General features: G+C 38.4%; 2 protein-coding genes across 2 annotated transcripts; both read left to right on the top strand.

Moving 5' to 3' along the window:
- Positions 1–31,703: 31,703 nt before the first annotated feature.
- On the top strand, positions 31,704–59,836 carry cabp7b (calcium binding protein 7b). The gene is made up of 5 exons (XM_030066099.1): positions 31,704–31,812; positions 58,412–58,555; positions 58,742–58,854; positions 59,449–59,596; positions 59,709–59,836. The coding sequence occupies exons 1-5, from the start codon at positions 31,704–31,706 to the stop codon at positions 59,834–59,836; spliced, it is 642 nt and encodes a 213-aa protein (XP_029921959.1).
- Positions 59,837–71,272: 11,436 nt separating this feature from the next.
- Positions 71,273–71,994, top strand: uqcr10 (ubiquinol-cytochrome c reductase, complex III subunit X). The gene is made up of 2 exons (XM_030066100.1): positions 71,273–71,446; positions 71,655–71,994. The coding sequence occupies exons 1-2, from the start codon at positions 71,306–71,308 to the stop codon at positions 71,703–71,705; spliced, it is 192 nt and encodes a 63-aa protein (XP_029921960.1). The 5' UTR covers positions 71,273–71,305; the 3' UTR covers positions 71,706–71,994.
- The last annotated feature ends 95 nt before the right edge of the window (positions 71,995–72,089 follow it).

Here is a 72,089-nt window from a genome sequence, read left to right as displayed (position 1 = left end):
GTGCTTCTTTCAAGTACTTCCCTCTCTTGACCTCATCTGCCTGGCTGTCCAACTCTCTGGTCACTGACCAGAGCTTCCCCACCCACCACGTCTTCAATCCAACCAGCCACTAGAGTTTTCCTGTTCACCCTTCTCTCCTGCTTCTGAGGCTTCTTTTGATACAGTGAATTATCAGATTCTGCAACTTTTATCTTCTGCAGTAATGAAATAATTGAACCAATGGTAAGACTATACAGGAGAGGACAGTGCCCAGAGAGTGGCAGATGGGGGTGGTGGTTCCCATTTTTAAAAAAGGGGTATCACACTGCTAAGCTTCTCTAGGGTGCTGGAAAGTTGAATGTAACAGATTGTTGAATCTCGGATTCAAAGAGGAGCAATGCGGGTTCCGTCCTGGCCATGGAACAGTGGACCAACTCTTCACCCTCACACAGATACTTGAGGGACATAGGAGTTTGACTATCCAATCTACATGTGCTTTGTTGATTTGGAGAAGGCTTACGACTGTGTCCCATGGGAGATTCTGTGGGCAGTGCTACATGAGTATGGGGTACCGGGTGTACTGCTGCAGGCCATCTGGTCCCTGTATAACCACAGTGAGAGTTGTGTACGCATTCTTTGCACTAGGTTGAGCTTGTTCCTGGTGACCAAAAGAACGAGGTCACAGATACAAGTGGCGGAAAAAGGTTTCCTCTGCAGGGTGGCCAGGCACACCCTTAGGGATAGGGTGAGGAGCTTGGACATCCGTGAGGAGCTCAGAGTAGAGCCACTACTCCTCCACATTGAAAGGAGCCAGTTGAGGTGGTTTGGGCATCTAGTTAAGATGCCTCCTGGCTGCCTCCCGGTGGAGATGCTCCAGGCACGTACACCTGGGAAGAGGCCCCAAGGCAGACCCAGGACATGCTAGGGGAACTATGTCTTCAGGCTGGCCTGGGAATGCCTCAGGATCCCCCAGGAGGAGCTGGTGGATGTGGCCGGGGAAAAGACGTCTGGGCTGACCACCTCAGTCTCAGTTCCAGATAAGCATAATAATAACAACTCTCCTCCAGCACTTACTGCCTTGCTTCCAAGACATAACACAAGTCAGCAACACATCACCAGAACAATCTCACATGCATATATCCCAATACCAGCTTACAAAAACAACATTTTCATTTCCATTACAATATGGATACCCACTTGAAGGTGTATCTTTCAATAATGGCAAAGCCCTGCCAGACACCTGTGGATGTTGACTAGATGTTACTCCCTTCTGAACCAGCACCCCACACAAGTGTTTTATTTTCAAAAATCAACCAATGAACAATATTTGTGTATCTAAGATTGGCTTAATTTTTTAAAACATGGATAGATTTTCAACTATGATAAAACTTTCACTAGTGTTGCTATAGGGACATCCTGAATGTAGACAACTCTATTTCAGAGCTGTTCAATTTTTGTGTGCTTAAACTGGTAACAGAGGTGCAAATCAGCATGGAACGGTTGGACTCGGCACAGCCAAATGGAAAAGAAGCATATGTTTGCTCATCTTTGTGGTTCTCTGGCCTTCAAAAGATGGCCTTTGGATGAAGACACATAGGCCTACACTGACTTCTACACTACATTGACTACAAAAACTTCTTTTGGAAGTCAGTCTACTCAGTCAGAGCTGCAAATAAATGGAACTCCATGGATTGAAAGTCCCCATACACATCAGAGAATGCTCAAACTACCTTTAAAGCAGCACTTAAACATGCCTTTAGTCAAATCAACTCTATGTGATCAATAATCAAATGCCTTGTTACTGCTATTAAGCTGGAGTATATTGTATTGTCTATATTTTGTATAGAGGTGTTTTTTCATCCTGAGCCATAGTTAATTTGAAAGAAACTCATGAAAATTGAATAATACACACCAAAAGTAGGGCATGATATCAGCTCGTCTGTTAATTAGGTACTTGCAAAAAGTAAATTATTCATCAGTATTCTAATTAGTTATGGTGCAGAAAGCGCTGACACAATAATCACCAATATATTCCCTTATTGGTATTTTGTTTATTGACTCATAAGCTACATATTAAAATATTCATCAGCATTATGCATTTTACATATCTGTGGCTGCTGCAGAGTTATTGAATATCTGAATATTGGCAAATTATCAATTAAATTGGTAGTTACTATTGCAGTTATTTACTCATTAATAAGTACTTACACATTAATCAGCTTTTTACACATACCTAATAACTCCCTTTTTATGCTTAATCGCCAATAAAATTAGCATTGATTAGGGATTGGTACTATTGTTTCACCAATAAGCTATACTGGTATTGCCTCAAGGTTTTCTTAGTGCTCATTTCCTTTATGTTTTACATAAATAAATATGTTCTACTTAACTAATTATCAGTTTCAGCAACTGCAAAGTGTTTCCTGTAACCATGAAGCTCTTGTTTAGGTGTTACAATGAATGGTTAATCTGGTTTGTGTACAATATAGCTACAAATGTTGCTGCCAGGGTGGAGGGCTCTCTATGTAATGCAAGCTTTGCTGAGAGAATTCAGTATTATTGAGTGCATTGTTTATTCAGCTCCTCCCTCACTTTTCATCTGCTTATTTTCTCTGCTCTCTGGTGGGTGTGTTATCTTTGGAACATGCCTCTGGACAAGGACTGTCTCTGATAGGATACTGGCCACTGGAACCCATGATCACTGGACCTAAGCCCACTGAAAAACCCTGATAAGAGATAGCTGGCAACAGGCAGGTTCATGTGATACAGTGTTGTAGTAGATCGCAGCAGCCTGTGTCATGGCTCAGATGTCAGAGTCAATGTCTGTGCTGCTATGTGGACTGGTGGTTATACTAGTGTAACTTTTTGGATACAGAAATATTCTAAGTGGAGACTGAAATGCTTAAAACTAACACTAGAGGATTAACAAGCTATTTAACAAAGAAATCCTGTCCCAACAGTGGCAGATGGGATTAGGGTGGAATCAGTCTATTTATCAATATCCATCTGGTTGTGTGAGAGATTTACAGATCTCAACTATCCTGATCTCACACACTGATCTATGCTGCAGATGTGTTTGAGAGTAAGTTTACAGTGTGGTCAATGGCAGAGCTAGAACAGCTATTTGGATAATAGATATTTGATAGATATTTGGAAAAACACATATGAATAAACCCAATATTTACATTTTCATAAAAATAAAAATATATACAAAATAAGATGCATAACTATCAAGAAGTCACAGACAAAAAAAAAAAAAAAAAATCAATTTTAGTATATAAACACAAATAAAGACAGATAATTGAATTGTTGCACTATCACACTATTTCTTAACAATTTTGCACAAAGCAGAAAAACTGCAACAATATGTCTGTGAACTACATATTCACAGTATTATGAATGAATTTTGGTTTATTTGGCAGCATTTCGTGGTGTGAAGTGCTACTAAATGCTACTTTGTACTTTAGTACAAAGTTAGCTAGAGCTGCACTATTTTTGATATATTCATCATCAATCAATCTATCAAACCTCTGACTTCCAGTGAGGGGACCCAAGACGGTATCAGGCTCAGCATCCCCCTGCCAGTGTTTCAACCCCACCAGGGGCCCAACCCCAGTTTTTCACCTGGTTGAAGATGCAGGATGGCCTGACTACAGAAGGATCAAAATTGCAGCATATTTTTTTTTTCGCAACTCAAGAAAAGGGTCATGACAAAGTAATATGCTTTTGCAGAATCAATCATTTCTTTCAATTAGTTGTTTGTTGGATTTCTGTTGTATTTAGCTTATGTATTTATCTTATTTGCCCTATTATGACAAAGTGAGGTTTATGTTTCTTTTCACTACATGGTCCTGTAAATTGTGCCAGAGACCTGCTAATATTGTTGCAATTCCTTTGTCACTAATAGAGACGGATAAGATGTAAATGACATAATGTGTGTGAATATTTGCCCAGTCATTTAGTATGAGTATATTTACCACTGAGAGAGTAAATGCTGTCTGTTGCAGCTGTGTGTGATGCTGATAAGTTAGGATTTTGAAAGTCTTTATTATTTTGTCCCTAGCTGACGTAAACATAAGTTAAATGACTGCACTAAGGAAAATATTTATCCAATATCTTATATTTACATGACTCATATTTCCTTATTTTTTTAATGTGAGACCAAACCCGCTGTAGTTGCCCTCACTGTGCACACAAACAGCAAGCAAGCAAGCAGATATTTCCGACATGAATGAATTTTAAACTGAACTGTTCCTTTAAGACAGAGAATTAAAATAAATAAATAAATAAAAACAGCATATGCAAATTGTGGAAGCAAAGTTTTTGAAACATGTCTCTATTGAGGTTTGCCCTTGAAATAAAGTGCTGTGCTCATCAGCAACAAGCAAATCTCTTTAGTGCGCTGTGTATATTTCCGTCTAGTTGACAACAACAACTAAAAACAAACTGAGTCTCAAGTCTTGGCTCTGGGTTATCCCTGCAGAGAGGGGGAGCGGCAGGAGAGGTGGTTGGTCTCTGTGATGAAACTCTTAATGCGATTGCTTACAAAGGAGATCATCTGAGGCAACAAACAAAACAAAGTTGAGATTTTACACCAGCAACAGTATTTTCAGTCTTACAGAAATATCGCTTATGCTTTGCCTTTTAAACCAGTGATTTTGAATGTTTGGGCCATTTACTAGCACTTACCCACATTTTACATTCCAACAAACTATTTTGCAAATCTTGCGGGGGTAGGGGAGAGTGGGGCAATTTGTGCCAAGGGGCAAGTAGTGCCACCCCTGTTATCTAGAAAACCATAGAAGAAGTTGGTCATGAGACCACATATTTTTGAAGAGGCATCCATTTCACTCAACCTGCAAAGAAGGGAGACACATGGCTTGAGAGGAAAGCACATTTCAGTTCAAAAAACACTTTTTTGCCCTCCAAAGTAAAATTTCTATGATCAAGGTTTTTTGATTGCTGTGTTTGAACAATTATAGAGCACAGCACAACTTCAAAGCAACAAAGCATACATTTTTATTTCTCTGCTAAATTACATGACATGATTTCCCAACCCAGTCAGTTTTTCAAGTCACAACAAAGGCTGTCTACAAGTTTGCAAATGTAACAGTAGAATCATATACTTTCTTCCAAAAAAAAAAAAAAAAAAAAAAATGGAGGGCTGAAACAGAATGAAACATGTTGAATGATCAGTCAAGTGTCAGCTGCTTCTCCTGATTCACAGTTGATGCTACAGTGTGAGGCAGTGAGCTGCACAGTCAGAGGAGAGCTGCTCGAGGGAGGTATGGCTATATGGCTGTTCAAATGTTATTTTTTCAATTAATAGGCCTTCTACAATGAAAAATTTATTACCACAAGTTTTAATAATAAACAAAGCAGTTATCAGATACAACAGTTATAACAGTTATATACTTATTTGAGCACCAGTTGCTCAGAGGGAGCACAGAGGAGCAGCAGAATGAAATACATGAATATGTCAGAATATATTTTGGCAGCACAGTGGACCAGCTCTGACACTTGAGCCACATTTGGCTGCAGTTTAGTAATAATGGAATAATAATAATAAAAAAAATGTAATGATGCCAATTCATGTACCCTAACTGAATATTGTATCTACATCAAAATCTAATTTTTAGCAGACATGCATATTTGCATCACTTTTCTGCCAGTCTGTCATAGGTGAGAGAGATGGGTATCTTCACTCTGAAATTATTATTATTATTCTTATAATTTTTTAAATTTCAGAATCATAGAGGGACTTCTTGTGATTCTATGCTCCTGCTGTGTTGCTGACTCAACTATTATTCTGCTTGTAGCTTAATACGATGATTTCAGTCAGTTTGATTTTGGTGGTGTTACACTACTGTGATTGGGAGAGAAAATGAGAGCATGTTTGTGAGCATCTTCATACACTCCTGATCAAAATCTTAAGACCAGTTGAGAAATTACAAGAATTTACATTTTGCACTGTTGGATCTTAAAAAGGTTCTAAGCAGAGCTTCAAAATGCAAAAAGAAGAAATGGGAGTGAGACAAAAAAAATTGAGTAAGCAATTTATTGCAAACAACCATTAAACTGAAATAGGCTGTTCATCAGCTGATCAAAAGTTTAAGACCATTGCCTGCCACTGCTGCTGAGGTTGGACGCAGTAACACAGTCATTTTTAACTTCCTAAAAGATCCTGAGGGTTATGGAACCAAAAAGTCAAGTGGTTATGCTCTTCCACCCATCATCACCACCAACCACACCCCCTTCCCACTCTAACTCAAGCCCTGCTTGCACCAACCAGCTCCTTGCAATGCTGTGACCACACTGTATTTATTATTTATTTATTTTTTTTTGGTTGTTTGTTTTGTTTTTTGTTTTTTTCTTATGCTCAGATCTTATTCCAGCATCAACAACTAAATGGCAATCTCAGGCCTTGTGAACATCACATGGGTGAGAAACCTCTTTCAATCCAAGCATGTAATTCTATGAATAGCAATGGTGAATCTCCTTTCTCACATCTCATCTGTCACCCCATGTCTTTTTCTGCCATTTGCATTGCTTATCTCCATGTTTATCACATCTTTATCTAACTTTAGCATTCAGTACCAATTTCCTCAGTCACATAGCCTCTCCACCCCTCAGCAATGGGCGTTTTTAATTGTGCTACCTGCAGGTGATTACATTCTCTCCATACTGCCATGCCAATTAAGATGTGACATTGTTCTATCGAGGTGGGAAGATTTATGAGCAGACACCACCTGTCTCATTTAGATATATCAGTGCTATTAAAGCACTCCTCATGAATAGCCTGGTCTTTCGATAGTATTGCCATATTAATCTCCCCTGTGTACATTATCTCTGAAGCTTTCACCAGGCATCAGCCTGGTGAAAGCCTTGTTTTGCATGCAGAGGAAGATTAGTCTCCAGGGGTAGCTGCTCCATGATAATCTTCTTGTTCTCTGTTGTCCTGAGTGCTACAGTAGATTGTGTGTGCGGCAGGATTCACTCTGTGTTGTCTCTTCTGCATGGATCAGGACAAGGTGACACCCTGACTGGCTACTTCAAATCACTGTTATTTATCTTTCATGTGCGCTGTATGAATGTGGATAGAAACAATGATGTTGATTGTGCCGGAGCGTCTCTCTCTAAAAAGTGCTCAGGTGCCTTCTTTCAAGGAAGGCAAAAAGCAAAAAGAGTCAGCATTGTCACCTGTTTTACATAAATTATTATCTATATAATAAAAAAAAAACACATAACGTTAAGTAAGACACTTAGGCAATTATTAAAAAGATAAATTAATCAAAATTACTATGTGGCATTATATATCTATAATGGAATATCAGGGCCACTGGAGCCGTGAGAGGGGCCCTTAATATTCCGGGGGAAAAAAAAAAAAACAGAATTTCCTAGATTAAAGTAATAAATTTACAAGAAACAAACTTGAACATACTCTGAGATTAAAGTGGTAAATATATGAGGAAAAAAATCACAAACTTATGAGAAAAAACTTGACAATTCTGAGATTGTAAAGTCGTAAATATATCTATATCTATATATAGAGCTATACATATATAGGTAGATATGTGTAGCTATATAGACATATAGATATAGATATAGATATATTTATAAAAAACTTGGAAAAATAGTTTATGGAATTTAGTCAGAAGGAAATCCTGGTGATTTGAGCCCAGAATCTCAATCTTCTCCTCAGCATCTGGACTTTGAAGAGACATTGCTGTGACTTGGGCCGATTCAGAAGAAAACAACATTGTGATTCTGGGCTAAAATCACCAGGATTTCCTTGTTCCTAAATCCTAAATCCCATTGCAAAGTCAAATTTGATGAGGTCATCAGCTGCAGGCCTGATACACGGCGAGCAGCAGCATCTGCAGTGTGAGGCTGATCCATCATTGCAAAGTGAAGCCATGTGCTTCCTTGACCAAAAAGTAAAAGAAAAAATATTTTTCTGAGTTTTTTTCTTGTAAATTTATGACTAAATAATCTCAGAATTTTCAATTTTTCCCCCCTACCATGGCACAAATAAGCCGTTCTATCTGTATGAAAGTGACAGGAAACACTTGAACGTTGAGGAGGATCTTTTTATAAAGTGCTTTTGCTGCCTCCCTGTTAAACAACAGTAATCCTAAAATGCATGAGAGAAACTGACATCTTGTTAACACTCACTTTGTGCTCCCTTGTGCTTGAGATCTTACCACAGTCTCTAGAAACAGGCCATGGCAAAACTGATCTTTTTTTTCACAGACTCATGCATGAGATTAAATGACCATAAGTGGTAGAACTACAACCCTGTTGCATTAGAGGTTTACATTAAGAGTTGTACATGGAAATACTATTCATTTTGTATTAAAACCAAAGTGTAAATCCAAAGAGATACAACATGGAAAAGAGCAGAATTTCATCCCAAAGTGGGTGTCCAAAACTTTGATTCCTATTTACATGCAGAAAAAATAAATCAACTCTCTTGGCTTCAAAATGAATGCAGAAAACATGAATAAATGTCTTATAAATATTGATAACAAAATAAGGAACTAATCCTCACAATGAAAGCCCTTCTTCTTAATCTAGTCCAACAACACTGGTCTGCTACATCTGCTTCACCTGTGTCATCCTGTTGCACCAGTGCTGCTGGGAATTCCCATCTTGTTTCAACCTGGTAACTAAAATGGTGCAAGTGTGAGGCTCAATGCTCAGGGAATTCATTAGTAAAGAGAGCAATTTTACTTGACCCACTTTCAGAATACCCGGTGCACTAAAGGACTTAGATGACTTTCCAGCTGCTGTTTTGATGCAGAGAAAAGGGATGATTTTTTTCCTGCTATGGCATCATCATCCTGTGCCCTTCTGTCATTTCTAGGGTTTATAATTCTCCAGGTTGGTAAAGCCAAGGTCCATCTTGTTGGTTATTGTATTGTACATCTTATCAACTGTTTCTTCAAGGAACCATAGACTCTCATTTTATAAATGTGGCCAATGAATCTGCTTTTGTTTGTTGTTTGTTTGTTGTACAAAAATACCATATGTAAACATAACTGGAAAAATCAAGATCTTGCTTGATTTTGTTGTTGCTGCTGTTCCAGAAAGCTCCCGCATATGGTGATCTTTTTAAGGCCAAAATTTCTTATCAACTGATGCAATAAAGTATTGAATTGTCTAGCCTGGAAATCTCTCTACTTTGGAGCTGACCCTCCATTTACTGGAAGGAAGCAGAGAGGCATGAGTGGAATATAAAGTGTCACACGGATGGCACACCCTGTGCCTATTGCACCCAGCTAAATTAATCACAACCCATTTATCATGGAACATCTTTGCAATATAAATTCACTTACTGCGTAAACGTAGATCAAGATTGCATTAACTGAATAAGAGTTACTAGTTACCTTAACGAAGGGATGAGGCAAATGACAATGACCTTATGTTTGTGTGTTTTACATAAAGAACAAAGCTTATCAGTGCGGCTATGTAATGCATGCTTTTACTATGGTAACTCCTCATAAATACCAAGAACAATCCAAAACCATATCTCAAACAACATGACTTTTTCCACTTGACAATGATTTTGTCTTGTTATAGTGGAATAGAGTGTCAAAACATAAATTTGTTCTGAAATAAAATGGTCATTTTTTTCTGCAGTATATAAGGGATGATTTTACCTAGAGACACAACTAGGCATCTTTATATTTGTTTTTATATTTGTATTATTTGTATTTATTAATTTATTATTGAGAACAATTATTCATATTCATTGCACTCAGAATGATAACTCATTATAAAGAAAATTCACATAAGAAATCTAATTTCAAATACTTTTTTGAGGCTCACTGTGTTCTTTGTTGGTTTAACTCATTGGTTAAGGATGCTCCACTGGAAACAATTAATGACAACATGAACCATTTTCAGCTGTGTGTCGGGGATGATTGTAGGCTTACCAAGCTATGATTAACTGTAGATGGGAACTGCCTTGCATAAAAGCCACTCACTCTCATTCAGTCATAGGGGAAAATGTTTAGTCTATATCTATATTCCATATAGAGATGTTGTTTGTTTGAAAATCATTCTCTTTCAACTGACAAGTGAGTAACTGTCAAATGTGACCAAAAAATAACTTTTAAACCCTGTCACTTGTTTTGGCAAGCCATGGTTATGATGCTTCTTCGTCTAATAAAATTGTCGCAGACTTGTGTCCAATCTTTAATGAGTCTGGAGTCTGCAACTGGCACAGATGTAATGGGTCATGAAAAGCTTATTTCACTCGGTGTCAACTAGGGAGACAGATTTTGATTCATCCCAAATCTGCATACCCAATTTACATTTCAAAAGGCAGCGATCCTTTTAATTTCCATGAAATTGGGTGTCTATTAGAGGGTGAGTTAGATACATGGAATAAGACAATCAGTCCAATATGATTCCCCCTTGGAGGACATTACACATGGGAAATAACCGTGCAGATTATTGGCGCGTTAACCTCCCGAGTTTTTGCTCAAATATCATTAAGAACCATTACCTTCTAAGTCTCCATAACCAATAGCATATCTGACACATAAAATATTTAAATACTCTGATCCTTAATATTGCTCTCATAAATACAATTTTTTTCTGGCATGGCAGCACGCAGCTTCTGTTGTGGCGTTAAGGGAAAACTTCACTCTTTTAATAGGTCAGGATTTGGAGAATCAATCACTTTTTTCATATCCATCTTTTTTAAGTTTTTACATTTTTGTGTATGTCATGCCTTTGCACAACAAATCTTCTAAGTTACACTAACTTTTTATGGTTGTTGAACTGAGCAGTGTGTCATGACCTGGTATTGCCTTTCACTTTTATTGCCCCAAGACAGAGTCACAACTATGTAACTTATTAATCTGCTCTGATGGATCGTCCGCTGGCATTTACTGAGCAAGACAGAAGCTTGTCTTGACCTAATTATCCAAATACATTGAACAATGCAAACTTTGTTAAGCTTCTTTGACCTCACAGTAAACTTGTGAACTATCCATCCATCCACCCATTTTCTAGCTGCTTATCTGGGTCACAGGCGCAATGGCTTCAGGGCAAGCAAAGCAGCCCAGACCTTCTTTTCCCCTGTAATTTCCTTCATTTCTTCCTAGGGGATCCCCAAGCTCTTTTCAGGCTAGCTGGGAGATATATTTTGTCCAGTGTTTCCTGGGTCTAACCCAAAGTCATGCCCTAGTCGCTTATGACCAAAACACCTCCAAAGAAGGGCAACCACAGGGCATCCTTGCCAGGTGCCCAGTCCACCCCAACTGTCTCCTTTCTATATTGAGGAGCAGTGGCTGGATACTAAGGTCTTCTCAAATTGTTTAACACTTCCTTCTATGACACTGATGAATGGCATGCACCCTGCAGAGGAACCCCATCTGTTATGCTTACATTCTCCTAATCAGTACCCAAAGCTTGTGACCACAGAGCATCAGAACAAAGATCAGCTGGTTAAATAATAATAGCGCAAACAGATGAGGGGAGAACGTCAACCTTTATCAAAGTGCAGTGCTCACTTTGAACATGCATGTTCAATACACATCTTTCTCTAAGTGGACTGAATTGCTTGCAGCAGTGACCTTGGTACCCATTCTTCCACAACAGCCTTCACAGGATACCAAGGGGAACACAAATCCACAAAATACATGTAGACTCGATTAGCAAATTTCCATGACCCCTCAGTTCTCTATTACAGGATAAAAAGCTTGTCTCGTCCATGATCAGTATGAAGTATGATTGTACAGCAGTTAAAACACATCTGCTTACCTCCCTTTTTGAAAATGAGAACTACCATCTCAGTCTGCAATCCAAAGAGCACTGTTGTTGAAGTCCACGAAACAGAGGACACGTACAAACATGTATAGAGGTAGACACGTTTACAGATCAGGCAAATTGTGCATTTGTCTCCCTAAAGGAATCCAATATGTCTCAATTAGAGATTTTTGAAGCAAGAGTATTAGAAAACTGACTTGAGAGACAGAGACCTGGATTGAGTCCTGATGAAGCACCACCAAGACCTGATTGACCCCCAGTTTGAATTCACTTGAAAGTCAAGACCAGGACTTTATCCCCATTAAGCACCAGAGACTAGGTTTACCCCTGTGAGGTAGACATATTTGAATATTGTTAAAAGAAGCATATTGGTATTGGACTGGGCTTTGATCATCCCTGAAACAAAGCATAATAGAGGTGTTTCATATGGTATTTACTGGATAGATACCATGGCTTGCTAAACCTGGACTGTATAAATGTTAAAGGTTTGATTCCCCTTCTTTAGTGCCGTTCTGGCAAGATGAATTACAGGATGAATTGATCAGGATGAATTACATCAGAAATGTGTCTTACATGTTTTTTCAGGATAAAGTAACCCCGCCAACACACCTTCATGAAAAGATCTGACCGCCATGGCTCCTGTGTGAGGGCCATTCATCTTCCACAGTGTCACGGTATTGCCACTGACCGGATGTCCAGGCAAGTGGCAGTTGCAAAATGTGGAGCATATATGCATCCTCTTGGGGACAGCAGTGGTGGACCTTTTCGCTACTAGAATTGTGCACACTACTCCTGGTGGTTCTCAATCTCAGACCCATCAGGTCCTCTAGCGGTGACAGTGTTAACTAATCCGTAGCCCCCAGAGAGATTGAACACCTTTTTTTTTGCTTACTTCATCTGGCATTTCTTGCAAGTATCAGGTTCACAGGGGCCTAGGTGCTCTTGGTGGCCACAAACTGGCAACAGAGGCCTTGAAAGGCAGATATCAGGGAGCTACTGCCAAAGATATTGTTGCTGCTCCAAGGAAGGATTGACCACACAAAGCCACGGGCTCTGAATTTTTATTAGCTTTTACTTTTACTTACTTGTAATCTTATTTCATCTCTTAAGAGATTTGTCTGGACATGGAAGCTGTCACTTAACATTACATGTATAGTATACTGGTAATAAGGATGCATGTAATATACATTAACACATAGTACAACACAATACTTCCCAGACATGGCCTGCACACTCCAAATATGACATGCATGCCTGTTTTCTCCCAGTTTATTGTGTATTCTGAAGACAAATGGATCCAAATTTCAGAGCAGTGGCATAACCGCACTGTCACTGCAGTCAGCACTGCTGCTACAGATAAAGGTAATTCAAAGCAGTTGTTTACCTTGTTGCTGAAAGTCTGCAACCAAGTCTTCACCACATTTTCACATTTTTGAATTGGAGGTCAGAGACAAAAAAATCCATGTTATCCAACAAAACCCTTATTGGTGGGTGTTGTTTGTGCTGTTCTGAGTTCAAATTTTTGATGAAAGTCCACTCACTATAAAAAAATTACCTCAACAAGCTGTAACTATAGTAATGACTTCTCAATTTATTTGAGATTTTAATTGAACTGGTAAGTTACCATACCAAGCTAAGATTCTGTAACATATGATAGTCTTTATTGCAGCTTAGCATCATTACCCTTTGCTCAACCCTAAAAAGCCTACCCTGAGTCTATGGTAGATATGGAATTCCTGTTAGATCCCTGGGAATGTTAATTTACAAGAACACTCAAATGGAAGTCGTAGTCACTGTGTACACATAGGTAATAAATCTCAATAATTACATTAGATATTTTACATTACATTAGATAAGATTTTACATGTATTCTACCTGTACATTGTCTAGGCATAAGAAATTACATTTGTAACTCATTTGCTGCATAAAAAATAGACAATAATAAAAACAATACATGAAATGAAGAGAGTAAAACTGATATAGTGATCAAATTGCATTGTTATTTTATGGGTAATAACCATAAAAAATCAGAAGTGTACAATTTAAAACTGTGTTGCAGTAAGAAAAAAAAAAAAAAAAAAAGTCTACAAATTATAAATATAAATTATTCATTAATCAGTAATTATTCTGTCCTAAAGCAAATACCCTAGGATAGAGGCTGTTTTTGAATCTAGATAGTCTTGCATGAATATTCTTGTGATGCCCAACTGATGGAAGGAAAGTAAACAGATCATTATTGTGATGAGTCAAGTCTTTGATGATGTTGCTGGTCTGTGTCATAGATGTCCTGCATGGTTGGTAACTCTGTCCCTATATGTTCTGGGCAGTTCTTGTAGGACCTTCTGATTGGTCTTACAGCAGCTGGCATACCATACCATAATGCAATATGTTATATGTTCTATAATGCAATAGTAGATGTTCCTCAACAGTTTTTTTGGGAAGATTTGATCCAGCCACACTGTGACATCTGCTCTGTCACCAGATTTGAGGGCAGCATCACATGCTTTTCTGCAGGTTATGGACCTCATTATTCATCCAGGCTTCTGATTGGGAACAGTCAAATATTTGTGAGCAGTGCTCACAGTTAGGACAAACAGCTAATGCCACTGGGGCAGCTCTTATATACTGGTTTAGTAACTAATGTTTTGACCGAGTGCCCTTTTAAGTTTAATTCAATTTTATGCTTAATGACTAATCGAAGGTCAGTTTCAAAGAACTTCTGTTGCCAAATGTACCTTATAACATCTGAGGCATATTGCATTTATTAAGGAATAGTAGCATTACCTGAGGGAGGGAGAGAGAGAGAATCCTGAAACTAACCTCTGCTTTCTGAAGACTTTTATATCTCTAATATAAACTAATACCAAGTCGCGAGGCCAAGCCATTTAGCTGTTTTTCACCTCTTGTTGTGCATTGATACAACACTTGTGAACTATTTTCCCCTTCAATGGATATTATCTAAATTATTAAAATTACTGATGACATGTTTGTTTGTTTGTTTTCTATCTAATGATGGTCCAATACATCTATCTCCTTTAAAAGCTCCAGCAAGAAAGTTCAAGCCGGTTCCATTTGCGGAAAAGGATCAGAGGCTTCCAGTCTTGTTATGCCTCAGTCAGTCTCTCAGTCCCAAGATGTAAGATCGGTCTCTCAGTCCATAGATTTAAGATCATCCTAGTATGGGAGATAGACTTCTAATCTGGAATACTACATCCACTATCTCCTTTACAGTTACAACCTCAGTGTTATTCACAATCGCTGAGAGGACAGCCTCTTAAACTCTGGAGTGGCTTAAGGTCATGTTCAAGGACCCTTGTTTTATTGATCAGTACAGAGTGGCTAGGAGAGGAACTAGCAAATGTTACTGGAGGGATCTCGCTTAATTTGGCAAGATAGTCTTAAACCATAAAGAAAGACCCTCTGTAATGCCCGAGCTGCTTAAAGCTCATCTCTTACAGACGAAAATAAAAACAACCCTAGGGTTTTTTTCAGCACCTTGGCCAGACTGACTAAAAGTCATAGCTCTACTGGTCCATGTATTCCTACAGCTCTCAGTAGTAATGACTTCATGAGCCTCTTCAATGATAAAATCCTTACCATCACACACAAAATTAACTACCTTCTGCCTCTTACTGGCACTGACATATTTTCAAACATAGAAACCTTGGTTGCAGGTGTAAAACCTGACATACCTGTATATTTAGATTGCTTTTCTCCAATCAACCTGAACTATTTGCAACAATTTCCTCATCGAAAACACCTACCTGTCTCCTAGACCCCATCCCAACTAGGTTTTTTAAGCAAATGTTACCCTATGTTGGCATTTCTTCACTTAAAATGATTAATCTGTCTTTATTAACTGGCTGTGTACCACACTCCTTTATACTAGCTGTGATTAACCCTCTTAAAAAATCTACTCGAGATGCAGGTGTTTTAGCTAACCTTCCCTCACTCTCCAAGGTCCTTGAGAAACTAGTTGCCAAGCAGTTGTGTGACTTTCTTCATAACAATAGTCTATTTGAGGACTTTTAATCAGGATTCAGAGCACATCACTGCACAGAGACAGCACTGGTGAAAGTTACTAATGACTTCCTTATTGCTTTGGACAAAGGACTTCTCTCTGTGCTTGTCCTATTAGATCTTAGTGCTACATTTGACACCATTAACCATCTGATCTTATTACAGAGACTGGAACATTTAATTGGCATTAACAGGACTGGACAAAAACTGGTTTAGGTCCTTTCTATCAGCTCCCTTTCAATTTGTATATGTTAATGATGAATCCTCCATGCACACAAAAGTTCTACATGGAGTTCCACAAGGTTCTGTCCTTGGACCTTTACTGTTCATCTTGTATATGCTCTCTTTAGGCAATATTATTAGGAAACACTCAATACATTTTCATTGTTATGCAGATGATACCCAATTATATCTATCTGTGAGGAAAGATTAAATCAGTCAGTTAGCTAAACTTCAAGCATGTCTTCAGCATGTAAAGAGCTAGATGACCTGCAATATTCTACTACTAAATTCAGACAAAACTGAAGTTATTTAAATAGGCCCTAAGACCTCAGGAACACAATATGTAATCATACAATTACACTATATTGCCAAAAGTATTCGCTCGGCTGCCTTCACACACATATTAACATGAGTGACATCCCATTCTTAAACCATAGGATTTAATATGATGTGGGCCCATCCTTTGCAGCTATAACAGCTTCAACTCTTCTAGGAAGGCTTTCCACAAGGTTTAGGAGTGTGTTTATGGGAATTTTTGACCATTCTTCCAGAAGTGCATTTGTGAGGTCAGACACTGATGTTGGACGAGAAGGCCTGGCTCACAGTCTCTGCTCTAATTCATCCCAAAGGTGTTCTCTCGGGTTGAGGTCAGGACTCTGTGCAGGCCAGTCAAGTTCTTCCACACCAAACTCGCTTATCCATGTCTTTATGGACCTTGCTTTGTGCACTGGTGCGCAGTTGTGTTGGAACAGGAAGGGCCATCTCCAAACTGTTCCCACAAAGTTGGGAGCATGAAATTGTCCAAAATGTCTTTGTATGCTGAAGCATTAAGAGTTCCTTTCACTGGAACTAAGGGGCCGAGCCCAACGTCCGAAAAACAACCCCACACCATAATCCCCCCTCCACCAAACTTTACACTTGGCACAATGCAGTCAGACAAGTACCGTTCTCCTGGCAACCTCCAAACCCAGACCCGTCCATCAGATTGCCAGACGGAGAAGCGTGACTCGTCACTGCAGAGAACACGTGTCCACTGCTCTAGAGTCCAGTGGCGGTGTGCTTTACACCGCTGCATCCGATGCTTTGCATTGTGCTTGGTGATGTAAGGCTTGGATGCAGCTGCTCGGCCATGGAAACCCATTCCATGAAGCTCTCTACGCACTGCTCTTGAGCTAATCTGAAGATCACATGAAGTTTAAAGGTCTCAAGCTATTGACTCTGCAGAAAGTTGGCGTCCTCTGCGCACTATGCGTCTCAGCATCCGCTGACCCCGCTCTGTGATTTTATGTGGCCTACCACTCCGTGGCTGAGTTGCTGTCGTTCCCAATCGCTTCTACTTTGTTATAGTACCACTAACAGTTGATTGTGGAATATTTAGTAGCGAGGAAGTTTCACAACTGGACTTACTGCACAGGTGGCATCCTATTACATTACTATTACAGCACCATGCTGGAATTCACTGAGCTCCTGAGAGCGACCCATTCTTTCACAAATGTTTGTAGAAGTAGTCTGCATGCCTAGGTGCTTGATTTTATACACCTGTGGCCATGGAAGTGATTGGAACACCTGAATTCAATGATTTGGATAGATGAGCGAATACTTTTGACAATATAGTGTACCTTAGATAGCACCGCTCTGGTCTCCGGCACCACTGTAAGGAATCTTGGAGTTATTTTTGACCAGGTTTTGTCATTTAAGTCCCACATTGAACAAACTTCTAAGTCTGCCTTTTTTACCTTCACAATATTACAAATTTAGGCACTCCCTTTCTCAAACAGATGCAGAGAAACTAGTCCATGCCCTTGTTACTTCTAGGCTGGATTACCACAACTCCTTAATCTCAGGCTGCCCCAACAAGTCTCTAAAGACTGTGAAGCTGATTCAGAATGCTGCTACACATGTATTGAGTGGAACCAAGAAGAGAGATAATATTACTACCATATTAGCCTCTCTACATTGCTTCCCTGTAATATCCAGAAACAAATTTAAAATTCTCTTCCTCACCTACAAAGCCCTTAATGGTCAGACACCATCTCATTTTAATAAAACAGATATTCAGCCCACACAAAACAACTAACCCTGTTCTTACAACAGGGAAAGATTAATAGACCAAACTTGGTGGACATATTATACTGACTTGGCATCACAGCTCACCTCTCAAGGTGGGTTGGACACTGGTTGTATAAAGGCGGATTATTGTGAATGACACACCACCTGTATTGTTAACATCCCTTTACCCAGACAACCCATACAACCACTTGTATACAGAACCTATACAGATGAACATTGTTGATAGAATTAGTCTTGTTTTCTTCTGTGCATGCTACTAAAAGGCTTACACCATCCAGAATATCAGTCAAGATGAGTTAGATTTGATGAAAACGTGACAGAAAATAACCTGCAACGGAAGTGCCACTGTATTTGGCTTATACTGACTGTATTTATTTTACCGTATTTCCCCAATTAATCGCCCGGCCGCAAATAGCCACCTGGTTCTTCTAAACGCCTGGGGTCTGCACCCATTTTGCGTATTAAATGCCCACCCGAATAACCGCCGGGGCGATTATTTGCATTGTATTGAGGTAACCCAAAATAAGGCTATTCACCTTAGTTTTGCAGAAGTAAACAGTTAGCCGCACAATAACTGTGTGGCACTTCCGTTTTCTGTCAAAATAAGAGCGCTAGCTAACGTTAGAAAAAATGGTGTACCGTAATCTTAAATCGACCGACTGTAAATATGTTGGACAGTAACTATCATCACAATAATGGCCTGGTGCAGGTCTGTGCAAAAAATAAATAAAGGCCTGCAGTGAATAGCCATCTGGTTCTTTTAAACGCCTGGGCTCCAAGTTGATTTTGCGTATTAAACGCCTGGGCGATTAATTGGGGAAATACGGTACTTTGATATAAAATCCAGGAAGAAATTCAGCTGTGGTTTTGCCGTGTATCCCCTTGGGGGATAGAGAGGAGATACAGGGCTCAGCCTGTGGGGATTACAGATTTTAGGTGATTTAACAGACACCGTGAAAGGTTTCTCTGTGCCGCTTCCTGTTGAACCTTTCAGTGTCCTACTCGCTATTACACTGTGACAGTCACCGTCAGCAAGCATGACAGACAGCACATAAAGCATTAGTAGGCCTACCATGGGAATCCTGCCTTGCTTCTGCTTTTATTATGGCCCACTGAAAAAGCGTATAAGCATCTGTGTCACACAAAACAGCAAATGATTGAACAGGATTCATCAGGATATTTTTTCACACCAACACCCCAGAAATTATTGACCTGAATGGCTGTATTTCTACATCATCTCTTAGGTGAATAATTCATCACACCAAACAATGAAGCAGTAACACCAGTTAATGACCTTCACCAAGTGTGAGCATTCAGCGTACATTCATCACAGACACTGTGGACACACATACAAGCACTATGGCTTTCACAGAACAAAATATTTAAATAAATCATCATGCCATCTGCTGGGTTAAGGTTTATTGTGCCACAGTGGCATTCCAGGGTAATATCTGAGGATGCACCTCACAGTTAGAATACGTTCTACTCATCATTCCATCATATAAAGTAAATAATTTCTGTATTCATTCTTTATGCACCTCCTCATATTCAGTAATACTCAATACAATCACTAGTTTCATACTTCTGTATAAGGTAATAATAACATGATAGTGGTATTTGTGAGCATGCTCCTGTAAGCCTCTGTGTTTGTATGTGTGTGTGTGTGATCCAGTGCAGTGTTCACGTTTGTCAGCATAGACATGTAGCTAACTTTTGCCCTCTGTTGAGTCATGGAAGCCTCCGAGAGGGTCATTAACCACAGATAGTGACATGGTGGTTGGCTGGCTTGGTGTTCACTGGACACCAGGGTGTGACCATCAATCAAGGTAAGAGGCACAGCAAACTGACAGATGCTTGATGGGTGCTGACACTAAATACGCTGTCATTTGGCCAGGGACAGAAGCCAGACTCAATCAGCCTGCCACTTTAAACAGGCAGAAGCACAGCCTCCACCAGTTCCATCTGTATATCTTTACTCTTCCTGGTGTAATATTGGCAGGCATACAAGATATTTGTACACACTCGTATTTCCCTATCGTAAAAAAAAACTAACCATTCAATACACAATATACCCTACAAAGTTCTCACCAGTTCTCACCAGATGGTTGGATCTCCTGGGCAACTGAGAGTTATGTGACCATGACTATTCATTATATTTTGAACTGGGAGATGAACAGTGCAGTGTTACAAACACATCCAGTGTATGAAAGCCATACAGCTACACACTTAGCTCAAGAATTAATGAATAAAATAGTAATAAAAAAGTATGTTTTAAATAGTCAAAAAGTAAACTTTTGCCTTTGAAATAATATTTGTTGATTGAAAAAGAAAAATTGCAAATGAGACAAAATCCAGGAAATGGTAGCGTACAAACAAAACCGAACTGAAGGCGAAATGGTGAACCCATTAACCGCAATACAAACCAAACTGTGGGTTTACTGAGCCGTTACAGCCTCAATATGTACTGTATATATACATATATATACATAAAAGCAATTCATTTCACAAATTTTCAATAAATCTGTCAGGACTACTGTTTAATCTTATAGTAAAAGACTGATTGAATTCCAGGGAATATAGGATTACTACTGCTCAGTAAAAATTTTTGAATTGTCGATACAGAGTTAGTGTTTTGGCAAGGGCTGCAGAATCATAGCTTTTCATTATACTGCTATAAGCAAGGTCATGAATGATGATTTTTGCCCTTTCTTCCTTTCTTTTTCTCATATAAATGTGTGTATATATATATATATATATATATATATATTGCCTCCTGCATGAAACTGTGACCTTGAGGCTAAACTGTTAGCCCTTGGGAATCTTGTCTGCCACTAAAGTCAATTATGTCACAGTAATGCATTATGTTAGGTAGCATTCCCCAGACAATCAGTCATTGTCTGCACAAGCTGGTTGCGTTGTCTGGCTCATCCTACTCATCTCCCATTCCATTACATTGCATCCTGGGTGGGGATCTGTGTAAAGACCATTCCTGCCTCTGACAAGGTGACCCTACAGTACAAAGAGGCCGGCGGTATGAATGGGCTTTCCCATGTATGTTTACAATTACACAATTCAGTATTGACTATGGAAACTTTAAATCCTCGCAAAGGGATCTTCATTTTTAGCCAGCACTGCAGTGATGTTATTGGTTGTCCTCTCTCATGGTCTTTACAGTTTTAGCAATTTCTATCCTAAAGCCTTACTAAGTCTGTATTCTTCAGCCTTTTTTTTTGGTTGATGTTGTCACTGCAATGGATTGCTTATAGCCTGCAAAGAATTTGCCTGCAAAGTATTTTCACAGTTTTACGATTATGTTTTTAATCCTTTAAGAATAAACGTAGGATTCATACTGATTATTATTTATTTTTTTTTTATGTTCCACAAAATGTGTCAGAATAGTACCACAAATGGTTGGAAGAGTGGGAGAAAGACAGAGCAGAAAGAGGACATTTACAGAACAGTATTACAAGTCTAGTCACAACAGCACTTTGATGAGCCAGATCAATACCATTTCTGTGACCAATTTTACAGGTCTATGGGTTGGTTGCCTCCCGAGTAATGAAGCTGTTTTCTTCACGGGCTTCAGTCCTTGCTATACAGCCATGGCAAAATTGAGGCAATGTGTTTGATGATCCCAAGAGCGTGTCATCATTCTGTTATGTCTGACATTAATCAACTGTATCATTATTGTTTACTTCAAGAAAAAGCACAGTTAAAAATACAGAAGACATACATACATAATCAAAGCTGGATCTCACGAACAGCATTCAACAAGTTGTAGTTAAGTCAAATTGCAACTTAACTTGTGGCTGGGCAAATCTCATTTACTTGGACTGTGTTGTTGCTTTTGCTGTGAGTTGCTTAATATAGTTGTTTTACGCTTTGAAATGAGCTGTTGGAGCCCAGGGTCAGAGGGGATTATTTCAGACATTGCAAGTGTGTTTTAAAACTCAAAAAACTTCATTGCAATCAAGAAATAATCAGAATTTTATTTATTTATTTATTTTTTGGCTCTTGAGGAAGCTAGTTGGGTCAGGCATCAGCTCTTCTCGTGAGGTTTTGATTTTAATGGACCACTACTGTCACTGAAAGAAATGCATTTGTAACAGATGGTTACTTTGCTGTGCAGGCTGTCCTTCTTGCCCTCCTCTTTGCCCTGGTGTCATGCAATTTTTTTATGGAGGTAGTTGACAGCCAATGACAAGCTTAACAGTGCAGACAACATGTTAGAGTTTGTCCTTGGAAAAAGGAGGAGTCAAAGCAAAACCAGACTGTGACCCAAGATTTAAAGTGTGATTGTGATTTTGTAAAATTGAACCAAAATTGCAGAAAGCCCAACCTCTCTTGGGCTTTCTGAAATAAGCAGCAGATTTTCTCACCCAATTTGACTGTGCTTGAAGACCACTGAAACCCACCCAGTCCTGTTCTCTTCCTGTCTGGATGTCCAATACATACAAGACTGAGGGGATATCATTAGTTTACCAAGGTGCTTTTCTAGGAGAGATGGCTTTGAATGGAACTGAGTTTAACCAACCAAAACTGTATATAGGAGGAAGAACAAAGTCTGTACTGCATTTATCATGAACTAATCTATTGTTGTGTTTGGAACTTTATGAAGTGAGCATGGTATCTTTGTCTGGATGTGCATGGGTGGAATATAACTTCACATGAGATCTTCCATTTTATGAACTTTACTTAACTTTGACAGGTGAGTACAGAACATAGAGCTGTTGTTTTCAGTGATGGAAATTATATTAGGTTGTAGACTCCAGCTCGGGCACAGACCAGCTAGCTAGTGCTGTTCATGTGATGAGCCATGAGCACCATTCAACCTTAACTGACTGACTTGTGGGATTTTATTATGCTTCCTATGTATGATTGTGCCACACACATCACCAATCAACACACTGCAACTAGCAACATGTCAACACAACACAACCTAAGGGTAGGAAGGGGGGACAAACTGTCTATTGTGAATTGCCTTACACTATTTCTCCTGAATGGAAACTGCTGAGGATCAGGTATCAAGTATGTGACGCATCTTTAGACACAGCAATGTGAGACACTTAAAGATGTTCATTATGTAAATGGTCCCTGTCTTCAATGATGAACAGTGGGATCACTGTCAGTGCTGCCACCACCAACACCACCAGTGCTGCAGGCTGATGGACCAGCTGGCAACGGGCAATGAGAAATGCTATGTGAACCTTTATTTCACAAATGATTGTAAAAAAAAAAAAAAAAAAAAATCTGTAGTTATCAAATAAGCTGTGCACATATTGCTATTTCATCCCAAGACTGACTGCACTTTGTAGGGTTGCATAGGGGTAGAAGAGCTCCGAGCTGCTGCGCCTGTGCACGCCGCCATCTTGGTTATCTGTAATCATACAGGGAGTTGTCAGAGTGGGTGGTGGGCATATAAGCCAAAGATCCAAGTTTGATTCCCGTTTCAAGCATGATCCTCCATGTCCGACCAAAACTGTGTCCAGTTTCCATTTTGTTACTGTACCACACTGCCTGTTCCACACACCTTTTGTTTTGGATCACCTCATTTCTGGTTATCTAGTTTATGCACATTTTGGCAGTCACTATGCACATACATACAGTTAACAAATAAATGACAGGACACATGAGATTTTTGTTCATATGTCACACTCATAGCTTTATTAATATTTGATATTGCACAGTTTCTATTTTGTTGGCATGCACATTTTAGTCACTGGTTAATGTCAATATGTTAAAGCATTTGTTCTGTTTAGTAATATTGTTGTCTTTTGAGTTACCTCTTAGTTCTTGGTGTGTGGTCCAGGCAGGAAAAGAGGAGTCTGTTGGTTAAATCCCCTGATTGCAGTGATTGGGAGGAACCACCAGTGTCTTCTATTTTGATTTTTGATTTTTTTTTTTTTTTTTGGCTTAAATATTACATTGATCTTTATTGCGTAGTATAATTTGTTCCTAATTATTTTCTGTATTTTCTTAATAACCTGAACATTTGTCTATTGTGTTTTGTTTAGTTAGTTTTGTCTTAATCTACCCCCTTTTGTGTTTATTGGTCTGATCAGCCAGTATTTAAGTTCACCTTGTGTGTCTAGTTGTTAGGTCAGTTCATCTTTTGTTCAGTTCAGGTTAAGTTGATATTGTACTGAGTTGAGTTCTGTTTAGTTCTGTTTACTTGACCTCATTTGCAAAATATATTTGCTTTTCTTTGTGTTATTGAATTAATTCTGGATTTTTTTTTTTTTTTTTTTTTTTTTTTTTTAATTTTTTGGCTAAATAAATGCCTCTTTTTTTTTCCTTAGTTAACTCGCAAGTCCTTGTCCTGCCTGCTTAGTCCCTCACAGTTGCCTAAACCGAACCTTTCCCAAGTGGTTTTTGTTGCCTGAAACTGCCTGAACTCATGTTTCCCTGACCTTGATAAAGTACAGATTTTATGCCTAAATCTAACATTTCCCTAACATTAACCAAATGGTTTTGTTTCCTAAACCTAACTATGTGACACTGACACATACTTTCTCACTTTTATCAGTGAGACAAAAGTGAGAAAACCTGATGCATGTCATCCTGATGCCGAAGTATGTCTGTCGTGTTGGTAACAGATGGGGAGAGGGCATGACCAAGCTGCAGTATTTGATGAGCTGGGAATGAGAATGCATTGCTACCAATGAGGTGAGAGGTAACATCATCGAGTATGCTGATGATATGGCACTGGTTACCTGTCTGTAGCATGTCACAAACAACTTCTACTTCTAGCGTATCAACCGCCTCACCACCTAGTTTCATGACAGTTTTCTTGACCTAAATGTGAGGAAGACCAAGGAGCTTTTGCTGGGAGGCAGGGAGGCAGCTAGCAGCAAAAAGCCAGCTTTCATGTCAGTTAAAATGAAGGGCCAGGAGGTAGAGCAGGCCATTTACTTCAAGCATCTGGGAACATTCACTGACAATAAACTAACTTAAGGAAAACACAGTCTACATTACAAAACAGCAAGGCAGCATCTCGCTCTTTTCAGGAAACTCAGGAACCTTGGTACCAGCAAGCACCCAATTACCCTGTTGTACCAGTCGCTGACTGAGAACTGTCTGGCCTGTAACATCACATCTTGGTATGGGAGACTCTCAGTCAGAAATAAAAACAAATATACACAGGCGATCAACCAGTTCAGCAAAGTTATAGGAAAAACCATCTGCAACTCTACAACCAATTCACAACTAAAAAGGCAATTGAGATCTACAATGATCTTACTCAACCCCTTCATTCAGCTGAAGCCATCAGGCAGGCAGGAAGAATAGTTACAAAAAATAGTTTGTGCCATCTACTGTGGCCATTCTTACTAGGGATGTGTTGAACTGAACTACATTACATGATCTGCACAGTATTGTATGATTTAATTGTGAAGAAGTGTTTCAAGATGTTGTAAAATGTCTGTTGAATGTTTTATAGTGTTTTTGTTTTTATGTTGTGTTTTTAATTTTTTTTTTTTTTACAAGAGTCAAAGACAATTTTCCATTTTGTGTAAATGAAAAGGACAATAAAGCATTTCTACTCTACCATAATGAAGCTGAAAACATTAGAGATGTACTGTACTGCATCTGATTATTACATGGTGGTACACTTTATTTCATTATTAAGAACCAAATAACCTGAGACAGTAATTGCATAATATGTCACTGATATTTATTTCATGAAGTTCAACCAAAAAGAGTCACTCTGTCTCTCAGTTGGTAGTATTCATTTTTAATGGCTCAGTTATCAAACGTACCATAGCAATTTTGCAAAGCCCCTTTTTGTTTTAGTGCTCATAGTTTGAACTTTTGTTTAAAATTAATAATTGACATTGGTTCCCTCACACGTTAACACTTTATAGCTTGTTCAGAATATGTCTGAAGACAGTTCAAGTTGAATTGTAACGATACATGCAGCTACATAAAGCTAGTCAACCCCACATTATATTACCATTATATCACCTGTCACAAAATAGTGCATGTTGAAACATACAAACTGGAAACAAAACAACAAAAAACATAGACATATCACTCTGAGTAAACCTAGGGAGTTAGTTGTGATTCTGATCACATACTGTACAAGCTGTCTGTTGGGCAGCCTCATAGGTACTGAAACTAAGGGTTCTTTAGTCAATTATAAAAGCAATCAATAATCCCAATTGAATCTGTGATGGTAAGCTGTTTTGATGTGGGTGCCACTGATGAGATTTTTGGAACTTCTTTCTGCACTGTTAGTTTCATAGATTGCATTTTTCAAGCAGGGGAAAAGCTGTTGCAGTTTGTTTGTTTTAAAAATGGCCAGTGTTTCCTCAAACCAAACCTGAATCTCATCTCAAGTAGCTAGCCACATCTCTTTGACACAAGAAATGAATAAGAAGGGAATAACATAATGGAAACATCTGATAGTAGATGAATATCAAGTAGGCCTACCTGGAAAGGAATAAAACTGTGCAGCATATTTTCCCACGAAGGTTTGATGTTTAGAAGTGGTGATAAGGGAAAGCACTGACATCATCTTGATGTTCATTATTGAATATGTTTAGTAATGTGTGTTGGTGGCATCAGCTTCTTTGAATATTGGGACCACCATGCAGGTGCCATGTTTGAACCATATAGGGTGCACCTGGCCCTGCAAAATCATCACTGCTAACAGATTTCCACACACATCCACCAGCATATTTAACAGCTGGCATCAGACATTTTGGGCAATCTATGGATGCCTCTAAATGCAAACCTATCTGGGTGTAAGAAAGAATGTGAGAGCCAACAAATTTGCCACTGCTGCAGGTTGTGCTTCTCATTGCATTGGACTAAGACACAAGCAATTTCCAAACAGCAGCCCTGCAATAAATGCTAGTTTTATGACGCTCACAAGTTAAGAGTGCCGATGAGGTCTTGGTTCAATTTTGCAGTAGTTTTTGAAGCTGATTTCTTAGCAATGTTCCTCTTTGTCAGTGGAGTTTGTCTGTGTTTGGTATGTGTTATGATTTTCAAGATTGTTCTCCTTCCCCTTTGTAATTTTTATGAACAGTGCACTTACAATTTTGGCCTCTCTTGAAGACTGTTGCAAATTTGGTGATTATCAGACCTTCTTCTGAGCTGACAGGCACTGCTGATTGGCCTGTACTGTGTCATTTCAAATCATGACTGAGTTACTCAGTCTTTTTTTATTCAGTGTTTGTTATTTTGTACACAACCCTACCAGACAAGTTGCCTACAAAACTCCACTCTGCGGGGGTAGAGGGATAGTTATATCAATTCAAATAATAAGAATTGATTTGTTCCTTGCTTCTAATCTGTTTTCTAATCACAATGAAGGGTCATGCTCATTACAAGCAAGCCATTGAACTGACTGCATGATAGCTGTTTCGATTTTTGCAAAAAATCTTTGAAAATATGTTGCACAGATTTCATATAAAGACTTTTATTTATTTATTTTGATGCTGGAGGACATATAGTAGTGTACTTCATTGTGCAGCCAAGATACTGCAGTCTGTTAATGGATGTGTACCTCCAGCTTGGCAGCCAAAAGCTAACAACTGAACATCCAAAACCAAATAGATCAAATCATTTTTGAAAGTTGAGGGGTTTTTTGTGTTTGACTGTGATAATGAAGGGGCTATGCATGCACACTTTGATGACAATGCACATTCTTTCATTCTACAAAAGCGCACACACACACACACACACACACACACACACACACATGCACACACTTTGTACTGTAGCCATTGCTCTTATGATTCGTTAACCTTTTTAACACACTCCACAAGCAAACCATTGAAGGGGAAAGGGAAAGAAAAGGCATTAATAAATTCTTTCTCCCTGGGCCCTCTTCCAATGGACCGAAACTATTAGATTTATCACAACAAATAGAAAACCCATGTTGTCTAGTGTATGAATACACTCTGGACATCAGACAGTGTACAAATGCTGCCTGAGCTTCTCCTCCAATTCAAGGTAAGTGAAAATATGCCTGTACTAGGTGAGAAGCAGCTGTCTGGTTTATTTAGTCTTCAACACACACAAAGCAGCACTGACCTCAGGTAGATTTGTCATCTTTCATCCCATTTAACTCCTACAAAATATCTATCAGTGATGCCTGTAGACTGTCGATATACAGCGTACTTGATAGCTGTAATCGAGGTATACTGTCAATAAAAACAAAACTATAATTAACAAAATATGTCTGGAATACAGGTATGTTTGTTTCTATAGTCACTGTAATGAAATGACAGTAAGTTAATTATGTACTGTCTATCTCCTCCAATACCCAATATGCAAATGCATATGATAGCCCAGCTGAAATACTGTCACTTTACAGCAGGCTTTTAGTGGTGAGTTACTGAATTAAATATGTATTTTTTGTTTGAAAATGTATCATTTTTTATGCTGGATTGAGAGTATATAATTGCTAAACATAAGAGTACATCTGTCTTTCAGCTAAAAGAATGGAGGACTATTCATCATTTTGCCATGTCTGGAAAGGCTAGAATAAAACTGGGCTGACCTTTCAGTTGTGATGGGTTAAAACCGTTTTTGTCCCCTCCAAATGATGACAACAACAACAACAACAGCAACAATAATAATATCTCCATCAACATGTTAATCCACTCAAGGCTCTATGTAAAAATTACTATCTAGAACAGAACATTATTAGGTGTCTGAGTTAGTAATTGTGATTTATTATACACTGGAGGCAACTGTGGCAGCAAAGCCTGTGAAAATGATTAAAGCACCGCATGTCATCCTAGCTTTGAAAGAATGTCTCATATTTTGCAATCATATATCCATCATATTGTGGTGGATCTCAGCAAGAAAATCCTGTTAGTCAGGCTTTAAGAAGTTTGCTTGTCTGAGCACAGAGCCAGGAGGAGGCTCAGGTGCAGCAGAGAGAGACAATCCTTTCACATTCGGAGGGGAATAGACCTGTCAGTCCAGTAAACCCTAGAAGAACCAGCCAACGGAACCATGCACAGCTCTCTCAAAACAGACAGCACTTATTTAGTCTGAACCGGTGCAAACATAAATTATTAGGGAAGGAAGTGACAAACACAGGGTGTCATGTGTGATGCAAGCATTCTCAAGATTGTATTTGCTGCTTATATTTTATGAGTATTTACTCTATTGTAAATATTTGCATGATCGCATGGTCGTTAATTACATTTAAATAATTCATGAAAAATGGATTTGAGCAAGAAGATTAAGGGAGCCCTATACATTGCTTTGTTTAAAACAAATAAATAAATAATAGTGCTGCCTATAGCCCTCTCATTTTGAGGAAAGCCATTCTTGCATGAACAAATATTAAATTCACTTGTGGCCCAACCATTTTCAAACATAAAAGAGACAAAACCTCCCATACATTTATGCATTTGCCTTCATCAGACCACAATATTGCTAAAAAAAAAAACAACAAAAAAACAACTAAATTACTAAAAACTAATTACTTAAACATCAGTTTTTTTTATGCACAACCAAGTAAAGTGGTACTGACTCTGAGTAGTTACTAGGTAGTCCCTGATTACTATCTAATGATTATTTATGATTACTTCCCCTTTTTGTGTGGGAAATATTAGTAATGAAGGCCTACCTAGTAAATAGTCAGCATTATGTTCCACTGTACTTGGCTGTTCATAGAAACAGGAACTAATGTTTAAGAAATTGGTAATGTTGGGTTTATATTTAGAAGCATCCAAAGATTGCCCAAATGTCTGTTTCCAGCTGTTAAATATGTTGGTGGATCTGTTAGGAGTGATGAATGCATGCATGGTTACATAACAGCCAGGTAAAAACAGTGACTAATGTTTAAGTAATTAGTAATGAATGAGATGTTACTAGTTTTGTGCTGCTCAGCAGCCGGTTCAGAGTCAGTGAAGGACGACTCATTGAGAAAGTGGTCAGGATGATGATTCTCAGATATTCATAAACTAATCATTACCTCATCATTCATTACTGCAGGATCTCCCAGTCTGCTGTCCAGTAACTCATTAGTATCTATTATACAGTCCTCTGCTAGGATCTGTTGTGAAGTGCTTGTCAATGATTCAACAATTGCCAGATTATTCCTGATTTGGTTCTTACTGAACTAATTAATTAATAATTAGCCAATCTATGAAATTTGATTAGCAGTGGCTCAAAAAACTAAATAAAAACTAAATAAATAATGGCTTACTAGCAGCTAGTTCTTCATTCGGTCCTCCTTTATTCCCTGGTAAGTACTCAACATTTTGTGTAGGGAGTGTAACTAAATGCCTCAGTTTACATTTATGTATCAACCAAATGGAGTATAGAGCATTATCCCATGCTAAATTTTGGAATGGGCCTCTTGTCTCCCATTCACTAACACCAGGACTTAATATAGTGTGACATAGGAGCAAAGCTGTCTCTGAAGTAGAGGCTAATAGGGCCCAAGGCTCTCACTTGTTGCTTCTTCCCTCTGTCGGGTATCAAACAGGTTGGCTGTGTCTCATCGTTTCCCATAGATTATTAAGCAAATTTGTGAATACATAGATATTCGTTGTGCTTTGCGAAATGATATGTAATGACAGAGGTGGTGGGGGTCGGGGTGTGTGTATGTGTGTGTGTGTGTGGTGGTTGGGGGGGTGCAGACGAGGCGTGAGTGTTGCTGTGGAGGCGCAGTGAGGAAGCCAAATGAGACTGGAGCAGAGGCCGTGCATACGGCTGGAGAGGGAGGATTACAGCCTCACAGAGCGTTTCTCTGTCTGCTGAGACGGGGGTCACCCAGGATTCCCTCGAAGACAGAACGGGCTCTCCGGACACAGATTTTTTCCTTGTATCTCGATACCGGGATAGGATCAGTTCGCCAGGGCTGCTGCTTTATGTAGAGTCGTCGGTTCGGTTGTTTTTGAGAAAATGCAGACACGGGAAAGAAAAGTGAGACAGAATACTGTGCGGGGGATATACCGGTTGTTAAAACATCACGCCTTGTAGGAATCACCGAAAACCAACAGCGAAAAGGTCGCTTTGATGTGAGGGGTGTAAAGATTTTTTGTTAATCAATTTTACATTTTCGTTTCATTTTTCCACATTTTTTTTTTATCGCTGAAATGCAGGTGCTACGTGCATGAAAGAACGAAAGAAAGAAGTAGCATGTAAATCTGTTTGATAGGCTAAAGATTTGAATGTGAACTAGTCAGTCCTTGAGGATGATCAGTCGGCATTAAGACAGCTACAGAGTCCTCAAACATTCAGACAGAGCTTCAGTGCCGAGCAGCCTGATCACTGAAGTCAAACTTCAAAGTATCATTCTAGCAAAATAACATCGCCTGTTATGTTGAAGCTCTGTTAAAACATAAATATGTATATACGTTATATTGTAATTGTGCTCTGAGTTCTGAGGGCTATAGGCTATGCACAGTTAAATGCGGTACACACTGCCAACAGGCTGCAGTCTTTAAAGCACGTGCACGCTTATTTCCCTGATATTGTGATATATAGAAAATATCCGAAACACGTACAGAGGAGAGGTGAAATTGAAGGGGGTGGGTTCTGTTTGGTTTGATAGAGATTTTGCTGTCAAAAACAAGGACTGTAGTAAAGGGTCTGTCTCAAAACTCCGGAGAGCTATATGAAGACCGCGACACAGTTCTTGGTTTCCCCTCGCAGAAATGCCAGTGCGTGCTGTGACCACCAGGTTCATGTACAAGGGTCTTTGCACTATTCCAGATGTCCTCGCCTATCGGACCCCTGTTACCCTGCCTGAGGATGAGGTGGAAGGTGAGCTGGTCTTACTGATTATTTTCCCCTTGGTTCAAGTTGCCTTCACACTGTGTATGTAAAGAAGCGGCTACCGAGGAAAGCGGTTCAGGACCCTGGAGAGTACCCGGTGGCATGCACTGCTCATGTTGTGCTGCTTAAGTGTGACGGCAGACTCCAGAAAGGGATATGAACATGAGACACCACAGACAACTCTACCAACAAATATGGGCACCTTTTCTCTTTCCCTCTCTGTTGGCTTTTTTGTTGCTTTTGCACCTGTGGCACAAATACACCAAAGTAATTCATTATTTTTGTCTTTGTTGTGAATGCTGACAAGATTGCACTTGTGTCTCCATCATTATATCATGGTGTTATCAGTCGTCTTGCCTCAGAACAAAAAGCCAAGTTAAACTCCCCTGTCATACATATGCTGGAGTTTCAACTTTTGCATTTGACGCATTCTCAAAAATCTACCTTTATGAATCTGCAGTATGTTTTCACAAGCTGTCCAAATTCTCAGCCATATCTGTGACGCATGTGTGGGATTGTTGGCTGGCTGTTTTCACTCATGTCATTTGTGGTCAACATGAAAAAGACTGAGACAGTGAGAAGCTACTTAGAATTTGCAAAATAGAGAAGTGGAGTAAAAGGGTGAATGGAAATGTTATGGTGAGGAATGTGAATTCTTGTTATCCAAAATAAAGAGAATCCATGCTGAAATTCATTAATAAGATGGGAAAGTTGATTCAAATTGAATCGTAATTACATTACATCGTCTTGTCTCATTTCATATCTCATTGGGTTCTGGTTGTAAAATGCATCTCATTTCACATTAATTAATAATAAATGTGAGAAGTGATATGGCATTCTGATTTGGCTATCTAAAAATTTAATCTGAGCATTGTAGTTGATATTGCTGTTGCAATAACTGTTAAGAAGTGCAGTTTTTTGTTTTAGCAAATAGGCCTCAAGACGAGAGAGCACAGCTGGTTGCGATTTGGAACAAACCCAGGCAGACAACAATGAAGAGATAGCTATCAGAACTGATATCCCTAAATCTTGTATGCTAAGGAAATTCACTTTCTTTCTCTTCTGTTTGTAGGTTGCCCAGGCTCACAAGTGGCCTTCTGTCCTTGCTTTGAGCTATCCATTTGACCTTGAAAATCCACTATCTGCAGTGACAACATAGATTTAATTAAAAGGTTGGCTAAAAAGCAAGAATTAGAAGAACAGGACAAAGGCAAAAGTGTTGTGTGTCACAGGAGAGGGTGCCAAGCCTATGACAACACAGCCAACCTGGCTTTTGAAACTTTTCAAACAGTAGTTAAGTAATTGACAACCATTGAGCATTCAGGCCACAGTATGACTTTTAAACTATTCTCATGAATAGAACATGCTCTATTTCAGGAATGCCCTGCTGCACACTCACAGTCACATGCCCTAACCCCCTTTTTAGGCACCAAATCTCTACTACTTGGCAATACAACTGTATATTTAGTTTTTTTTTTTTTTTTTTTTTTATCCAAACCATCTGAGAAATAAGTCAGTAAAACATGTTATATCGCTGCACTTGAACATAACATTTTGTAAGATTTGTTAACTAGACAAATGTTACAGTGAGGCCTGTGTTTTTGCATTTGAAGATGTGCAGATATTGCCCTGGCGCAATGTTGTGCAAAAACCTCTGTAATGAATAATATGTTAATAAGAAGAAGGAATAGTCACTTCCACTGGATAGAGAGAAGATTGTGTGGGTTTGCATGGAGCTAGTCTTAGGACGGCTGCTCAAGCCATGCTATTTGGAAGAAGCTACTGAGATGACAGAAGAGTTTTTGGAACAGATGGTTGCCTAGATGGGCAAGGTCAGTGGCAAGTTCCCCTGCCCTTTTTTTCACCCTTGTGTCATCCAGGTGGCATAAACACTGAGATGTATTCAAGCCATTACTACTGTAAAGGAATTCTACACTTATTTAAACTGGAGGATGCCAGTGTTATTACTGAGATGTAAATCAAGATAGATTAGCAAGTAAATCAGGAGGAATTAGGTTTGCAAGCATGAGGTGCTGGAACAAACATGCAGCTTTGCCAACAGAAGTCCTCATGCCAAATGTGTTGGACGTCCGTCATATTCAACTTTTGCAAAAAACATTTTTCACTACTCTTCCCAATTTGATCTTAGCTTGCTCCTCCCGATTCATCTGGACTGATGCAAGTTATTGTTTTTAATATTCTATATCATATTAGCACAATTTGTTGCCAAAGCTTGACAAAATATTGTTGATGGAGGCTATTTTATGAAAATTGCTCATTACTCATTAACCCATTGCGCTATCACAACCAAATTTGGTGCATGTGTGCAGGTAGTCCCTGAGGTGACCCTTTGGTCAGCAGGCTAATGTGCTTGACATTTTGCACACATCATCACTGCACAAATGGCCAGCAAGACCTGATAGGATTCAGTGTCTTGTGGCTGACTGGTGCACCATTTTTATTTTTTATTTATTTATTTTTTTAATGTAATTGACCTTAAGCTCGCAACTGTGTGAATAATTTGCACTGATATTTAGCTGTATAAATATATTGACCAAAACTTGGGTTAGTTTGAGCTGTAATTATTAAATTTTAGGCACTACTGACCTTGGCTGTTATATTATGAAAGATGTCTCTAGAATAATACTTTAATTCATTGAGACTACAAGAACTACATGTATGTAATGTTAACAAATAATTCCATCAAAGATCTACAGCTGTGAACTGTAAGCAAAATCCAATGGAAGGATGGATGTGTCTGAAGAACATGAATGTAGTGATGTAGTGACACATACATCAAACATTTCTGACTCAAAAGTGAAGATTCTAACAACTATGCAGCATACACACATTTAAAGTAATTTCAAAAGAGATATTCTTTGAATGTCATGTGCCCTCATTTTTTTCACTTGCATGAAGTCTAAAAGAATTTGAATTACTTTGATTAGATGTGTTATATTTAATGAACGTTGTATTATCCCATTAGCCATACAGATCTTGATTGACACATTGTATCCAGTGTGAAAATATAATTGAATTTATAGTTAAAAGACATAACTTTATTGCAAAGACTGTAACTCAATTGCCAGTCATTGTAAGTGTATGTGTGTTTGTACAGATAAGACTCTGGTTGGAGGGCACAACAGTGACTTCCTGGCAGTTACATTCATCATTCATTCATTCTGAGGTCTTTTCCAGTTTATATTCAATCCGCAGTGCATTGCTGACAGAGGCTGTGAACAGTATTTATAGATCACAGCATGCAGGAGAATCCCCCAGACATCAGGCATTGTAGTGGGGTGTAGACCATCTTTCACTTTGTATGCAAAGCTGTCTTCATCAGTGGTTGCAAATGGAGTGGTTTCGTTGCAGCGCTGTACACAGATACAAGAAGAGGCAGAGCTTGCACAGTTGCACAGTTCTGACTGATCTGGTACCAGCCAGTCAGTGGTTTAGATCACATTCCTTTAGCATCAAAACATTTTAAGACACTCTCTGTTGTTGATGTATTACCACATACACAAGACCTCCAGCTATTTGACATTTAGCATAGTGTGATTGTGTTCAGTGTTCACGTCAATGATTTATTATGATTGATGGCCAGGTTTTTGGAAGCAGAAGTTTAAAATAATTGGAATTATCAATTTCTTTTCTGCTTTGTGTGTTAGTTTGGTTATCTGTTTTGTTTTGATTTTAGAATGTATCTAATATGGGAACCCCACAATTTACATATTACATGGTGTAGAAGTAGGAATTACAATGTATTCATCTGAGACACGCATGCAGTGTCAGCGCACAATTTGTTGCAGCCCATGGCAATCCAGGATGGGCCTCAGGATGAAAAAAAAAATGCAGTAATGCTTATTCATGTCCAAACTATAGTGCTTTATTGTACAATTCATGAAAAGAAAAATGTTTGTCCACATCTTGAACATTTACTGGCAACTTCAGATCCTTTAGTTGTTAAAACTGAAAGGATGTTCCCAAAGAGCTTTTGGATGAATGCATTTAGCAGGATTATGTGTAGGTAGTGATAGCTCTAACATTCACTTAACACATACCGTGTAATGTTCAACAAATAAATCTTTTGTCTCTATAGCGCTTCTTGAGTTTTAAGAATGAAAGCACAAAATTTCACACATGTAAAAACTAATTTAAATGGCTCATGGGAGACTGCAAAATTCTAAAAGGAATCTCTCTGTGCATGTGTCGTGCCCTCAGTTTTGATCGGTTATGAGAATAACTGCTTTCTCCAACATCTTTGCTCTGAGGATTTTATGTCCTCATGCAACTTGCCACAAGGAAAGACTCCTGGAAAAGAGGTCTCATGGATAATGTGTGTTACATGACAAAGGAAATCTAACCAAAAGGTAAAATTACAAACATTTCCTTTTAGGGCAATATTCATTACATTCTTTATGTTGTTATAGTATAAAATCAGTCATATTTTCAATTTTTGTTATTCCTGAGATCCCAGCAGTTATTCACTGACTCGTGTTTCCCTGAGGCATGTCTTGGCTTCTTTGGCCATTCCTGCTTCTGTCTACCATCAAATATACTTTTCGAGAGTCACTTGATAAATTATGTGATCCACCTGACATAATTTAAGACAAAATGGTGTCCACACACTAAATATTAAACTCCCGATCTGGATCTGAAGTTGCATTTATTGCAATGTTTCTGTTATGCTGATGGCATGAATGTCAGCGTGGCTGAATTTAACATAACATAAATTACTGGAAGCTTTAATTTTCACTGAGCAGATACTCTTTTTCCTTTTTCACCTTATGTTGTCAGTGCAATTTGTTTCCAGCACCTGATCCCAAATTCGGTTTGATGCACACACCAACACCCCTTTCTTTGCCACCTGACATAACTGCCATAGACAGGGAGATGTGAAATAGAAGTTGCAAAGATTACAGATATTAGAAATTGTAGTAAAAAAAAAAAAAATGCATAATGAATACAATCAGTTCCCTACTGCAAATGGTATACAGGGCTGCAAAATTCTTAGAGTGAGTGAGAGAGTGACTTTTGACTAAAATCCTGTATTCTCTGTCTGTCCAACACTGTCTGTGTGGCTAAGTCCTTTAGACAGATCAATTGTTGCAGGTCAAGCAGTTGTCCATACAATTACTTCCTCTACCAGACATGTAAAATCAATGTGAAAATATTACATGAGGAGAGCTTTTTGTGTATCATCTGTCTGTCCAGTGTGAATGCTTACTGTTTTAACCTAAATAATCAGCACCTATTCATAATTCAGCACTATTCATTACAAAAAAATGGGTTTCAGTTATGTCTACTACCAATACACATCCTATTGAAAAAGCCATGAAGTTATGAAATACTGGGAGGTAAAATTTAGCACAGTCTGGCACACACTTCTATTCTCTTCAGATGTGACAAATGTGAGATTGAGACTGTTGTAGTCATTCAGGGAAATTGTTTAAACAATGTTGGGTAAAGATCAAATAACCTGGAAACTTGGAAGTATTGATTGCGGCTAGCTGGGAATCTACTTCTGCCGTTACAAGCTGTTAACTACAAGAATGCGCCATTAATCTCTCTCTCACTCTCTGTCTCTCTCTCTCTCTCACAACCCCCCCCCCCCCTCCTCCCCCCTCTGTATTACACATTTAGGGTATGCAGGGTAAGGGTGTTTTTGTGTGGTGAGTAAGTGTTTTGGCTTGGAGTTTTATCTCCATACTCCTTTTCTCTCTGTGTTTCTTTGATTCGATTCTGTCCATCTGTATGAACAGGTAAGACATTGTTTAGTCTTGGACTGTTAGTTCTGTCAGTTTAAGAGTGGGTTTTTGTTGGTGGTGTCAGATCTTACTGGGGATGGCCTCCAAGGAGATTTCATCTCGGTCTATCCAACATGGGGTGAAAGTGCAGGATCCCAATGTTACAGAGGGGGCTCTTCTTGTTCCTGTTGAGCAGATTGGACATAAAAATGTGGCATACCCTTCCTGTATGAACAAAGCTGTAGTACTTAAACTTAAAAAGGTGTTTTTCTGCAGGTTTCACCACTGTCTATTCCATTACAAGAGTCGACGGCTGAATTCCATTACATAGATCCAACAATTACGATTACATAGAGCCAACAAAATATTCCTGTCAAGTCTGTGTGTGCATAGTAAAAACAGAGTTTTGGCTACAAACTTGTGCAGAAAGTCTGCATAAGTGCTCTTGTGCAGACTTGCTGCGCCTTCCACCTGCCCTCTCTGTAAGTCCACATCAATGCAAAGGTCTGCAGTCGTGTCTCGCTGCAGACTCAGAGAAGCCCTGATGTGACAAGCCTCTGGCATGCTGGAAATGCCCATGGTGTGTTTGAAGTACAAAAAAGCCTAATGAGAACTGCACACAAGGCTAAAGTTTGCTTCAAGTGCTTGTCAGAGATTAAGGTTGAGCTAAGAGGTTAAGGCTAGGGATTGGATTAGGGATGGGCGATCTCGCTAGGGGCCTCTTCTCCGAGTCTGTGGCTGGACCCTACTCAGCTTCTGACAGAATTACCCCAAATGCAGTTTGTAGTGGTGGATTACCCACTTCTTTCCCTCTAGCAGTATAAAAGTAGGAGGACGATTCCAATTAACCTGTCAGATTGAAACTACTAAGTAACTGCAAAATGTAGATAAATATGAGTTTAATTTCTTGTTGTGTAACTACTCCAAACCTATATGATAAAGCTTCAAGCAAGCCTAAAACCTAAAATACTAATCACTGATTCTTGTGAATTTGGATAAAACAGGTTTTAATTTTGAAAATAAAAAGTGAGTTAAATTACAAAATCTGAAGGTATATCATTATTGGCCAAGGTCTTGCATGATTTTGCATTTTTTCCATAATTTTTTTTTTTTTTTTTAAAGTTTTTCCAGTTTTCCGGTGACAGTGTTTTTGTCAACACCGTAATGTTTTTTTTTTTTTTTTTTTTTTTTTTTTGAAAAACATATTTTTGTATTAAAAGAGACTATTACTTTAATAACTCAACAACACCAAAGAAACATATTGTAAGCATATTCATTTAAAACAAATATAACTGCCTCTGACAGTGGTGACACTAATCTGACAGCGGTGACAGTGGCCTCATTAGAACATATAATTCCAAAATTTATACCACCCAAGTCAATGGCTTCTTGCTTAACAACTTTATTTAACTATTTGGTACAAAAAATAAGAATCCTGAGCACTGTTATAAGCATTTTTCAGACTTCAGTCATCACCGTCACACAGAAAACCTGACGGTGGTGATGTCTGACGGTGGTGACAAAAACCTGCTTGTTCACATGATAAGCATGAGTTGTTCACATTAGCCAGCTTGTTTCCCCCCTGTTGCTACCTACATCAGACCTCTTCTTAAAAAGTATACATTTATGCCATAATCTAATCTAATATTTTTTATACAGAAGTGACGGTGTTGACATGTTATGGTTGTGACAGTAGCAGTGTCCAAAAATATGAAGAGATTTAAGAGAAAATAGCAAACTTCCAGGAGCCTGAGTGGTCTTGAAGCATGCAGTAGAGCTGAAGGTTTGAAAAGGGCTCCTCAGGAATGTAACTGACCTTGTATTTATACAGGGTTTTTTTTTTTTTTTTTTTCAAATAAATATCTGACAGTGGTGACGAATATGTGGGACACATTTTGAGCAACCACAAAATAATAGTAAATATTGTTCAAAACTCATCGTTTGTAGTTTTTAATACATATTATGATGTACTCTTTCATGTGGTAAATATATTATTCAATGAAATTATTACTTTTTGTTGTTTTAATCAAGTTGAAATGATTATCTCCTATCTGAGGACAACCGGTTTTGTAGGCCATGTTCCAGCATATAATCATTAAATTAATAAAAATTAAAAATAAAACTATAAAAGAACCTTACAAATGTGCAAAGGACCCCCTGATTATACCCTTGATTCCTTTTATTCATTAAAATGTTGTTAATTTCCAACAGAAATAGCATTTTTCTTAGTGGGACATGATTTATCCAAATTCCCAAGAACCAGTGTAATAGCAATATTTGGCAATCAGATAAAACAATGCAAAATTAATTCTTAAGTCTTTCACTTTGCAACAGATGGCCATAAATTTGAAATTAGGCTGATCATGGTGACTTGATCAAAGTATTAACAATCATAACTTGTGTTGTCAAGGTCAACAACATTGTATCCTCTTTGTATTAGGTGTGTTCAGTGTTTTGCGATGTCACTGGACCTGTCAGTTTACCCTTTTCATACCACCAAGAGCCTGTTTACTCATTGACATACATGCTAGACTCAATATAGCTCCATTTATTTAAAAAAACAACAACAACAACAACAACAAAAAAAACAACACCTGAAAAGGCACTGAAATGAGGTTTGCATTGGTGGTGCGTGTCTCTTTCCATTGGAAGAGTGTGAGGATGGCTATATGGTGCTCACTAGTGTTGAGGACATGAAGTTCTTGATTGTAGGGATGTGAGGCACAAGGATTTTTCTTGTCCACACAGGCCACAAGCTCCAGGCAGCAGCCCGCCTAGTGAGCCTGACATAAGGAATGGAAGCAGGAGGAGCGGGGCATAGCAGGGAAGAAGACTAATTCTCCATGCATGAACAAAGCCTCCACTCCTGTCACTGTTTAGCGGGAGATGAAGTAGAGGGAGACAGCGGAAAGCGAGCAAGGTCAGAAGCACCTGCAGCTAGAAGTAGTGTAACTGATGTGGGTGCTGAGTTGGTATTTGAACAGGTGTCCACCTGTCACTGAGAGTCAGGGTAATAGCAGGGTCGAAGAAATAGACTGCAATTCTGAGTCAACGTAGCCAATTGTACGGAGATTATTTATTTATTGGATGAGACATTTGGTGACAATTAGTGATAGCTAAAGACCACTTTCCAGACACTGCAAAATTCCATGCACTGCTGCAGAGAAGCTAGGCAGATCAGGAAACGTTGTGCCTCCAGAAACATGCAGAAAAACGAACAGAACCAGGAAAGTGAAAGGTTTTAATCAGCATTATCTAAGTAATGACCATGCTCATAGGGTAGTTTTTCTATCTTTTGTCATTTTTTCTCTGTTTTTCTGCCTTTCTGTTTCTTCTCTTTTCTCTGGCTCATCCAGTGAAGAGCCATGTCCACAGCCATCCTCCTGTCTTTCTAGTTTAATCATGTAGTTGGATCTAGTAGATGCAGCAGCTAGCAACTTGGATGAACAGAGCTGGCAGCTGACCAGCACCTGCTGGTGAGCTGGATCAGATGGCAGGGTCAGCTGAGGTGTTGAGCGTGTACTGGGAGCACCGGCTGAGGAGTCTGTCCAACAGGGTTTCAACTCCTGAAATAACTGCGCTTGTACTCCAGTCGAGGTTGAGGATGTAGACTCCAAGTGCTCCCTGTTTTGAAAGCAGCCGCTAAGAATTATGAGATGAAGGCAGTTGGTTCCTGTCCTGGCCACAACCCAAGACCCCACTTACATACACCAGTGAGTCCCTGTGCACAGCTGGTAGGAGTGAGCAGGACTACCAAAGAGCAATCGATTTTTTTTTCCCAGCCATCACCGCTGACACCCAAGCAACCACTAGTAATCGTCTAGTAACCACTTGGTGACACCCTAGCAACAGCAATAGCTAGCGATCACCCACAGTAGCAACCACCTGATGAAATGCCAGCTAGTAATCACCTAGTAAGTGAGATGGTGTTCTTGCTTCCAGCCAAAAAGATCCATGTCATTGTCCATGACCTGATTCTGTGTTGAATACTGCTTTACTTCATCAATGCCATAAGCCACAGGTAGATTTATCTACTCTTCAAAGTCCACTGCAACTTTACTGGATGCAGGTCCATCACCTGTGGTGCCGAGTGCCAGTTTGGTCATGTAGCTCGGCTCTCTGAATAATAGTCAATATTCTCAGCTGCACTCAGCACTTCAGACACTGAAACCAGAGAAACACTAGGTTTATGGTAGTGTACTAGTCCCCTTCAGTTTCATGCTGGATCTCACAGAATGGTAACAGGAACTCAACAAGAAAGTCAAGCACATCTGCCATCGATCTGCCAAGCTTCTCCATGGCCCTCTAGCTTGTCACAAAAAGAGAAAAGAGTAACTCCTGTCACTGCATAAATTCACAGTGTAATTAGGAGCTGGTTCAGCTTAGTGATCTCAGGATATGCTGTTTTTCACAGTCAGAAACCGATAACTAGATCATGGTCTAGTTTCTTTCAGCTGTAGTCTGTGCTAGGAGCCCATACCCCATAGCTCATATTTGTTACTTATGTGTATGGTTCTGCCAGTCTCCTTCCAATCTCTCAGTCTATTTCTAGTTCCTCTTTCTTTCCACTGAACACTGATCTTTTAAGCAACCTTCAACCGCATCTGCCCTGAAGTAAGGCAGCTTTGTTTTGCAGTTATTGGCAAGTTGTGTGCCAATATTCATGTTTTCACTGAATTTATTTTGATACCACCTGCTACTGTGAGAATCTTGATCAGTGCCACCAAATGAAGACAAAATTCAGAGTCTGTGGCTTTGCTTGCTGTCATTACAATTCCCGATGTGTCCTGGTCAGCTACATCACTAGCCTGAATCTGATGCAAGGCCTGCACCACCAAATCAATGGCAGCCAAAAGGACATAACAACTGTCAGTTCTTGCTGCCCATTTACTTGGCTGTCTTAGGCGCATGTTCTCTGAGCTTTTTGCACAACTGTGAACATGCTCTTTTGGTTGACTGCTTTATTAAGAACAAGAGTTGTTCAACAACACTGAAAAATTTACTTGAGGCTGTGTTCCAACAGCACATATCAGTCACCACAAAGTTAAATCATCCTGCAAAGCAATGCACAAAGTATGCCTTCTCATTGGTCTGTTTTATGACAGCTTGCACACCCCATTTGCCAGACATAACAGCACAGCCATCATTACCTTGCCTTTGTGTTGATATCAGGGCCATCTTCTCCTGTGTTAGAATCAGGTAGTTGACAAGCCCAGAACCACAACAGTATTTAACATGGACTAAATCAATGATATTAATCATGAGTGTGTCCTCAAGACATACAGTGAAGTGTTAAGCCTTCCGCAGTGCAGAGAAATAGCTGAGGTAACACTTTGGGGTTTTTTAGGCTGACTCGAGGTGTGTGTAAAGACGCTTATCATATCCTACAACAAAAACAGCTATTTTCCTGAAAACACCTTTGTTTTTGTTTTTTTGAGTAATTTATGACCTTTAAAAGATAATCTCAATTGGGCAAGCGTGGCGATTTTGTCTCACTGAAGGACTGTACTGCATCTGTTCTCCTTCTCCTTGGTCTCATGTTTATCATAGTTTTCAGCACAGAAAGTTGTAGGCTACATCAGCTGCATAAGTAATGAAATGTTCCTTGCCATTGCAGGTAATGTTGTTAGCTTGCACTGTGCATGGCAAAACTTTTCCTCCACTGCTGCCTATCAAACCCCTCAGTCACTTAATCAATCAATCAATCAGTAAAATACAGCAAAATTAAATAAATACATAAATAACTGACAGAGCATCCAAATACTCAACAGTGGAAAAAACACAACTGAACTGCATCTTGTTCTGTAAAGTCATGACAAAATGCAGTTATTTGGGATTTATTGTCTTATATCTACAGTAAAACAAATTGTAGGGAATGCATGTACTTCCATACAAATTCAAATCTCTAGTTTCACGCTGTATCTCTGGTGAACATTTGTTCAATTTTACTCACCATTTGTCACTCAGACTTGTTCCCTAAGTTGAGAACAAAGATTATATAGAGTTTTGTCATTTTAAAATAATCCCCTAATTAACTTTCTGGTCCCATGAACGTGCTAGCCTGTAGGGGAGTGTGATACACTGTACACAATAGGAATCACAGAGGACCCATTAAAATACCTGTGAATATATAATGCTTAACAGTGGAGGGAACTGTCAGAGAGCTATATTCTGCAGGTATGGCGAGTGGGCTGAAAGTAAAATCAAACAAAACAGCACAATCACTTGATTTTCATGTATAATCGCCTTTAAAATATTGCAATACAGTATTGTTTTTCCACTTATCTACTGCACTGACAATGGTTTATTTTATTTTCTATTTTAAAATATAAAATACACATAATTTATTTTTATACATTTGAGAAGGATATGTTTGTATTTTATAACATGTTATGTTATGAAGTATCTTTGTCCATCTCAGTTTCTAGTCATTTTCTTGTGGCACATCAGTTTCTTGCTCGTTTCACTTTGATTGTACTTATTACTTTGTGTGGGTATGAGAAAATAAATTCAGAATATTTCCGTTTCACAATTTAAACCATGTAATAGGTGAAGAGGGTTATTTTTAAGACTGAAATTCTGGCAAATACAACCAGTCCTGACTACTTGCCATCTCCTGTATCATTCTGAGAGGCTCAAACATATGAGCCTTTTCATAATACTGAATTTAAAACATGTATTTTTGTATGCTTTAAACCAATAAAACAACTACTTGTACATTTTCGTATGCCACAAAATACTGCACTACTACACTATACTTGCTTCTACTAGTTCTACCTTTCGCATTTTAATCCTCCCTACAGTTTAGTCTCTCTGCTCTTCACCTCTTTCCTCTCACTGATGAGTCACTTCAGTAGGACCATGCAAATCACTGGTATTCTCTAGCGTATCTTTATGGAAGATACAAAACATATACTAAAAAAAAGCACATTATAGAAAAAGATATGTCAATCTTGTTTATACTCTAGCCGACCTGTTACACATGCACTGCAAACACTGGGATCTGTCTTTTAAAGAGACAAATTCTTATCTGCATTATGACCCAGAAATGCCAAGCAAAATTAGTTGCAATGAGCTGTACTGTTGGCAAACTGCTTGTTTTAATAAAATAATAATGTGGTTAAAGAAAGCTAGCTTTAGATAGATCAAAGAGGCTGTTTTTTTTTTTTTTTTTTTTTTTTTTTTTTTTTTACAGTTTGCTGGCCACAACAATATCTGTTCAGGAGCCTACACATGCAAAGCAGGCACAACAAAATACTGGGAAAGTCTGCCAGCCTGAGCTGACTTGAGATGGTAGCACCAACTTCTCAAACTAGTCCATAAGAGCAATCTAGTTACTAAACTAGATTGACTTCTCTCATCTACAATTATATTCACACTGAAATGAATCTCTTCTACTGTCAGAACATTAGCCTTTACCTCTTTCTCTCTTCTGACAGTCAGCTGGCATCAACCTGTTCTAAAGATCTTACATGTAGAGTGAAGGTACTGCATAAAGAGTCAAGTTTCCAAAGAGGTCTGATTGTGGATTAGTGAATTACTTTCATGTTCAGACAAGCAATATTGTCTTTTTTTACGTTTGTGAAGTTTAGGGCCAACAAGTCTGTATAAGCTTCATACCCAATATCTCAAACTAACTTGTGAAATTATGCATTTTTAATTGATATCTAACATCTACAAAATGAAAGCGACTACCCCACCGCAGCACCTCCAACAGGCCAAAAACTTCCCAAACAATGATGCATCTTGGAGAAGGAGCATTGCTCTGGCTATTTTCCCCGCACAGCTGAAGACTGGATGAGGGTGTAAGGATCTCTCCATCCCTCCATCACATGCAGTTGCTGACCCTTTGCTGGTCTGATTTGGAAGAAACTTGGGGAATGATGGATTTTGACACTGGGTCCAGCATTTTAAATATAAATCTGATTAGCCCACCACAGCACCACAACCAAGCTTCATGCTCATGCCTTAAACACTGCTGGGTCAAATTTGTTGAACCTTTGGGGAATCATATGTTTTTACACTGCTACTTAAAATGTTAACGTAAAAAGTCCTATTTTTAATCTTTTTGTAGTCTTACTTTTTTCACTATTTGGCTCTGCACGGGATGTGCAGCTCTCCCAAAAGTAGCGGAATTTTTAAATACTTTTTTCATTTCTAACCACTGATCTATAACATTTTATTATACATCTATAAAACTTTATTGCAGATAAGTGTCTCTGACAGCCAAGCTGAGCTCCCACTGAATGCTGTAAAAGTCAAGTCAAGTCAATCACATCAAAACAGTCAGACTATTTAACTAACCTATTACTAACCTTACTAACCATTTTAACCTGCACTTGTTATTCCACTCTGTAAGAAACAAGTTGACACATTTAACAAGGAAACAAATTAACCTTTGTATTCCAGAATGGTTAGAAAGAGCTATTGCAGGTTTGACAGATTTGGGGGTTGCAGTAGTGCTGTGGCCCTGAGATTATAGCCAAGGGGGAAAATGCAATGAGGGCCTCTGAGGATTTGGCAGATCTTGATTCAAAAACACGTGAGCAGATACAGGAACAGGGTTTCATGAAGTGCCTGACATATTGGTACATTAAGACAGTGGCCCTCTAATCAGATATGTAGTTAGCAATTACTTTGACAGATTCAACAGACAGAGGATAGCACAAGGTCAAGAGTGTGTCCCTTTGAGTGTGTGGGCTCAGTAATAGATTGGCTAAGGCTAAAAGTATCAGTAAGATAATAAAATCAGAAGACTATGCTAGATTGGCAACACACACTCATATTGAATTCCCCTGTATGTATATATTTGCTCTATACTGACTTGTATCTGTGCAAAGCTTGTCAATCCAAAGGTGAATCCAGATGTGTTTTCACAATCCTCTACTGAAGGGAGAAGTGTCTGTGTACTCCCCCAAAATCTGAGGCCTAGCCCTCACAAACATGGCTTTTTTTGGAAACCGGGTTTTGCCTCGTTCAATTATTCTTCGTTCTTAAAAACAATCTCAGTCCATGTGCGAATGCAAAACACAAGAACACTTCAATGTGCAGGTAAATGTGCAATGTGCAGCTCACTCAAAGACTAACAGTGATGCTCTTGACATATGAAAGTTGTCCTACCAACTAGAGGTCCAACCGGATCTCGTCCAAAACCAATTATAGTGCTGGTTGTGTTTTGTTTGTCCTAAAAAGCACAAAAACAAACAAACAAACAAACAAACAATATCAGTGACAATATTAGTGTAACTAAGAGGTTCACTTAAGTATTTTTCATGGTTAGATTATCAAATATGGCAAAATGTTCATGACTCGCAGGATGGGATTTCCGTGCTCTGTGAACAGAGCTCTGACTATATGCAAGTGGACAAGTGGGTGGACGGGCTATTTGCATATTCATAGATCTTCGCAGTTTTAATCAAGAGAACGTTTCGAGTAATATTAATGCTGTTTTGAGGCACTAAGGGATAGTTTTTTCATGGAAAAATCTTCTAAATATGTAACATTGAACAGATAATTTATTTTTTAGGGCCTTAATAAATGGCTGGAGGAAAACTTATAATTTGCTGTAAGATTTCTATAACACTCATCAATTAAAGTTGCATAAATAAACACAAAAAAGGGTACAGTGAACACATGGATAGTGCAGTGATAATGTCTGTACTTCTATGGATTTTAGATTTCATTAGTAGTCTTGTTTATACAGCAACATCTATAAGACAACATTGCCTTAAAACATACAACTGACTTGTTTCATATTGTAGTATATATTCCTGTCCTAAGGTGACTGTACCTTGGCATAATTAATATTGTCGCACACCTCCCTAACTAAACTGATTAATCAATAGACCTTTTTCACTGCAGTCTTTTTGATATGAAATAAAAGGGTGAACACAGAAAATGCAAACAGAAGGCGTTTCTCAATACCAAGTTCGCCAAGTTCGGACCTGTGAACTTTTGAAGTTGGGACTTGGCGAGGTCGACTCGGGAGTACAGACTTGGAGGACAGACGGTCATTCTGCAATTGGAACAACAGTGAACTTGATGACCACCAACTGTCTTGGCAATATTTAATATAATCAGATATCCTGTAGTATTTACAATAAAAAAAGAAAAATGATATAAACACTGCTCTGCCTCCTCCATTTTCATAAATAAATTCCATTTAATTTAGCTAATTTAATTTAAATAAATTACAGCCTATAACTCAGAGAGGTACTATTGATATATATATATTTGATTTCCCCGATTTGATTTGATTGATTATATATTATAATAATCACTACAACTCCGCCTCATTCTCGTTTTCATGGGCTAATATATCAGTTTTACAGTTATGAGTTCTCTCCTCCGGTGTTGCTGCCATTGCCACTGGTTGGTGCGAAATGCATGTTGGGATACCTGGCTGTTTCAAGTCCACACAAGTCACCAACCGATGCATCCTCGCTAAAAGGGGCAGAGCAAGAACACATCCGGGAATTTGGACCGAACTTGATGCGAACTTTGAATTGGAACAGTACTTGGGTCGCGACTGATGACTTTTCACGAGTCCGCAAGAACACAAGTACAGACAAGAGCGTGAATTGAGAAACGCCCAGAGTGTTATAAGTTGGCAATTCAGTCTTGATATCAGGCACTAAACACAGGTGCTACTAATAACATTACTTAAGTTTTCTTCCATTTCAGTCTAAGGGAGCCAGGGTCCTGGTGGTGTTCATGCTGCTCACTGCAAAGACTCTGCTACACTCAAAAGGAACTGAAACTTGAGTAATATCAGTAGTAACACCTCTGTTTAGCCTGCTATTTCAGGTCAAAATGGCCCCTGTGAAAAAGGTCTTTTATCAAAATTGTAATCGATTAATCTATCAAGTGATTAATAGATTATTCAGCTAAACTTCTGTAATAGAGTAATAAACTACTCTATGTAAAAAAAAAAAAAGTACTTAACTTAAAAATACACATGGTTATTTATTGTATGTTTTTAGTGGATCTGTTCTCCATTACAACAAAATTGGGCACTGTTCAATTGCTTTCAATCCAGGTAAGGTAAGTTGTAAGAGTTTGTAGGGTTAAAGACAGATGATTCAAGGGTTCTTGCCTTCAAAAGCAAAAGCTTTTTTTCAATATATCTGGAATAGTTATGTCCAATGCCACAATTTTCACCTTGATAAACATTAGACAACAGAACTGCAAATTGGATGGATTTTTCCGTGACATTGTGATAGGACTTCTTACACTGAAGAGATAGATGCAATCACCTTGGGTCGCATGTTTCTACAAACAAATTACTAATGGTTTGTTACCCCAGCCAGTGCAGTAGGATGGGGGTTATGTTTGGTCATGGAAGAATCAATGACCTTGTCACACTGATTGGCCAGAGTGGGGTGTGACAATGGGTGTGGCTTCTCATAAAAAGGCATGTGAAATATTGTGGAAAGGGTGTTCATCTGGCAATGACGACCACTGACTGGCCAAATAAGGGTGTGGTAGTGAACATGATTTTGGTGAATATCTAATGTGCAATTCACATATCTTGACAATTGCATAGTGTTGGCAGAAAAAAAAAAAATGTTGGTTCCAAGTTAAAGTCAGAATCATTTTAACATCTTAAAATTGCTCTATAATATATCAACATCCATGGGAGAGTAGTTACATGGACTTGAATGGTGTTTGAATTTCTTTGTGATGACACACTTATGGATGAGCTTACTGGTGTTTTTTTAAAAAAGAGCTGGATATGCCCATTGTAGGCCTAAGAGAAGGCACTGTTAATGCAGCTTTGAAGATATGCAGAAGGACTTTGATGAGAAAAACTTGACCAGAAGGACATTCGATAAGCACATTACCTTGATATAGAAACGTGCAGTATAGACATGCTATATTGCCCTCAAAGCCACTTGTACAGTAAACGAAAAAGGCAAGCTTGCTTGACTTTTCCTGCCTTTGACCTTATTGAGCAAAGTCACAGAACATAATGCACTTAGTGGTATTGCTCCCATAGAAGATAAATCCATATTACAGTATCTTATTCTGTCAGGGCAGACAGAGTTGGACACGTTCATTTCAACCATGCAGACTTTTAGCTTATTCATCCATTAGGGCAAAAGAGTATAAAATAGATATTAGCCCTCCAAATTAGAGTGAGGGACAGAATCTGGTAAGGCATGCAAGGGCTTCATTGGTCTCAGTGGCTTAATGCTTATGTAAAAATATACATATACTGAGTTTTCTATAAAATCCAGTGAAGATAGCATTGAAAAGGCAGGTTGTTTCTACATCATGGTGCAGAGCAGGATGCATTCTAATTGCAACAGATATATAGACACATTTAAGAGTTTCACTTGTGTGGTTATGCTCTTAAGATGTGTGATAAAACTGAATATCTTTGCCATTGTTTTACAGATGATAGCAATATCTACAGACAGCGTTGCAAGTTGTATGCACAGGATAACATTATATTTAAATTTCATTTGTGTGGAGCTGATGTCAGATCTTCAGTGCTCATTTTGGACACCACTATAGCGCTCATCTGTAGTGTGGTCATAGAAAAGCCAGGATACAGAGACTTAAAGTGGCCTAGAATAATGCTATGTTCTTGTTTATTCATGTGGCAAGATTGCAGAGCCAGCCGTGTGTTTATTAATATTGTAGCACTAACTTGTCAAGCTGTAATAAGAAATCTTGTACAAATTTGTGGGTCATCTGGTTGAGTCAGGGAATTGCATTGTTAAGACTCTAAGCTGTGTTTGATATTTATCAAGAGGTGAATAAGCCTGGAAGCATTTTAGCTGGGTCTTAAATTGATGTAATTATATAACTTATTATTAATTAGATAACATGTTATAACATATTCACATTTTTCTGCTCTTTGTATGTATAATGTACTTGTCTTTACTACTCTGTGTGAGGATGTCAGTGTTTTGGCCCATAAACCTCCTTAATGTAGTGTGTCTGGTAGCACATGACGGACTGAGAAATTACTTGGGAAAAAATATGTTGACTGGCCAATTTCAAGACAACATCAGTGAAGGAAGGTGCCCACTTGGGCCAACTTCAGTGACTTGCCCTCTGTATCTGCAGTATATATGGTAGTTGAGCATTCTGTGAAAGTCTGAGTGGGGCATTGATTTAAAAAAAAAAAAAAAAAAAAAAAAAAAATCAAAAAATTAAATCAAAATCAAATGATAAACTGACAAAAGTTTCTGTTCAACTGTTAACATTGCTGAAGATGTTACCTTTTCTGTTGAACTGTGTTGAGTAAAATATGTTTAGAAAATGAAAAGAAATGGGCAAATTCTCAGGTGAAACAGAGGCTCGACCATAGAGCACATACCACCTAACATTCACATTTAGTCCTTGTCACACTGGCCCAGGTTCAATTCTAGCATGGTACCTGGTTGCTGTGTGTTGTCCCCTCTCTCAGCCTGGTATTTCCTGTCTCTAACCACAGTAACTTTCTAATAAAGCATACCCACCTGCCCCTCCACCCCTCCAAAACAAAAAAAAAAACAAAACAAAACAAAAAAAAAAAACAAGAATTTTATTTGGCCCAGTCTCAGCAGTGACATCTAAATATGAAAAGCTGACAGAGTCATAATTTGTCTCTTTTCCCTGGCTGTATAAATTTGTGAAACTCTCTTTAAGTAGACATTAAATTAAAATTAAATAGCCATTAAATTAAAAAGCCATTAAATAGCCAAATGCTGTCAATTGTCAGTATGACAGTTGTACTGTGCTGCTTCAAAACACATACAGTAACCAAAACATAGATCAGTGTTCATTCATTTCAGTGGCATTTTAGCATTTGTCAATTTTTCCCTCTGCCGGCCAAAGTTTTAAAGCAGCACAGATTATTCTTACATATGATTTTTAGAAACAAATAGATGAATGAATGAATATTCAGTGTCAATCTTGAAATAAGCCCGCGCACCTAGAAAATCCCATAAAAAGGGGCAATGGAGCATCAAACAGTGTTTCAAGGGAATGTAGCTTGTTTAAGAAAAATAATACATTACAATGTAAAAAAAGAAAAACAACATTTCTTAAAATGATCTAAATAGTCTTAGCCACACAGTTCCTAATAAGTACTCTGCTAACAAGATCAATAGCATTTATAACTGTTGATATAGATAATTATTATTGCATTAATTATTGTTGACCTCTTTTATAGGCCCAGTAATTAAATCCTTGGTTTGTAATTAAGTTTGCATTTTTTGTTTACATAAATCCCAGTTTCATTTACAACTCCTGTTTCCTTGATGGCCCACTGCTTGGTTCCTAACACACATTAAGGATGTCTTGGTCAGTCAGAGCACTCTCATCTGTCTCTAACTCCATGTGGATGTCACCCTCTGTTTCTGGCATAATGCCACCACTTAGAGTTTCCCCCATGGTTTAGGTGAGACGTGTCAAGGGTCTGGACCTTGGCCCCACCAGTGGCAGCTTCAGTGTCAGTGAGCAGCAGTACACTGCTTGCTATCAGCCTGTATAATGTGTGGCAGAAAGCATGCTCATGTTTTGTTTTTTTTTTTTTTGTTTTTTTAAATCAGGCATAAACTGGAATTAATATGATGTGCATCCCAGAGCTTTTTACCATTCTCCTTTTCTCCCCTTCCCTCATTACCATTCATCTCCTACCAGGAGGACAGGGGGAGGAAGGTGCACTAAAAATGGACATCTGCTCTTGATGAAGTGGCACTGTCATGACTGACATAGCCCAAGCCCACAATACACCTGGTAGCCAAAAAACGTTACACACGCTCAGTCCAAAACATGAACATGCCATGTTTGTATTTCACCTGTGCTACCATCCTGCTGCTGTTCCTCTGACAGCTGACATACACTGTACTGTAAGTCACCTTTTTGTGCTGCCATGTGTTTAAGTTTTGTCAGTGATGTCATATTCTAGGAGCGGTTGCTCTCTCCTTGACCAAAGGGACTGCAAGTGGCATGGAGTCATGGAGTTCATTTTGGAGTTTTAGGATTGACAATTTTTTTTTTTTTTTTTTTAAATTCCCACTTTTTTTGTCAGAAAGGAGATTTGCTGCAGTTTTGTAGTAGCAAGTTGAGCTCAGTCACTAGCTAGGTCAGTGTGACCTCATCTCTATCCAACCAGATGGGTCGTTTGACCGATTCAGCAGGGGACCTGTGAACCATAAGCTGGGGAGGATGACTGTTCACCGAGATGACGAATGAAAGATAAAAGGTGCTAATCTGACAGTAGATCAAATAATCTAAAGCAAACAGCTCCATGCAGGTGTGCATTGAAGAATAAACAAATATCAGCAAGCCTGTTTGCCTTCCAGAAAACACACATTATGATTCTGTTGGCAGCTTTCAGTCTAGCCTGCCACGGAATTGGTAGTCAAGATGTCATTTTGCTTCTGCATGGAAAAATTAGGTTAATTGTGTGTCTTAATTGTGCTTTAGTTAGATCCAAAATCAATGACTTGTTTATGGTAGAGCTGTAAGTTCAGAATAACCTGTTATGATAAAAAAAAAAAAAAACAACAACTAATAATTCTAGGAACTTTGGATCCCGCCAGGCTAATGAATTGTCAGAATGTAATAATTAATTAATATCCATACAAATATTTCAACAAGTCAAGAAATACTCATGCAGATGAAGAAAGGCCCAGATTCCCACAGCAGTCTCTAGATACCCTGTCCAGGTGATGCAGCACCTGTCGCCAGAATGGAAAGGGCATATGTTACCGGGAGCAACAAGGGAGGGATATTAGCTTTATGATCTGGTTTTGCAAATCATTGAAAAGTTGATACAGCTTATTGCTTGAGGCCCTGACCAAGTGTGAACACTGCATACACTGGACACATGAAAGTCAGAGAAAAAGTAAAATCACACCTTTAGTGTCTGCCAAGAAGGTTACTTGCTTGTTACAAGAAAAAAAGGTATCTGTATAGTCATATCCAGTCAACAGTGTGCAGATTTATGTGGCATCATTCCACAAAGCAACTTGTAATTGCAACCCTTGTACTATAAAGACATTCCCCCAATTTTATATGTATGTATGTATGCATGCATTTATTTATTTATTAGTGCTCCAAGACAAGGCTATCAAAATAAATTACAAAAAGATGATGGCAAGAAAAGTATGCAATGAAAATAAGTGCTTTGTATTAGTGAAATACCTATCTAGAGACTACATGTAAAAACAAATTTAATAATCATTCAATTATCATTCACCACACTTTTTTATGACACTTAACTAAATAATTCATCTCTGTTTGTGATTATTATTTCAGCAAAATGATTTTTAACTTTATACTGTGCTACATTTTTGCTATAATTGTTCAAAATCTAACGTTTTGGTGATTTTTTTTTTTTTTTTCAAGACAGCCAAAAGTAGTGTCAGTGATGTCAGTAAAAAGATGCAGTCTACCCACCTGCTCTTGCTAACAGTAATACTGCAAAGTCCCATTAGTATTAGTGATAGCTTGTATTAGATGCAGGATGGTTTGTCAGACTCAGAAGAGTTTCCTGGAGAGCTGATTTTAAACACTCCCAGTCTCCTGATTGCTTTAATTTTTTATTACTGATAACTATTCCCAGATCAGCCTCTCAATCTTCCCTGACTCACTGTGTCTGAAATTATATTGAGATGAAGGCTCTCGGGGGTTTCCTGTCAAATTTCAATTGCTGTCTCAAAAAGCTTGGCCACATTATAAAAACAATAAACAGAAATAACACCCTACAGTCTCAGAAAAAAGAGGAAAAATTATAAAAATCTATGAAAACCTCTTTATGAAACAGGGCAAAAATGTTGGGTAGGACTACTCAAAGAGTGATGTTCCTACCAGACCTGAGTGGATGCTGACAGCAGGCAAATGAAGACTAATTGTTGACAGCAAAAAGGATCATAAACAAAACAAAATGATTATGTGGCACAAAATGTTTTAGAACATAAAATCCTCAAACTTTTGTGGCTTTTGATTTTGTGGAGTAAAATCAAAGCACTTTCCATTCACTATTTTACACCACTGCAGTTTATTTTGCGGTGTGAAATGTTGTTCTAAATCCATTTTGCAAAACACATGGCATGAATTTGTGGAATAAAAATACATTCCATGCACAAAATGAAAGTAACCATTTGCCACATTAAGGTGCCATGTTTAAAATGTCCTGAAGTGCATTTGAGCCAGTAGATGAAGCGTAGACGCTACAGAAAGCTTGAGACATATTACATTGTGTTGCACACTAATAAAGTCATCAACATTAGGTCACCGAATGCTTAATTAAGGGTTAGAATTAAGGTTAGGGGTCAAAGTGTGTTCATCTCAGAAACCACAGGTGGGCTCCCATGGCCACTCAACGTAGATATTGTCAAGTATTTTTCTACAGAGCAAATGTTCTGCCTTTCTATCTAGGATAGACTGAAATTCACTTGTGAAATAAACAATGATCCCATAGCACTGTCCCTCCGAGCTACACTTTCATTAAATTGTAACGATAGCTGAAAAAATGTGTGTGCAGTACATCAAAATGTAGAGCTGCAGGTGACTCAGCAACGTCAGATGTTGAATATCCATCTGTCTAATTAAATGGATGAATAACACTACTGATACACTCAGACTGGTGTTTGGACTCATATGGAGCTCTATTGGACATGTAAACAGCACAACACTTCTTCCATTCTCCACGGGAGAGCTGGTAGAGGTGCTGGGCTCCAAACGTAAAGCTGATGAATGTGGGTTAGAGTCCAGGCTTACCCTTTTTTTAACTGCCAAGAACAATAACAATATTTTCCAGTAGAAGGTTTATCCACTGCGAATAGCTTTAATATGATTTACTTCACACTTCTTTCATAGGCCATAATTCCTACACTATAGGTCACACTGTCTTTAAAAGACTTTCCTGTTTTTGTCCAGTCTCCTCTCGGGTCCAGTCTCCCCTCCCTTAGCCTAGACTGTCTGCCTAAATCAACAAGGCCAGATTAAACCCAATTAAAATACTGTCCTCCAAACATTGCACACGTACAAGCTAAATGAATTTAGCTTGCATTTAATTTTCGTTTGTCCACCAGTTTGGAATTAAATAGGTTGTCATGGAAATTATCTCTTCAATCTGTATTCACATTGTATGCTACTAGACTGTTCTAGATATTTTTTTGTTTCAAGTTTATTTGAATTCATAGCTTTGAATGTGCTGAATGAATGCACAAACATCAAACAGCTTTTTATCTCCTGCCTTTGTTTTTTCTGTTTGCTTGAGTACTACAGTAATGGTCTGTGTCTATATTATTCAATTGAATCACCTATTGTCATTTGTCCTCTGTCATTCTTCCTTGCCTTTCTTGGTGTGTGCACAAGGTCCACCTGCTCTCAGTGTCAAAATGTACGCTGTGACTTTTTTCAAGGAGTGTTGGGACCCTTGAATTGTTGCTTTCAGACAAGTGGTATTGGTGAGGTAGCTTAAAGCTACACTCTAGCACTCAGTTTTAGTCACACCATGAAGATAAGGTATGATTGGGTGATGTGGGTGCTGCTTACAAATACTTTCTTTGCTTTTGGCTGTTCAATTTAATGTGATATAGCAGATACATGAAATTTGCAATAGGAATCTCACTGCAGCCTCAGAAAAGCCCCTAATGTGCCAAGCCTCTCTTATGCTGGAAATGCCTGTGGTGTAGTTGAAGTACAAGAAAAAAGCTAATGAATAAGACTACTGCTATATGTTTTGAGGCAAAATAATTCAGATTCGGATTTGGGAAAAAAGTCGGCATGGCCTAAATTGGAGGTTTTGTTTTGTTTTTGTTTTTGTTTTGTTTTGTTTTGTTTTGTTTTTAAATTACTGGATATTAACCACAAATACATTTAAATTTATTACTTATTAAAACTATGTAGGTTTAGGAAACCCACTCTAATGACTATGTATTCTGTGAATCAAAAGAAATGTAATATTATCCACATTTTTTTGCACTGTAACTGTTGTCTATTGTCTATTCTCTCCATCTGCTATACGATATATAATGTGGTTTCTGGGTTAATATTAGTTTAAACTGAAATGTTAGTTGTGAATGTTGACTAGAGTAGCGTTAGCCTTCATAAGTGAACTCAGATTGTGAAGAAATTGCGTATTATATCTAAAGTGTAAATGTTAGCAAGGGTTAGGGTTTGGATTATGAATGAGCAATGTAAATATTACTTCTGGAACACCAGTGGTTTGCACGACATGGGCTTGGCATCTCAGAAGAGCCACTACAGTTCTGATTCCAACTGGAACTACTCATATCTGCATATTGTGTCTCCACTTTTTAAAAATTATGTATATTTAAAAAATGAAAGCGCAGTAACAAGAATAACAACACACAGCACAGGCCAGCACACGGATACATTTTGCACTACCTGCAATACATCTACCAGTATATCACACTACAACATAGTGCACTGGGTTATTACATATTATAGACATTATGAACATATAAGGCGATAACATCTCAAAACTGAGGGTTGGAAAAAGGGTGAGTGGGTTACACAGGCAGTCCTGCCACTACTGGCTAAGGGTCCTGCACAGTCCAAATGCACCAAGCCACTTTTGTCTCAGCTCCTCCTCAGTGAGAGTGGCACCCAGGAGGCCCTGCCCCAGTGAAGGGAACAAGGTTAAGTGCTACTAGAATGCCCCCCATGGCTACCCAGATGAGCGAGACACCCCGCCATGCCAGCGAGGTGATCCAGGTGCACACAAGGGGCGCATAGCTAGAAAAGGTCTGCAGGATATTATGACAAAGATTCAGCAGTTCATAATTTTCCAGATGTGACTTTACATATTCATTTGTTCATCTCAGCATTAACATAAACTTTGAAGGATGACACTGTGTGCTCCATAAGAAAAGACAAAAAAGGAAGTGAAAGTTCAATCTGCCATACAAACTGAAATTCTTGCAGAATAGCCAGCTCAGTTCTTTAAGGTGTTTAGCAGTCCTGTTTTAATTAGCTAGATATTCCATACAGTCCAGATGCACCAAACCACATGTTCATACATCCCACAGCAGGCAGCACTCCCTGCTGTGGGACCCTTATCAAATCTTATGGATTTTGTTTTTCCAAGTAGTGCAGGGGATCTGTAATGTATCAGGCATCAAACTGTTGGATTACAAGTTGGAATAATAGTCACCCCCTTTAACAGAAACAATTATCCCATGGGTTCAGATCCATACTAATTACTACTGTAAAAAGCACATTTATCAATGTATTATTTGCTTATTCTAATTAGTCTGCTCTGATATTATGACAATAGATATTATTATGAAATGATGAGAGAGAGATAGAGAGATTCATACTTGCCTCCCTCGGTAATGTGAATATAATGCATGTGCTTTCACATTCTGTCTATATGCTATAACTTCACACATTTCTTTTTTCTTTAGAGTGTCATATTATTCCTTGTGTTCTCCTGTTAGAACTGTTAGTTGCGTATTTTTACATAAAACCATCTGATGACATTATTATTTATATGGTACTGTATTGCTGTGCGTTATTGAATACACCAAAGAAAGAGTTTTTCATTTTCACAAATCTTGACTGAATTGCCAGTCATAATTGGAATAAGACACGATAACACAAAAGTGAGAATAACACCCAATTACTGAGTGAGCAGTGAAGACTTTCATATCATTGAGTATCCATATCTGCATCAAACAGAAGGACTGAGGTTCTGTGTCTTTGATGTGCAACTGTCCTTTTTAACACATCAAACGGAATATGGTATGGCAGGGCGAGGAGACAAGCTGAATGCCAATATGTTTATGGATTATTTCCAAAAGGTTGCTTCTCTGCCTCTTTCCTCCTCTCTCTCACCTGAGTTATTGCCCTCCTTCTTCAAACAGAGATACGTGAGGCGTTCAAAGTGTTTGACCGCGATGGGAATGGATTCATCTCAAAGCAGGAGCTGGGGATGGCCATGCGGTCACTGGGCTACATGCCCAATGAGGTGGAGCTGGAGGTCATTATCCAAAGACTTGATATGGATGGTAATTTTGCATGATTTCTTTCTCTGTTTATCTCTGTCTATCACAATGCCACATCTACACCCATACACAGTAATTCTTGACTGAATGGCTGAGGTCAGAATACTCACAAGGAATATTTTGTCTGGATTTTGCAAGTATTTCAATAAATGAACAATGACATGCCTGTATCTCTGCCTGCTTTATCAGGTGATGGTCAGGTTGACTTTGAAGAGTTTGTTACATTGCTTGGGCCTAAACTTGCTGCTGCTGGGATGCCTGATAAATTCCATGGAGCAGATTTTGACTCTGTGTTTTGGAAGGTAGGCATCATTCATCGTCATTATCATCATCATTATTATCAGCGGCAGCAATTGTACCTTATTCTTTTATCAGAGTTAATTGTTTCCTTTTCTATTCTATTTTCCTGGTTTTCTTGGGGGCTTGTCTGGATTTTAGTCATAAACAGCCAGCTACTCTAATTACAATTACCATATAAAAACAATTGAAGTGAAATATTCATGTAAGAAATGAAGCAATTCTGAAGTGGCTTTGACATCATGCATTACATCTGATTTCTAATTGCCTCTCTGAGATTTCCAAAGTTCGGCAGAGAATTCAGATAATAATTCAGATCAGTTCAGATAATTATCAAACACTGTGTTCTAATGCTATCTCCATTACCATCTTGCATAAAGAATTCTGACAATATCAAATAATGTATTTCATCCAGTGAAGCTGCTGAAAATGTCTGCTGTTTTATACAGCTGAATACTCACACGGTTGCATTCATAGCTGGCAGCCACCCAGGAGAAACACAGCCTATTGCAGACCTGTTTCTGTGCCTTGCTGAGGGCAACTTGAGCATTAGTTGTTTTAGTGCTAATGAGATCTTTCTTGGTGTTTTTTCTGTCCAGTGTGACATGCAGAAACTGACTGTGGATGAGCTTAAGAGGCTGCTTTATGATACTTTCCGTGACCACCTCACTATGAAAGACATTGAGAATATCATTATGACTGAGGAGAGCCACCTGAACAGTCCCGAGTGCCAAGTGGATATCGATAGTATGTCTTATTAGGATGTCAATATTTTGTTTTACACATTATTCAGAAATGATCTAAATTGACATTCAGTATATCTAGATCTGCTAATATGTTTCTCTAAATCTCTCCACAGCAAGCCCAACACAACAGGTGAAACACACATGTGTGCGGAAAAGCTTGATTTGTGCCTTTGCCATAGCATTTATCATCAGCGTAATGCTCATCGCAGCGAATCAGATGCTGCGCAGAGGAATGAAGTAAATAATAGTCTCAGTGCAGCTTCCAACTGGATACAAGACTGAAAAGCAAACCTTAAAAAAAAATGCTGTTTTTGGTTTTGTCCCATTGTATTTTTGACAACAGCTCTGGCCTGACATTTCACTGACTCAACATGACCAGATGCTATATCACATGTTTTCTTTAATGGACAAATGGTTGTAAAGTCTGCATACGATGTTAAAAGACATTTGTGGAGGGTGAAAGAAAGAAAGAAAAGAAAGAAAGAATGATTGAATGAATGAATGAATGAAAGAAGACATCAGTAGCCCACTGATTCAAAAGTGTTTCCTGGAATAGTAAGAAAATGAAATAGTGTTGCAAACAATAGAAGATGTAACAACTAAAATGTATGAACTGATGTATCAAAATAACTGATGCTATGTGTTAGTATCCTGACATTTGGAAGGCCTCCAATGATAACAGTGATAGAAAGCAAAAAATAGACCTTGCAGACTGAAATATGGACTGACTACATACTAAAGCAGTGGACCACCTTCAATTTTCTTGATACCCAAAGATTTTAGATAATTGAATTCAGTACGTAGTTAAGAAACTGTCCTCTGGCAAAGAAAAAAATGACGCCATACGGCATTTGTACAGCAGCTCATTATGACCTAGTTACATTTAAAATTAAGTGACCTCTAGTGGTCATGTAAATAATGACCACGTTTACATGCACACCATATTCCTGTATTATTCGGAATATCCTCAATATTCCAGTTGCGCACGAGTCATGTAAACACGCACCGAACCCGATTAAGGTCATATTCCGGTTGGAGAATATTCTGAATAAAACCCCTGGCATATGCCTGTTCTAACCAGAATATTGTGCCATGTAAACACCTTAAGCAGCGCGAACACATTATTCTGAATATTACCTTAACCAGAATATTGACCCAAATCGGAATATGGTGTGCATGTAAACGTACTCAATGACACTGTGGTGTAGTGTTAAGGGATGAACAAAGTCCACGAGGAGGCTTTCACTTAGCTGGCCCGAGATCTAATCCAAACAGGAGCAGTGTTTGTTTATTGGCAGCTAATGTTAGCTAGCTAATATTAGCAAAAGCTCACAAATATTAGCAAGCTAATGTTAGACAACGTTTAGTATCCTCAACTATTACAATAACTATTACGATAAATCTTTTCCTAACTTTAACGATAACCTTTTCCTGACCTTAACCAAGTATTTTTAGTGGCTAGCTTGCTAGCTGTCAGGCTAACATTCATTAGCAAACGTTAGCTTGCTAGCTTGTTTGCTCAGGAAAATATTTCCTTTGGGCTGTATTACTGTGTGTTCAGACCAAACGTGATGCATATTTTGTTGACATGGACATGGACGCTAACACAGTTGGGAACTTTTTGCTGGATTTGAAAAATTTCAACTAATGCATAAAAGCAGGAGTGTTTCCTAAATTAGCTACACATACAAAACACAGGAGCAAATAGACGCAAATTTGCACTGGGCAACACAAATGATGTGAATGACACAAATTTCATGACATTAATCTTTGTTAATTTAGTGCCAAGATTTGTCAGCCCATTTTGCATCCAACTCACAAAAGGCTCAATTGACTTTCCTTAAACAGCCAAAGGCCTGCTGTGTGCCTCGCGTTCCAATTGGCTTCCTGATGTCAAACAAGACATTTGCATGCACCAAGGACATCATATAGGATATGACTTACTGAGTCACAAAAAACTTGAAGAAACATTAAGAACAATTTCTAACAGATTTCATTGCACAGTGCTGTTGAATGAACTATATCAAACAATTTAACACCTCTCCACAACATAAGTATCAAGACGTGTGCAATCTGCCCAGGTTTTGAAAGGGAAAAAAACAAATACAAAGAGACAACATTTCAAGGGCAAATGTGCTGATGGCCTGACTCTCCCTGATTTCTTTGAGGCAACAAAGTCTAACTTCTTTCAAGTTTTGTTTTATTTTTATCAAAGTAAATGTCAGATAAACAGAATGTCAGAGACCACCATGTCCAGAAGGTCCAAAACTGAATTGAAGGTGTGAGCTATTCAAGCACAATACCTCAGCAGACATGAAAAGATATGACAGATATGAAAACCCTATGCGCAAGCAAGGGGACATCCCAAATTGAATTGGAGCAGCTCAAATGTGGATCTGAACCCATCTAAGACTCATAAAACTTTTGGCCGTCTGCTTTGAATCTGGTATTATTTCCACTTAAGACATTCGATTTACAAAATTGCTGTCTCAGAGCACTGCAACCCAACAGCTATTTGATAAACATCCTCAAAGGCAACAGGGTTTTATGTAGTACTAATCTTTGAATCCAATATCCTAGAGCCAGCTTTCTATTTGTACCACTAGGTTTTATTTACTCTTGGCAATTTTTATGCAGCATTGACCTTCTCAAGCTCTGCAGATATGAATAAGTTTAGGGCAGAACTTTGAAGTTGACTCCAGTAAAACAAATTTTGGTCGGTTTTAAAGGGAATGTATGATAATCAGTGAAAATCCAGCTATGGAAAGTGTCAAAAATGGAAGAGAGAGAGGAGATGACGGGCAGACAGACCATGACCCAGACCCATGCCAGTGCAACCACTGTGCAGACTACTCAACTGATTCACACAGAACCCACACAGTCCACGTTTAAAGATGTCATGATTTTCTAACAATTAGTCAACTTGTTTCGAAGCCCTGAGTTGGCTTCTCTCTGAGGTCATTTTGTAAGTCAAATGAATTCCATGCTGTTCCCGTTTTTCCACAGTTCAAGCTGAACTGAAAACAGCTGTAGGTTTAATAATGAAGCCAGAGCGTACAGTGAGCTCCAAACAAAAAGCCTGGCAGATGACAGAAATCAGTATATAAACTTATAATCGCTGCAGAAAGTATCAGGTGAGTGTCTGCACATCAATATTTATGCAACAAAATCCTGAATCCAACTTGATGTTGGTTTTCACTCGACCGTCACATATCTGGCAAAAACACACATTATGTTATGCATACTCACAACCTACCTGAGATACACGCACAATTTTGCTGCATAGTCTAGAACTGTACATGCATAACAAAACCAAAATGAATCATAAAACAGAGAAAGACAATTACTGATCAGTTGTACGACCTGAGCTGACTGTGACTAAGTCCAACCACCAACAAGAAACTCTGAACAGTAATACATGGTAACTGTACTATTCATAGTCAGTGAGAATGATGAAGGTATTCCCTGTCAACTCATCCAATCTAAAGACGCACAGCACACTTGCATGTATAAGAAATTAGAAATAAATGTGTGTTCTGTATGTGATTTCAAACTTAGAATTCTGATGTATCTGTTCAAATGATTATGCAAATTGTACAGCAAAAAAAAAAAAAAAAAAATCTCAGTATTTGACAATTTTCTGTAAATGACTTATTTTATGTGGATGTGCAGACAGTATCAAAATACTTAACAGTATACTGTGAACAACAATCTAACATATCATGAACAATGTTGTTGTTTTTATTTTATTTTATTTTATTACTTTTTTTTACATGGACCACCAAATAATATATTATTGGTATTGTTTAAAATTTGACATGGTTATATTTTCTTACTTGATAAAGTGACACATTAAGTGATTTTATTATGAATGTAAACATATGGTTTTATAAAAAAAATTAAATAAATACAAATAAAAAATAAAAAATGAAATAACAGAATAATAATAAGAATACACACACACGCACGCACGCACACACAATCAGATTTCTGATGTTTCATTTCGAGGTAAACTGGAGTCCGATGGACATTCAGATACAGTTCTTGTTGTGCTGTAAGGCCATGGACTTGCATTAACGTTATCTCTTGTGTCAAAGATTTATTTTTCAATATCTCTTTTCTTTACAAATGTTTGTCAAATTAAACAACTTTTACAAAGTGTTGTATATTTTTTTTCTTGCTCTTTTTATCTTGTATCAAAACTATAACATAACAAAGAAAAAAGATATGTGAAAACTGTGGAGCAAACATAATAATAATGATTCTGGCAATACTCTAAACAAAATGGATATTTTAACTAGTATCTAATACTTGTTTGAAGTTGTGTGAACTATTCATGTGACATCACTTATAAGTATGGCTTTGTGTGAATGTAAAATATTGTTACTGTATCAATAACATACAGTGGTCTTAAATAGACACTGAAGCAGATATTGTGAGCTGTTCTATATGTTTGTGATTAAGGGAGAGGTTTGTATACAGTTTTTTTCACAGATTATCTGGTCTTTATTATTCCCTTCAATTTAATTCAGACTGTAGATGTCTTCTGTTTTGTGCTAATGTCATTTACAGTGTTCAATAATTGTGATCTCTGATACCTTGTCTCAAAGTAATTATTTATAGTTTTAGAAAGGTGGGAAATTCATTTTAAGAATATGGGCTGTTTTGGCAGAAAATAACCTGACAGTACATGTATTTTTGAATTAAAATAAATCATAAATATTGTAAGTGCTAATAAATATTTATGCAATAGCTACTCACAAAGGAATGGAAAACCTCTCCCCGCTGTAATCATTAAAAGTTCCTCTCACTTTGGACAGTTTGTTAATCCATCCTACAGTGTGGCATTATTTTTAACCCCTAGATTGAAAATGTAGTGTGTCCGTCTTTTTTGTATGTACTGTAAATGCACATAATGGTTACTGCATCAGTTATACACTTATGTAAGTGGTGTCCAGATGCATGTAGTCCAATAAACATAAAGGCATTAACAGTGGGCCAGCCGTTTGGTTTTCATTGTATAGGTGTACAGGGTGGGGTCAACATGGAAATGCAACTGCTACTTACAAATCAAAGTACTGCAAAGCGCATTTTAACAAATGATATGTCATGTAAATTATACATTATGTAAATGTATATTATAATTACATCACATTTTAGATGTTCAGTTGGCATTTTTACCCAGAGCAACTTACAATTACAATAAAACTGCTACAGAGGGAGAGGGGATAACGGGAACAAGATAAGGTGTAAGAACAGGAGATTGAGGTGGGGTCCACACACACACACACACACACACACACACACACACACACACAAAATTTTGCCCTGTGCTCTATTCGTACACCTTGGCAATAGAAATGACTATTTCCTTGGAACTATGGTGCTGCATCCCTTGCAGCACCACTCACTATGGGGAAAAAACTGGGGAGCTTATCGTTGACTTTAGGAGGAAAAAAGTAGAGGTTTCTGTCTTGATTGAAACGGCTGCCATGGTCCCCTCGTACAAATACCTGGGGGTTTATGCGCTTAACAAGCCAGACTGGAAAGAGAACACTAATGTCATCTTTAAGAGGGCCTATTCTAGATTGTTTTTCCTCAGGAAGATTGGGTCATTTGAAGTCAGTAGGCCTCTGTTATATGTATTTTATCAAGGTATCTTAATAAGTGTTCTTTTTTATGCTGCTGTTTGCTGGGATGGCAGTGTTATTGCTGAGGATAGGAACAGAATCAAAAAGTTGATCATGAAGGCAGGATCTATTACCAGCCTGACACCAGATTCTCAAGAGAACATCTCAGAACACAGAACCATAAGGAAACTTCCAGGTGTTCTGTCACAGGTTGATTGTCCCAGGACCTTTATAAAGAGTAGCAGGAAAAACTGGCTCCTATTGCCAAGATGGTGCACTGAAAGGTTCAAGACATCTTTTGTTCCTGCAGCAATTAGGCTGTTTAATGAACACTGATGATGCAGTGCCTCCTCCAACAATCATTCATTGTATGTGGCATTCACACATGTTGTTGTTATTGATGAACTTATTGATGGCTTGTTTTTTGTTTGTTTGCTTGTTTGTTTTTGTCTCTTGTATTGGCATTGTAGTAAAGGCATGTGCTTTCCCTCAGCAGCTTTGCCTGTTGTTATCTACTGTATAGATGACATATCGTGTCTGTGTCTTTGTTGTTGTGTTGAGCTTGTGTTTGTTTTTTTTTTTTCTTTTTTTTCTTTTTTTGTCTGTGGTGGCAAACAAGTTTCCCTTGTGGGGATTAAAAAAAGTTCATCCTATACTTACTAGGTACTTTATGGTAACTGTCCTACTGTTGTATTACCATGATTTTTTAAAAGTATTTTATGGAAATTATGATTAATCGGTAGTAATAAAAAAACAGTGGTCAAACCATACTATAAGATGGCTTAAGAAAGCATAGTGAAGACCAAGTGTGCTACATCATAGTGGAGCAAAGTATTTTGTGCATCCAACCTGTAAAAAACTATATTGTTTACAATTTCTACAAATAAAAAGAAAAAAGAAAACTGCACTACACCTGGTGTTTGATGACTGGTGCTGATCCTTTACCCAATTTTCCCTCTGGGATCAATAAAGTCTTTCTGATTCTGATGCTGATCCTGATCCTGAGAGCAAAAATGACAAATACAAAAGTGAGGAGGGGAAGGCACACAGTTATGCTCTTTTATATCAGAACTTGAAATGTATTCATTAAAAACAGCATAATAGCTGCACTTAGCTGTGTCCAGGAAGCACAACTGCACAGCTATTAGATTCAGATATACAGTACAGTAAGTTTCTCACCCAGCCACACTGATGCTTTACCTCACTTTACCTGCACATGTGAACCATCATTTATCAATCATGCCTGGAAGATGTTCTAAATTCTTCAAAATTGGCTTTTATCAGATATCTATATGCACACTCTTATGTCAGCTGCCTTGATAAATGCCACTCATGCACACACATACACCCCCAACTGACCATACAGTATATTGTGACAATCAATCTTCACTTTAATACTGCAGGAAATGCCATAGATGTCATCCTTATGCTGAACACAGCCCAGGCAAAGAAATGAACAAACAAGTGAAAAATACAGCTTTGGCAGGTGAGTTGCAGTAACATCTCTTTTTATTTATAAGTCTGAAAGAAAAAACAAACAAACAAAAAAAAAACCCATATGCCAAAAAACATATGGTCAACAAGAGGGACATTGCTGCAACACACAGACTCAACCACTTTCCTCTTATAGTAATTATTTTTAACAGCTTAGTTTATCAGAATATTGTAAAAACTACACTAATCAGTAAACCATCCATCTAAATGCCTCTCTCTTAAAGGTAAAGTTAGGAGCAGAGGCTCAAGCTTTAAAAAAAAATCTTCTGGCTAATCGGTGTCTCATTGTTGCCTGTGATGCCTGCCCACAATCCAACTTTTTACACCCATACTGATTTTTAAAGTTATTGTCAATCAGTCATTTTAAGTCATTAAATGGCAGATGGGTTTGTACTATTAATATGAAACAGCCTATTTATTTGATTGTTCCTGTTTCCCCTGGGTTTTGTCCTTTTCAACAACTTGATGTTGTGTGTAAGCGTGGTCAGAGTTGTGCACACATTCTCAAACACAAGTAAAAGCTGATAAATTTCACTCTTTGCTCATAACTAGTCATACATACTGTTAATGTGCATATTTGTATAGTACTTTTATTCACTGCTAGCCATAAATGGTTATAATAGGTTTGCCTTTGCCTGACTGTTGTGTCACTTGCTAGCTAGACAAAATTACAGACCATATAATATGCAGTGTATTTCTAATGTGACAGAACAGATAGAGAACTATATTAAAAGCTATAGCAAAGCTGTGGGAGAACCCTGCTGAAAAAAAAAACAAAAACAGCCTAGACCTGTCAGACTGGCTAGCTTACACTGCCTCTGCTCTGACTATAAATGACTACTTTAGTGTATATTTTGTCACTTTTATGCTGGTCTTGGCCATTCAACAGCATCAGTGTTCACCAAGAGTTCAGCACTGGCTATGAAAAAAAAAAAACCTGCAACTATCAGCCAGCTTAACCAGCTTTTTCCCAAGAAGAGAAATAATGCTTCAAAAGATCAGGGTAGACAGAGCACAACCATCCCAATTTCCAGGGAGGCTTGGGACCCTGGGCCACAAACTTCATGTGGACTCCCCTCAACCATGCTCACACTGAATGAAATGATGAATATGCACACAATAACAACTAGATAGGCTCCATGAGGCTGCAACATAAATCTTAAAATTCCTCTTAATTGGCGTCAGCATTGGAGATTGTCAAAGAGCCCCCTGTGTTTCCCTCTTCCTGTTTCATTCTGTTGGCAAAACCAAATATCCAGCCTTCAACAAGTCAATCTATCACTGAACCCTCTAAAGCAAAGCTATTTGTTGACTGCACTTTTGCACCAATCCAATCAATTCCTTTATTAATTAATTAATTAATTAATTAATTTATTTATTTATTTATTTTTGTGATTGGGTTTCAAAAGGTCATAGATTTTTGTAACCCTCAACTGTTTCTGTTATCAACTGTAATGTGAGAAGATCATCTGTTGATATTGCTGATGATTATAGCCTAATTTAACAGTAGGTTTAATAGAAGGCTTAAAATGCAGTGCAGCACAATAGCTAACTAATGTGGCCGTATGCCATTATTATAAAAGAATAACATAACTATTTTGAACTAACCAATGGAAACACTGCCCAGACAGGCCTAAAAATACATTTTGAGCCAAAGAAATGAAACTATGAGTAAGGGTGATTGAATTTTTTTCAGGGATGCCCATAATTAGTACATACAGTAGATACCAAATATCAAAACCAGCTATTAACACATTTTGTAGTCAATTTTCAATATTTAAAATCCCTTTTTCTAGCACAGTGTCTTTCATTTGCATACTAGCCAGTTAATTATTCAATCATTTATTCATTTATTTTCCAAACCACTTATCCTCATTAAGGGTTGTGGGGGGTGCTGGAGCCTATCCCAGAGCTCACTGGGCGGAAGGCAGGGGAAAGGCCCTGGACAGGCCAGCTAATTATTCTTTCTCATGAAAATAGTCACATATCGTGTTATTAGTAGTGGCCGTGAGTAAGAACTTGCTCCAAAGTACTAATATTAATTAAACCCTTCAGCAGGAGCCCAACATTAGCAGCATCCAAACATAGGGCCACAATTTAAGTAGTGCCCATAATTTGAACCTGACATTAACAGAAGGCAAAAGCTTAAGTCCTGGCACCCACTGATCCACTGAGTGGGCCTCAAGCATAACACTACCTATAGTTAGGGCCACACAATAATTAAGAGTGAACCAAACTATCAGATGAAACTTGAATACAGGATGAAATACACAGAAATATACTGTGAACGAGTTATGCAAGTAATATTCACATCTATATGAGTAAATTATTTCATATTTTCCTTTTTTTTATTTGATGTCTAGCTCTCATTTACACAGTGCCATTGAACATATATGGCCTATATACTGAGGAAATCTTCAAAATTTTATAGAGAATGAAGAGAAGCCTTGATCAAACTGTGTCTGAGAGCCTAATAACACCTCAAAGAAGTTCTGTTTGGGCATTCATATTGCTTCATGACACTGAAATTAAGATTTAGACATGGCCCCAAAATAACCAGGTTATGAAAAATAGGGGCCCACGGTGGTCAGGTTCCCTGGGGCCTGTGCCCCATGTGCCCAGTCAGTAATCCTGCCCAGCCAATTGCACAATATGTTTTCATGTGGCCTCTTTTTCTTCAGTAGTCTGTCATTAACCTGCATTTTACATAGCCCGCTATACAAAGTTAACCTTGCACAAACAAACCGCTTTGGGGTAACCGAGGGAAAGACCATATGGAATGATGTCTGTTTGTTTTATTCTAAGCGAGTCAGTAATGTTTACTCTTGCTACAAATAGGTACTGTTTATTTTGACATTTTACTGTTGTTTTTATGTAACTTTTTCCACCAAGACTTTTACATCTACTACACTACACTACATTACACTACTACTACTACATCTTTAGTAAAACTAAACTAAACAACAGCATATCTATATCAAACAAACATCACCTGTAAAAAAAAATAATCTGGTTAATCAGTGTCTGATTGTTGCCTTCGATGACTGGCTGTGCTCTGAATTTAAACACTCATACTGATATTTAAAATTACTGCCAGTGAGTCATTTTAAGACATTCAGTGTCAGATGGTTTGCTTTAGTAAAGCTAATGAAAACTTCACCATATCTACATCAGACAAACATCACCTGTAAAGTCTTTATTAGTAAAAGGAAGAAACTTCAGCAAACAGCCTCTAATATTAATTGAAGACCCATAAAGTGCAACATTTCATGAGTGAAAATGGGATTTTGTGGCTAAGTAATAATAAAGTGCAACATTTCATGAGTGAAAATGGGATTTTGTGGCTTAGTAATAATGGTCTAGAAAGGACAGTGAATATCCCTGAACTTTCCACCCACCTGACATGGGGGTGAAAGCGAGGCTAGGAGGTGGAGACAAGCTGTTGAGGTACGTCCCTCTCTGACTGGCTTCCTTGTCTTTTAGAACTCTGTAGAGATAAAGCTTTGAAGAGCTGAATTCTAGATCAATAGGAATAACCATTATCCGTGTTAACTATGCGTGATTGAGTGTTGACAGCATAATGAACCCTTGCCACTGAGGGAAATTCTTTTCTCCACTCCTCTGTGCTTTGCTCAGGGTCTTGTCTTTAGGGTCTCGACTATGCTCACCTGAAAGGAAAAAAAAAAAAAAAACACAGATATACACTCAGTGTCCACTTTATTAGACCCACCTGTACAATCTAATGCAGTTCAGGTCAACAGCTCTACCATAAATCCTACCTTTTAAGAGAGTTTATAATGTCCAGTTTTTGTTGACATTGTGGAGAACGTGGCAATTTATTTTTATGCTTGTTATTGAGGTTGTAGTTTGCAAAGGTCTATGAGCTCAGTGCCAAACATAGAAGTGAATGAACACGTCTGTTACTGTGACAAAAAGAAAAGCTGAGCATTATAGGCAGCAGGAGAGGAAACCTTATGGCACAGCTGGATTGAACTGCATTAGACTGTACAGGTGGACTATATCACTATTGACAATATGGCGCTGTTCAGCTGTCACACTGTCACCTTGACTTCACTTGTGTGAAATAAATGAATACTATCAATTTATTTGAACGTTCAAAAATGTATTGCTGTGTTTGCTGTGTGTATTTGCTGTATTGCAAAATTTCCATTTGGAAGTCACTGTGGTAGACATTTACACACTGTTCTCACATGCTACCAAACATTAAACTTGTTTTTAAGGGGGGAAAATTAATATGACTGTAAACATACCCACCTATTCGATCTGTGCCATCCTCCTCTCATGTTCCTATGTAACTTTGAGAACTCCCAGTCAGATGGTAGACAGCGCCACCCTACGGTTGAATTTACCTGCACGCTGCCCTGTTGGGTTTGTCAAATCCTCTTTAAGCGTGAGCGGAAATCTGCAGGTCGGGCCAAAAATGTCAGACTCTGAATCCCCATGGGTCAGTAAAGCTAATTTCAGAGAAGGTTTTCACATTAACAGAAACTTACGCCGGAAGTGATTTTTTTCCCCCTCTTCTCATCAGTCACGCTCCTTCCGGTCTGGCGCACTATTCCGTCGTCATGGCGCTGGCAAAGTCTGTCTACAATCTGCTCTTCAGGAGAACGTCAACGTTCGCTATAACCATCATGGTTGGAGCAGTCTTCTTTGAACGGATGTTTGACCAAGGAGGCGATGCTATTTTCGAGCAGATGAACCGGGGGGTAAGTGGATCTCCGGGCAGGTTAGCGCCTGTTTCAGCCTGACCTTGCAAGCAGAGGACGTAGTAGCTTTAGCTAACGTTAGCTAGCCTGCTTGCTAGTGTGTGCTAGCGGGTCCTGTTAGCTTGTCTGTGTGCTTTAACCTGTCCTGTGTGCCGATGTCTGGCTACTGTTTCATGTAACGTGACCGACTGTGTGTGATTGTTTCCAGAAACTGTGGAAGCACATCAAACACAACTACGAGAACAAGGACGAGGAGTAGGGCGCGGCCTCAGGTCCTGGCAGATATGAAATGATTCCCACACTTCATGTTCCATTCTTCATGGACTCCACACCTGAGTGTCGACCAACACTGGACATTGTTCTGAGAGTCAAGCCAAGGCTGGCTGCGGGCTACCAGAAATCCTGTGGGAATTAAAGACTGGTCACAGCATGGAGATGGAGTATTCGTCCCTGTCAACTTGTCCTCTTCCCTGTCATTGCCTGCGATGTCCTCCTTTCCCTTGCAACCTGTACATGACTCATTAAATTAAACAAACGTGTTAATGTCATTCAGAGCTCACATTGTTTTAATTTATAGTTGCACACATATCATACATACCAACATTGCTGGTTTTGTAACAATGCCAATATTTTTTCCAGCCCA

The sequence above is a fragment of the Myripristis murdjan genome, chromosome 12 (genome assembly GCF_902150065.1).
Source record: "Myripristis murdjan chromosome 12, fMyrMur1.1, whole genome shotgun sequence".
NCBI lineage: Eukaryota > Metazoa > Chordata > Actinopteri > Holocentriformes > Holocentridae > Myripristis > Myripristis murdjan.
This window is presented reverse-complemented; position numbering and strand designations above follow the sequence as displayed.

Excerpts from the sequence above, each read along its gene's own strand:
- uqcr10 (XM_030066100.1), top strand. The coding sequence starts at position 71,306 with ATGGCGCTGGCAAAGTCTGTCTACAATCTGCTCTTCAGGAGAACGTCA. Across the intron at positions 71,447-71,654 it reads TCGAGCAGATGAACCGGGGG|AAACTGTGGAAGCACATCAA; the intron begins GTAAGTGGATCT and ends GATTGTTTCCAG.
- cabp7b (XM_030066099.1), top strand. The coding sequence starts at position 31,704 with ATGCCAGTGCGTGCTGTGACCACCAGGTTCATGTACAAGGGTCTTTGC. Across the intron at positions 31,813-58,411 it reads GCCTGAGGATGAGGTGGAAG|AGATACGTGAGGCGTTCAAA; the intron begins GTGAGCTGGTCT and ends TTCTTCAAACAG. Across the intron at positions 58,855-59,448 it reads TTGACTCTGTGTTTTGGAAG|TGTGACATGCAGAAACTGAC; the intron begins GTAGGCATCATT and ends TTTTCTGTCCAG.